The sequence below is a fragment of the Pleurodeles waltl genome, chromosome 4_2, assembly GCF_031143425.1.
Source record: "Pleurodeles waltl isolate 20211129_DDA chromosome 4_2, aPleWal1.hap1.20221129, whole genome shotgun sequence".
NCBI classification, from domain to species: domain Eukaryota; kingdom Metazoa; phylum Chordata; class Amphibia; order Caudata; family Salamandridae; genus Pleurodeles; species Pleurodeles waltl.
This window is the reverse complement of record NC_090443.1, coordinates 83,128,359-83,200,447: the sequence shown is the minus strand read 5'-3', so window position 1 is coordinate 83,200,447 and position 72,089 is coordinate 83,128,359. Positions and strand designations below refer to the sequence as shown.

At 45.2% G+C, this 72,089-nt stretch overlaps 1 long non-coding RNA gene across 1 annotated transcript; it reads left to right on the top strand.

Annotated features, from left to right (window-relative positions):
* The first annotated feature begins 15,115 nt into the window (after window positions 1-15,115).
* On the top strand, window positions 15,116-61,517 carry LOC138292280 (uncharacterized). Its single transcript, XR_011202628.1, has 4 exons — window positions 15,116-15,268; window positions 38,489-38,577; window positions 45,844-45,905; window positions 59,951-61,517. It is a non-coding gene; the product is annotated as an uncharacterized lncRNA (long non-coding RNA).
* The last annotated feature ends 10,572 nt before the right edge of the window (window positions 61,518-72,089 follow it).

The following is a 72,089-nucleotide window of genomic DNA, read 5'->3' as shown; positions in this document are numbered from 1 at the left end:
AAATATCTACACCAGAAAGGCTTGTAATAGCAGCAAAAAAAGAAAAGTGCACCAACATTTGTAAAGAGGAATTATCACAGGGCCAAACTAGTATCTTTTTTGGGTAAAACTGACCTGTTGGGAAGCAGAGGTGACTGCGGATTGAGCCTTGCTGAAATTCAGTTAAAAGGGACAGTTCCCCAACATTCCTCACCAAGGAAAGGCACGGCTCAGGGTCATCACTAACTTTGGTGGCTAAATACTCTCTCGTGGCCAATTTATCCAGTTCCCTTCCTTCCCTTGAGCAGAGGTAGATGTCAAAAATAATTCCTTGATACGCTCACCCTTACCCAACTTAAGAGGGGAGCAACACAAGTCAGGCCTATCGCCTCGGCAGTACTCTTTATGTATCCCAGCCATTGAATCTTATGGCAATTGTCTCACCCAACGCAATCGAGGATCACCTCGCGGTTGTTGGACATTTGATGTTTACTCCATATCGACATCCATGGCAGAAGCAGGATGAGTTTTACATGGCCTTCCACATATGGTAAACTCAGTTCCTTGTGGAGGAAAAAAATGAGAACTACTTGGGCCACGGCCTAGTAGTAGTCTACAAACACGGTTCTGTTCCTGCTGCAGCTTTGAGCAGTTCTGGTAACCCCATCAAGCTGCCCATTAAGTCAGGACTGGTAGACACCTGAATCTATAAACCCCCAACAGGGGCAATTTAGGCTTGCTTCCCACTCTAGCGGCCAACCCAAACAAAACCCTGAATAATTGGTTAAATTGCAAACAGTGGTTTGCCAAACACGTAACCAATAACTCCCTGATTCAAAGGTAACCCCTAAGTAGGGAAACTCACTGACCCACGTGATATATTTCACCTAAATGGAGACTAGCCGGATTTTGCAATTTTCTTCCCTAGAACCATACAATAGATCTTAGCATTGTTTGTTTCTAAATCTAGATTGGGGTCCTTGGAGCTGTGTTTAAAACTGCACTTTATTATAGGGTAATATGTGGCTGCTAAAAAGGGTCCATTTTATTTAGTGTTCATGGACCTCAACAACGCTTTTGATCGTGTCATTTGCTCCAAGCTTTGGAACATTTTCATTAAAATTGGTCTACCTTTACCCTTGATGGATTTCCTTAATACCTTGCACTACTGGGTCAGTGCTTCTGTAAGATATGGAATTAAGGGTGAATATACAGATCCCTTCAGTCTGTCCCGGGGAGTCCGCAGGGCTGTGTCCTGGCCCTTATTTAATATATTTTTTATACTAATGGTTTAAACTCTTTTTTAGTATCAAGGGGGGAGGGCATGCCCAAGGTGAAATTGTCTTTTGTTCCAGGCTTACTTTACACTGATGATGCGGTCCTTCTTTCCCAAACGTCAAATTATCTTAGTGGTCTTATTGATGCTTTTGTTGTTTTTATGGACTTCTTATATTTACTTTTAACTGAGATACAGATTCAAGGCCAGTAAAACATAATTCCTGTTTGTCTTTGGTTTTTCTGATGCAAGTGAGCTGCCCCACTGAGGACACAGTCAAGGAGAGAGCCTAGTTTGTTGAGAACCAGTTAAACTTTTTAGGCTGAAGAAATTTGAAAAGTTTCAATGATCTCATCAGTTCCAAATTCGGAGAATGAAAACTCAGTAGATTCTTGTTGGACATGGTACTTCTTAAGGATTTTTTCTGAAATGTTTTGCTTTTTTTCCTCCCAGTCTTTGCTGACTTCCTGTGTGTGACCTTAGGACTCTGGGCACTTCTCCACTGTAAGGGGCGGTTATGGACATTGTTGAGGTGCTGTATCCAGGAAGACCCTGTAAAAAAGGTACCCTAAATACCCAACGTAGGTACGGCCCTAGCTACAAGGGGGATGTTGCACTGTGTGTGCCACCCCCTAGAAGACCCTGTAAACCATGCCTTGGCCTGATTGGATGGGCCTGCAGGGGTGCTAGTGCACCTGCGCTCAAGGTGGCAGTCTCTCTGCAGGGTCCAACCCTGAGCCATCCTTATGCCTTCCCTGGAGGGCCCCAAAGGCGGGGCATGTGACAGGTGTAGTGCAGGTATATAAAGGTGTGCTCTGCCCTGGTAAGGAAGACCCCTACATGGGTGTCCCCTACCTAGCTGGGGTCGGCCGTGCCCATGTAGATCCTCTAGGTGTGGCCGTGAGCCAGGGGCACTGTCCCCCTCTATGTGCAGAGTGAAAGTGCGCATGCATGTCCTCTACTAAGTGAGAGGTGGCTTAACCAACGTCTGCGGAGCCAGCCATGGCAGGTCCCGGGGTGTGCACTTGCTCCAGAGGGCCATTAGAGGCATTGAGCCTGGCCCAACACGCCAGGGGATGCCCACCCACTTGAAGGTGGTTTCATGTATGTTGCTTTCGGCCTGGCTTGCCAATATGTGCCCCCTTGCATAGGGGTGTCTAAAGATATATTAAGTCTGGCCTAGCTGGCCTCCTTGGGCCCATATGCATGTTGGTGTTCATATACAGGGCAGGCTTTAGGGTGGTGCAAGCGGTGCGGCTACACCGGGTGCTGACCCGGATTGGGGGTGGGGGGTGCTGACCTCAGGGGGTCCCTGTGTTTAGCAATGACTTACGAAATTTGCGATTTAAAAGCACCTGCTGAAAAGTTCCTTGTGCGTCCAGCCTTCAGGAAACAATTAAAATGAAGTAGCCTTATGGTATTTAGTATCACTGGATTCAGAATGACAAACCCCCTCTCATAGTAAAGGTTGTTTTGTTATTAATGCCCTAGAAATGCCACTTCTAGGAAGTGGGTATTTCTAGGTTCTAAAATGCTTTGTATGTCCTGTAAATTTAGCTTCATTCCACTGGTTGCAGGGGAGGAGCATTTTCGTGCATTCCCCAAGAGTCAGCTATAAAACTTGGGCGTCCGACAGACCCCTGCCATTTGGGGCCTGGGATAGATCAATTTGAGGATAGGTTTCTGACACTTGGCCTCTCTGAGCCAGAGTATTCCCCACTAAAGATAAAGATTCACATTCCGTGGCCTTGGGCGGATAGGGAGGAAATTTAGGGGAGACATCTGTATTTCAAAGGAGAACCATATGAACCAGCCTGAACTTTAAAGGCACACTTTAGTATAACCAGGGGTACTACCCATCAGCAAGGGAGAGTTGCATCTACGGGGACACGGGACGGGTACTGCTGGACACCGTGGTGCACATGTAACGAGGGAATCTGTTGTGCACAGGAGAATAACTGCAGTTGGTAACTAATTGGTAACATTGGATTGTCTGGCTGGGCCGAGCACAGGGATGGCTAGCGGGCGGCCTTAATGACCATCCCCCTCTGTGTTGCAGACCTCTGAGTTAACTCCTAATGGGAGGCCAAACGTCTCCTTGCTAATTGTTGCTGGATCAACTGTTGTTCTTCCACCCCCCCTTGCCCCCCCCAAGGTGTTCCCAGGATCCTGCGAAGTGTGAATTTGGCCACGAGCACCCTAGTATCCAGGGAAAGGTTGGTTCATGGTGGGGCGGGATAGCTGAAGCTGGTTGTTGGGTAGAGGGTGGTTTGGGCCCCAGGATGCCTGCAGACACAGTGGCATCCACTAAGCGGGTATTAGGGCACCGCATTAGGGTGCCAAGAGCAAGTGCGCACAAGTGTGTGTGTGCACGAGCTAACTGATACCCGTGGCACTGCACAGCGGTGCAGAGTGGATGAGTAGGAGTGAGTGCGGATGAATGCGAGGGCAGCACTGTGGTGTTGCTGGTCACGTTCTCCTGCCAGAGAATTCCTGAGATTGGCATTGCAGTTTACTAGTGCGGCCAAGGCCTAAGTGCTATGTGGAAGTGTTCCAAACCTTGTATGTACTTATTGCTACTAACGTTGGAACCAGGATGCACCCTGAATTTATGTGTTACATTGAAGTTGGTAAACTTTAGGGTGGGTCTTGTGCTGACAACGTTTGGCAGCGCATGAGGGTGCAGGAAGGGAATGTATAGTTTTCTCGCTTGTGCATACTGTTACACACAGTTGGGCCTAATATTGTGAATTCTATTGCTGAAAGTGATTTATACCCCAATTTACATGATACTCATGCTGTGATGACTGCAATTTTTATATACCTGCACAGTGTGTGAAGTCTCATTTGTACCGCTCAGCGTGGTTGTGGTGGGGAAGTGCTGTGTCATTGCTTTACACATTGTCTCTCTGATAAGCCTGACTACTCTGTGCCAAACTACCCAAGGGGGAGCACAGGTTATACAGCAAGTGTAATCACTAACCTCTGATGGGAGTGGCTGGTTCTGCCTAGCCAGGGCCTTGCCTCAGCCAACCACAACGTGCCACCCCCAACAATTCTTGAGAAGGGTAAAGTTGATCCACCTTCCACCATCCCTTCTCTCAGCTGGCTGACAGGCACAGCCCCTTGGAAGGAACTGTCATAAAAATACATTCGGAAAGGCAAAGAGTGTTTGAGGGAGTCAATCACAATTATGGCAAGTCTTGTGGCTTCCATGTTTCACTATATGTCAAAATATTCAAGGTCAGTAATACTAACGTCCACTTATATTGATTCCAGAAAACGAACCAATCTTAAAAATAAGCATACACATACTCACAATTTGCAGTTACACGTCTGCTTACCTGGCCCGTATGTTTGGAGTTAATAATGTGCAGTCAGTGCAAGTGTAGGCTGATAAATAAAACTTCATAGCTTGGTAGAGTTCTCAAGTTTCACAAAGATCTTTTCAACCAGGGTATTAATCCACTGACATAACACGCAATATTCAGGCATTCTAGACATGTGAAGTCCCAAGAGTTGCTTTTGCCACAGGCGAGTGCGATACTGAGGCTTGTAGAGGGGGGGGGTGAGACAATATGAGTGAAAGGGAAGTCGTCTACCTCCTGGAAAAAAAGTAAAACTGGGTCAAGAACTAACTGTATCTCACCTCAGGTGGTAAGACAACTGCAGCTAGCACTGCTTACATTACTAACAGACTGAGAAACAGTCTGTGTGGAACGACAAAAATACACAACACATGGAAAGGGACACAACGTGCAGTTGCATATTTAGTCCTAAAGGCATTATGTGCATCCTCCAGCATGTAGCCATACTGTAAACATTTCATCGTGAACTCGCAGACATACAGACTTTGAGAGCGTGTGTAGGCCTGCACCCACTGACAGCAGGGAGCGCTACATCTAAGGATTTCCTGTTTGTGACAAAGTTGCCCTTCACTGCTTCCAGGATGGTGACCCAGTGGCCTTCTTGGGAGTCTCCTGTGTGTCATCATTGCTCTCATGAGGACCTTATAAAGCTTCTGGCCAGACTTCAAAGAATTGTTAAGCGTCATTTGGAGGCACCGCCGAGAAGAGTGGAGGCTGTCCTGACTGCACATATTTATCTCACCCCCTGATGCCCCCGGAAACGCCCTGGCAGGGCTTCAGTGTGACCCCTGAAGCCGTTTACCGGTGACAGCTCTACCTACCCATGGAGGACCAGCCTGTGAGTGCTCCCTAGTGACGAGCTTGTGTGCTCTGCACCATCACCGAGGGATGCGCCAGGCTCCTGCTTTGCATATAGAGTGGATTTCCGGTGCTTCCATTTGTCTTGTGCTCCCGGTACAAGCCTTCTTTTATTATTATTATTTTCTTTCTTTCTGAGTTTCTAGCCTGTTGGAGACGAGGGAAGAATTATTTCATCTTGGAGGGGTGGGGGCGAGGCACTACAAATACAGCGCTTTCTGTCAAACATATGTGCGTGGTGACTGAATAAAGAGTCCAGGGTGAGCTCTAAAAACGTGTGCTGTAATGCTGGGTCTAAGGTGTGAAGTGGTTGTCTCCTCCATTGCGTGTGGTACTCTCAGCGGGACTGGCGAGGCCAGCTGTCTGCCCAACAGCACCACACAAGGTGCCCCTCGAAGGCATGGTGCGTGGCCCTACAGGGAAGAGCCTGGGTAGCTGCCTTCCCTCTGGCCTACGTGGCTCTGCTGACGTACTTGCCTCTCTCCATGGGCAATGATGGCCTTCCCCTGGTCAGGACTAGACTGGAGTGGTTGGCCTCTCCACAGGTAGAACGCCGCCACCCAGTGAACAGCTGGGGTAACTGGTGCCTCCCAATGTTCTTCCAGAGGTGGGCAGCGGAGTGGCTGCTTTCACAGAAGCATGCCAGCTGGTGCTGTGTGCGAGAAGTGATGCAGTTGTACACCGCAAGATAGCTGCTCTATGTCCCACTACACGCGGAGCAGCCAGATGCCCTCGGCCACCCAGAGCCTTTGTGTCTTTGGGCCTTTTACTGCTTTATACGTGGTTTGCATTATGCTGTAGGGTGACTCTGAGGAGGTCATTTTAGAGATCTTTTAGAGATCTTTAGCTCACACAGAAGCTTATTAGCTCCATTCAAGGCAGTCAGATAGTGAGGCTGACATCCTCCAATCACCTGCCTATGAAAGGAGGCTGTATGAGCCCTGCAGGGACATGAGGCAGGCGGAAAGTAGAGATCATGGGAGTGGGGCAGGAAGAAGAGAGAAAAGGGAGATAGGTGAAGGAAACGAAGTTGAAGAAAGTAGAAAATGGTAAAAGTAACCAGTAGAGGAAGCAATTAACAACAGAAGGAGGAAGGGGTGGACATCAGCTATTGAGGTCATCTTTAAGGAAGCTGGCAGAAGGCAGACAGCAAGACACAAAGGGAATAGAGGGAGTAACGTCAGAAGGAATGAGGGAATGAAAAGGGAGAAAAAGGATGGAAAGCAATAGAAGAGGGAAGCTGAGAAGCCAGGCAGAGATTGCCTATCGCTGATAGGAAGAGTGGACGCCACATTTGGCACAAGGGCACTGGACTTTAATGTTTCTGAAAATTTCTCTTAAACTGTACATAGCAAGGAACCATAGGGACTTATTTAGAGCTGGGTGGACAGGATACTATGTCACAAATATGGTGGATGTCCCGTACACCGTATTATTAGTACATTGTAGCCTACGGCACTTTCAATATGGCAGATGGGATATCCATTACTTTTGAAAGACTATTGTGTCCGCCAAACACGTGATAAAGCCCTCAGTTCCTTCATCTGTAAAGTCTCCCAAGTTACATTGCTGGTGTCCCAGTGTTCTTGACGTTATCTGTCCCCTATCAAGAGCTATAAGGGGTCCCTCACAGCCATTCTCACCAGCCATATCGATGCCCATGTCGACATCAGGATTCTGAAAGATCAGGGAAGCAGCTGCTCCCTCAAGGGCTGGTGCTCCTGCATGTTTCAATGAATGGCTCACAACTACCTCTGCATGGATGCTAACAACATGACATATGCTCCCCGGCCCTGGAGAGCAAGGGGTGCTTACTTCAGTCTGGACACACACTAAGGGTCCTCCCTGACCCTGGGGATCAAGCAGTGCTCTCCTGAGTCTAGCCCTACGACGTGTGTCTTTCCTGGTCGTGGAGATCACAGGGCGCTGTCTTCAGTTCCTCAGTCTGGCTCTACACCAACAGTGCTCCCTTGCCCTGGAGATCAAGGGACATTGTCTTCAGTCCGGACACACGCGCAGGGTCCTCCCTATCCTTAGAGATCAAGGGGCGTTTTCCTCAGTCTGGACCTGTGCCCTGGGTCCTCTCTGGCTCTGGAGATCATGGGGTGCTTTCCTTAGTCTGGCCCTACGCTGTTTGCCCTTCCTGGCCCTGGAAACCACAGGGCACTGTCACCTTGGGTCCTTCTTCTATACTCACAAGTTCTATCGAAAATCTCAGGGTCACTTCTGACTCAGAATGATCACTTACTGCACAAGTGACTGACATCACCCCGGATGAGTTTTTCCAACTCACTGCCTTAGTGGGTTCCTTTCACAAATGCAGAATAACAACTGACGTGCCCTCGCCCTAGCTGTGCACTTCCTTCAGGTGGCCTTGCAATAAAAATTATGAGAAAACTTCAGACAGTGCAATATTTCACTGCCTAAGGCGAACTACTCGCATCACACCAGCCCTGAACTCTGCTGGCTGTCAATCAAACGGAGGATCAACGCTAAGGCTCTGAGCCTGGTACTAGGCTTTGTACCGGACAGCACAGCAGCGCCTTACAAACTCTCTACTCCTTACTCTACAACACCGCTAGGACAGCCAGCAGACTCCCCCATTAGTGTCTCTCGTGCAACCGTGAACATAGGAACAGTTTAGCACTTCCAAGGCTTCAACCTTTGTAATTCACTTCTAGTGCCTCTTCAATTTGAGACTATCCTCAGAAAATTCCAGAAGCATTATGGAGATCAAGATTTGACTGATTTCACAATATTGGGGAAGGTTACTATGGCCTGTAGCTTAGTGATCCATCATAGGAGGAATTCAGTCTTTTGAGGGTTAAGTTTAAGTTTCATTTGAGATATCCAGGAGCTTAGGAAGGATAGGAATTGGTCTAGAGTGTCAATGTCATCTGTGCCATCAGTCTTGAGGTACATGAAAAGCATCTCCATATTGGCGGAAGTCAGTACCTGCCTTGGAGAACACCTCACCCAATGGCTCAACGTACAAGCTGACCAATAGGGGAGAGGATAAAGATTTGTGGTACTCCAAATGGAACGGCTGGAGGTGTGGATACAGAACCACATGTTTTAATGCCCTCTTCTGTTAGACACTGTTGCCCTGAACTAATCCAGTGCTGTGCTTTCTATGGCTATTCTAATGCACAAAGTGTGTAGGATAATGCTATGAGTGATGGTTTCAAAGCCGCAGATTGATCAAGGGGTAAAAATGCAGTGTTTCCCCTAATCAGAGATTTGTAATGCATGTAGGTTTCTGTGCTATGATCAGGTCTAAACTTTTACAGATGCAATCCCCCCAGAAAGACTTTAAAGCATATGTGTATAGGGAAAAAGAAAAGAAGATATGGCAGTACAATAATTCCTTAGTGCAATTAAGTACTAGCAGGCTCAATATAACAAGAGTTTCCAAAACATCAAGAGTAAGTCCCACTGCAATAATTATTCACTGACAACTAATTGAAGGGTTGCAATAAAAAAATGGAAAACTCAGCTGCAGTAGAGATTAAAGTGGTGTCTAGTAGTTTTGATATTGGTGTTATTGTAGTTGTCGGTGGTGGTGGAATTGGCATTGTTGGTAGTAATGGTTTTCGTGGCGGTGGTGCTGGTGGTGATATTATACTATTAGTGGTGGTATGGTATTGGTGCTATGATAAAAAAAGAACACAGGTGGCCATGGTAGTGTCATGCTTACGTTTGAGTTATGCCAAAAACATTTTTAAAAGCTTGCTGCAGCTGCAGCAAAAATTGCTTCCGCTGTTCACAGTGCATGTTTGAGATTACAAAGTTAATGTGACAAAACATTTGAAGGCTGAGAGTACAATGCAGATTTAAAATAGTCCCTCATTAATTGAAATGCAAGCAGTGTACAGGAGGTGGAAGGATACATCCAAAACTGCTAATAGCAAGACTGTGAGAGAAACGCTCCACCGGACTCATTCAGATGTGATTGACAATGCCTGAAGCCAATGGTTGAAAGAGAATATTCTAGGTGAGCTAACAGTTGAAGGGGTTCTGATGCAGTGTTTCTCAACGTAAACTGTAAGCAATAGGTTTTGAGTCAGACCACCCACCCGTCTCAACTCCTGACTCTGTAATGCAGTATTGGCCGAGAACAGGTTCTTCAACGTGCCCTCTCGAGTACAAAGAGGTCTGCAGTGCAAATACTGGACACTGTTATGATTGATACCGTACCTACAGGAGGGTTAGTAAAAGGCCTAGTTTAGGTTTGGGTATGGATGGCCGAAGGCCTAGTTTTTACTGCCATCGTGTGGCATTACATCAATTGGTGCCAGCTTAGCTGATCCCAGGCAGTTAAGGATTTACCTGCTGGAGAAGCACCAGTACTCTACCCCCATTCTTCTTTCCAGTGGGTGACATACACAGCGAGTGACGGGTAACCTCGTTGTGGAGCAGGTTGCAAGTAGTTGGGGTGCAGCCTTTCCACTGTGGCCTACCTATCCCATCTCCCAAATCCACCGATGCTCTTCCGAGTCTACACCTGTGGGAGAGAGCCATTACCCCTCATGGGGTCCTCCACGTCCCAGTTCAAATAACTGAAGAGGACTGGGACTAGGAGGACTCCCTTGGGGTAATGTTCCGTAATATTCATTGCCCCGAAAAGGGGTCCTCCTCGTCCCAGTACTCTTCAATTGTTAGGACTGGGAAGAGGAGGACCCCTAATCGGGGGTCACGAATATTACCGGTAAGTGACGGAACATGTACACTTGCAGCGCCTGGAAGTGATGCGGCGACCGCTACATCAGTCATGCAGCAGACGCATAGAGCTGTGGTCCCTGCGTAGAGGCAGAGAGCCCATCATGCACTGCCCAGCCTCATCCCTGCACTGTCCGTGAGGTGATCCGTCTTTGAATGGCACTTGATCAATTCCCATGTCAAAACTCTAATTATATCCGCAAAGGGCTCCGGTTCGAGAAACTGTCTGCGGCCAGCTTTGATGATCCAGCGCAGGTCAGGGGGCTGCCAGAGGCCTTCTCGGCTCTGTGTCCCTCGGGTGCACATTTTGAGAAAGATCTCGGCCACATGTGTGGACTTTGCACGGAGTGAACACGTTCCCGGTGCAGACACACTCCTTAACTAAGACAGGTTTACCAACAAACTAACCTTGACCTTCGTAAACTCCAGCAAGCTAGCTCTGCCCTTCTTAACTCCATCTCACTACCTCTGTCCCTTTCTCGGAGCACACGTTAGATAGCTCTGTCCCTTCACTCCTGCTCTGTGCCTTCCCCACTCCTGCACTAGCTCTGTCCTTTCCTCACTCCGGCACTAGCTCTGTCCCTGCTACACTCCTGCTCTGTCCCTTCACTCCTGCTCTGCCCCTTCGTCACTCCTGCTCTGTCCTTTCGTCACTCCTGCACAAGCTCTGCCCCTTCCTCACTCCTGATCTGTCCTTTCCTCACTCCTGCTCTGTCCCTTCCTCACTCCTGCATTAGTTCGGTCCCTTCCTCACTCACTAGCTCTGTCCCTTCCTCACTCCTGCTCTGTCCTTTCCTCACTCCTGCTCTGTCCCTTTCTCACTCCCGCTCTGTCCCTTCCTCAGTCCTTCACTAGCCCTGTCCCTTCCTAACTCCTGCTGTCCCTTCCTCACTCCTGCTCTGCCCCTACCTCACTCCTGCTCTGCCCTTTCCTCAGTCCTGCTCTTTCCCTTTCTCAGTCCTGCTCTGTCCCTTCCTCAGTCCTGCACTAGCTCTGTCCCTTCTACACTCCTGCTCTGTCCCTTCCTCACTCCTGCACTAGCTCTGTTCCTTCCTCACTCCTGCTCTGTCCTTTCCTCACTCCTGCTCTGCCCCTTCCTCACTCCTGCACTAGCTCTGTCCCTTCCTCACTCCTACTCTGTCCCTTTCTCACTCCTGCCCTGTCCCTTCCTCACTCCTGCACTAGCTCTGTCCCTTCCTCACTCCTGCACTAGCTCTGTCCTTTTCTCACTCCTGCTCTGTCCCTTTCTCACTCCTGCTCTGTCCCTTCCTCACTCCTTCACTAGCCCTGTCCCTTCCACACTCTTGCTCTGTCCTTTCCCTTACTCCTGCACGAGCTCTGTCCCTTCCTCACTCCTGCTCTGCCCCTTCCTCACTCCTGCTCTGCCCTTTCCTCAGTCCTGCTCTTTCCCTTTCTCAGTCCTGCTCTGTCCCTTCCTCAGTCCTGCACTAGCCCTGTCCCTTCCTAACTCCTGCTGTCCCTTCCTCACTCCTGCTCTGCCCCTACCTCACTCCTGCTCTGCCCTTTCCTCAGTCCTGCTCTTTCCCTTTCTCAGTCCTGCTCTGTCCCTTCCTCAGTCCTGCACTAGCTCTGTCCCTTCTACACTCCTGCTCTGTCCTTTCCTCAGTCCTGCTCTTTCCCTTTCTCAGTCCTGCTCTGTCCCTTCCTCAGTCCTGCACTAGCTCTGTCCCTTCTACACTCCTGCTCTGTCCCTTCCTCACTCCTGCACTAGCTCTGTTCCTTCCTCACTCCTGCTCTGTCCTTTCCTCACTCCTGCTCTGCCCCTTCCTCACTCCTGCACTAGCTCTGTCCCTTCCTCACTCCTACTCTGTCCCTTTCTCACTCCTGCCCTGTCCCTTCCTCACTCCTGCACTAGCTCTGTCCCTTCCTCACTCCTGCACTAGCTCTGTCCTTTTCTCACTCCTGCTCTGTCCCTTTCTCACTCCTGCTCTGTCCCTTCCTCACTCCTTCACTAGCCCTGTCCCTTCCACACTCTTGCTCTGTCCTTTCCCTTACTCCTGCACGAGCTCTGTCCCTTCCTCACTCCTGCTCTGCCCCTTCCTCACTCCTGCTCTGCCCCTTCCTCACTCCTACACTAGCTCTGTCCCTTCCTCAGTCCTGCTCTGTCCCTTCCTCAGTCCCGCTCTGCCCCTTCCTCACTCCTGCTGTCCCTTCCTCAGTCTTGCTCTGTCCCTTCCTCAGTCCTGCACTATCTCTGTCCCTTCTACACTTCTTCTCTGCCCCTTTCTCACTCCTGCACTGTCCCTTCCTCAGTCCTGCTCTGTCCCTTCCTCACTCCTACACTAGCTCTGTCCCTTCCTCACTCCTCCTCTGTCCATTACTCACTCCTGCTCTGCCCCTTCCTCAGTCCTGCACTTGCTCTGTCCCTTCTACACTCCTGCTCTGTCCCTTCCTCACTCCTGCACTAGCCCTGTCCCTTCCTCACTCACTAGCTGTGTCCCTTCCTCACACCTGCACTAGCTCTGTCCCTTTCTCACTCTTGCTCTGTCCCTTCCTCACTCCTGCTCTGTCCCTTCCTCACTCCTGCACTAGCTCTGTCCCTTCCTCACTCCTGCACTAGCTCTGTCCCTTCTACACTCCTGCTCTGTCCTTTCCTCACTCCTCCACTAGCTCTGCCCCTTCCTCACTTCTGCACTAGCTCTGTCCCTTCCTCACTCCTACTCTGTCCCTTCACTCCTGCTCTGTCCCTTCCTCACTCTTACTCTGTCCCTTCACTCCTGCTCTGCCCCTTCCTCACGCCTGCAGTAGCACTGTCCTTTCCTCACTCCTGCATTAGCTCTGCACCTTCCTCACTTCTACTCTGTCCCTTTCTCACTCCTGCTCTGTCCCTTCCTCACTCCTGCACTAGCTCTGTCCCTTTCTCACTCCTGCTCTGTCCTTCCTCACTCTTGCTCTGACCCTTTCTCAGCCCTACACTACCTCTGTCCCTTCTACTGTCCTGCTCTGTCACTTTCTCACTCACTAGCCCTGTCCCTTCGCTTGAATGACAGTTCCGCCCTTTGTTTCCTTCCGCACACTGGCTCTGGCCCTCCTTTAACGGGTATATATGTGTAGCAGCATGTTACAAACACCTAGGTTTAGGTAAAACAGACTTTACGCCCCCCTCTATAGGATCTGATGCTGCACATCAGTGACACCTGAGGTTACTACAAGAGAATGTAAACTTCACCACGATGGCTGTCTGGAAAGACATGGCGTACAGAAGGAGACACACTCAGCGCCTTTTACCCTCCAAGCACTATATAGTGAGGTGTTACATCACAGGGCTCGCCCTCTCCGTTAGCTGGTTATTTGTGAACGGCGAGAGGTGCAATTCGCTATATGAACCGAGATCTACCCTGCAGCACACATTACAAGATAACTAGCGCCGTGACTCCACGGGAGACATCACCAGTAGCAACTAGAGGCCTACAAGCCGAGCTCCGCCCCGAAGCCATCCGCACAGATTCACGACAGAAAGAGACAGAGGCGAGGGTCGACTTTTTCCAGAACCCAGAGTGTCTTGCAGTGACCCACTTCCTCCCCGAAGGCCCCACCAAAAGGTTTTATTTTTCCACACAGAGGCGTCACTCTTATTAAACAGCTGTCAGAAGAAGCCGCCCTGGCCCACTGCCCATCCCAACCCCTCCCCCTCGTGCCCCCCCGCATCCAAACACCAATCCCCAGGCCCTCGTCCCACCACCTTAAACTGCGGTGATGCGGGTAACGTGAAGACAATTCATTATACATAATGCCTTCTTTTGAGGGAGCGGCAGCTCCCATCTTAGTCTGATCAGCTTCGCGGCGCTGAATGTGGATAGAGCCTTATCAGGGTGTTTTATGTTAGAAGAGGCATCTCGAATTAAGGGAAAACGTGCACTTCGCCATTTCTGAATGAACACCGCGGACACCCACTGCGTCAAACTAGGTGCGGCTTGAGGCGAGATAGTCTGGGCAGCCATGACTGAGGTAGTGTTCCATACATTAATTTACCCATACTGTCTAACGTCCGCCCCATCCACCCACTCACATACTAAAACACCCACCCATCCTTATCTCCGTTTGTCCCCTTACACCGACCCATTCATCACCTATTCACCATCTCACCTACCCATCTCCACCCTCTCACTCATCCGCCCAACACCCACAAATGCGAACCTTGTAGTGCATGCAGCCACTCTTATCAACCCACCAACCCCCAAATCCATTCATCCTTCGCGCCATCCATATATACCCTCCCAGCAACGACCGTCAGAGTGCGAGCATTTCACCCCTTCCAAACGAAGGGGTCCCATCTCCGCCGCCTCAGTTACATTACTAGTAATGTTTACCTTACCCTGTTTTTTGCAATATATATATATTTTTTTAACCGTGATCATTTATGTCATTGGTATATGTGTAACATACCTCAACCAGCAGAAAGGGGCCTATAAGCAGGACTTCTGCGTACGCATCTTATTTTTTTTTATATTTACGGATTTGCCACATAATCCATTTTCTGCTGCATAATCTACAGTTTCTAACAAAAATATCTTATTTCTAGCTCAAATGCATCAAAAGTTACTAAAAACGTGTCGATGAGTATTAACCGCGTAGGTACTAATGAGGCGACATCTTTGCTCCAGACAGTATTAGCATGTGTACAAATTACAAAATAATGAAGTAATACTATCTACAGTGTACCACGATATGCTGCATAATTTGCATTTTCTTGCCTCATATTTGTCAACCTGGCGGCATCACTTGGTGCTCCGTACCACATAATGCCAGTGGCCCTGCCCATAAGGCGCCCCATACTTACATCTGAGATGGGCCTTCTTTACCTTAGGTTGTCCCTGCACTCTTAGATACATACGTCCACCCCTAGCCCGCCTTGCCTCCTTTGGAGGGAGGACCCGGCAGCGCCCTCCTCCTCCTCATTCTCCCATCTCTGCGGCCAGAGACCCGTGGCACCCACAGGAAGAGACGCGAGGGACCGACTCCAAGGAGTACCGCGAACCGAGGCGAAACCATGAACATTCGCCAGAAGCTCTCGGCGCTGGGAAGGCAGATGAGACGACACCCCGGGGTGAGTGCGGCCTCTCACCCAGTGCACGAGCTCCAGACATGGCCTGGGGATTAGCCAGCGCTGTAAGGTAGCTCGGCGGGTTCAATTACCTGCTGATGAGATCTGTCCATGTCACATGAACGGTGGAACACGACTGATATACTGCTCAGCCTTCCACCCCCGCCTGTCTGCTGAAGGAAGCAAACAGTTTGCTGAGCAAAGCAGATCAGTGGGTCTGCGCGCTTGCTGCGTAGGTAAGTTCAACCCATCCAAGCCAGAGGCTTGAGTCCTTCAGAAGCAAACAAACACCGTGCCCAGGAGTTTTAGCGGTCAAATCAGCAACCGGTCGCAGAGCGACATTTCAGAAATGGACTGTCGTGACATTTTAAAATAATAACCACCAGTCATTTGTAGCGGCATTCACCTAAAGCACCTTCTATAGAACCATACATCGCGGCAGCGATCACTGGCGTTGTGCTACCTTCTTCCCAGACCACTTTTCCCCTCTCCCTCATTTTGCTTCAGTTTTTCATATATACAAATTAGTCCGTTTAAAAAAAAACATCCCTTCCGCTCTATGTTACTATACCTTCCTCCGAGGCTTAATCTTGAGAAACGTGCTAGTTTATTCTGATTTTTACTTTATCTGCCATGTTTAAACCACAGGCACCAAGCATTATCTCTTCATTGTACAGTACAATCAGTGCTTTAAATGGGCCAGTACTGAGTACCGGCACTTTTTTATTTTGAGAGGGAGAGTACGTACACTTCTCAAATAAACGTAGTGCTTGTAATTGGAGAGTACCGGCACTTCTCACAAGCAAGCAGATACTCAGACACAGCGTACCTGCACTTCTATTTTTCCATTTCAAGCACTGAACAGTTAATACTGTATGTATCGTATTATACGGTAGTACATTATATCAACACCAAAGTGAGAACATTGTTTTAATTTTGCTCGCTCTACACTTCAGGGACTAGCAGAAACTGATAAAATGGGTCTATAGAGCTTTCCTGCAACATGGGAAGCACTCCAGGGCTCCTCTCCGTACTAACTGGGGGACTGACATGGCAAAACCTCTGCACTGTACCGACTAGGCTAAAATATTGGAATATCCCCACAAAGTATCCTGTGGCTCCCGTTTTAAGTATATTCAGTTTTATATCCTGAACTAAACCTACGTTACACCTGGCCGAATTAACAAAATATACCCGGGAGCCAGCAGCAGCTGCCACAAATGTCAAGGAGGTGGGTAGAAACAATATAAACAAATTAAAAAAAATAACATTTACCTTTCTTGCCTTTCCCACCGACTCCTGCCGCCTCACTCTTCTGCTCCTGGTGCTTGGTGTACCAAAATTTGCTTGGACACTAGCACATGCTCCCAGGAGTCCTGGCGCTGTTTTCATGCTAACCATAGCATGAAAGCAGCGTCAGGATTCAACATAACCCTGAAGTCTGTCTGTGCAATTTCTCCAGCCCGGCTGTTCAACACAGCCGCGCTGGAGAAACCTAAGTGCGCATGCATGTTTGGCTGGCCTGAGAGGTCCGGCCAAATACAGATGCACACTTAGGTGCACTCTTCCCCCCCACCACCTCCGTGACCCAGCCCCACCCGTCTCTGCACTGCTGGCTGAACCAGCAGATGAAAAATAAAAGGCTAGTCAACTATCATTTTATTTTTCTTCTACTGGCTTTTGGCCAGGGGGGCAACGTTCCTCCGCAATTGCGGAGGAGTCGCCCCTGCAGGGAGCTGCAGCTGCATGTTCTCGCTTTATGCAATTAGAAGCTGATTTGCTTTATATGTTTTGGTCTTGCCCCATACTTCTTTCCTGCCGACAGAGTTCTCAAGTTGCCGTTGACCACAGTGAGCCATGTACTAATGAGTTCCCCCGAAGTGGTCCTATTGGGCGTATTCTCCGCCCTAGGTGCGAGAAACCCTCCATCAAATTCCTCTACCTGGCACTTCTTCCAGCAAAACACAATATTACACTGCACTGGAAGAATTCACTTCTTCTGCCTATGGTAAGTTAAACCAAGGTCTCTCTCTCTCTTGGTTTCGATCTGAGAGCACCCTGTTACACAGGAAGGAATGAACTGGTCTGCGAAAATATTTTATTGCACAGGCATGGGATATTTTGGAGGAGGGCTTTAAAGACGGCACCATGGATGCTACTCTCCTCCTGTAAACCACCCCTGACACATACACTCTCGGTTTCTATATACTGGTTGTTTCTGCAACATCTAAGCAACTACACAAGGCAGTTGTCTAGGGGCACCTATTTCTGACGCACTGTCAAGTTGTCCCCACTAGAACACTTTCTTCTAAGCGCCACAGAGTTCACAGCTTTTCTTTCTTACTCTGAGAGTTAAGTCAGCGCCGACTGGGCAAGGGTGTGAGAATGGACAGTTTATCATGGATCAGTTTGTTACACAGAAAAATGTATAAATTGTGTGCTAACTCTTCATAAATAGCCCAGCACTGTTCTGTAATTGTATGGTGGAAGCTATTGCTACGTAGCTAGCTAATATCATGCTTTGTAACTAGGACATGAGTCAAGGGTACACACAGGTACACTGCATATAGCCACTCTTTTCACTGGGTGGATGCCATCTACCCTGCCACGAGGTTGGGCCTCACAAAAATATGCCAAACATGCCCCAGTGTAATACAGACAATGGGACACATTCAGCAGCAGCACCTTGTCTGCTTGAGCAGCAGCATGCACGGGTGAAGGGTCTTATCATATTCCTGCTGGGCCAATAACAAAGTCCAAAGTTAAGGGGCACCAGGCCTCATTTTGTTGGAGTATCCTGGCTGGAAGCTATTGGGTGCTTCACACCTAGATGCAATGGAGGGTAAATAAAGGCACACAGCTTATCACTTCACAGGTACTTAAAAGAAGCATGTCTCGACTTTGTTCAGTCCCTATACAAGAGATATGCATTCACTTTAAGAATGTCAGATGTGTTGGTCTGTCACACTATTTACACAAATATCAATTTAAATACCACTATATTTTATTTCTTTTACAACGCTATAGTGCTACTTATCTCACTGCAGGGTGTCAGAACGCTTTACATCACACATACACATTATAAATTGATAATAAATCGTGTGTAAATCAATATACAGGATGTGTTACATAAGAAAGTGAGGGTTACAAGGTGTAGGAACCCCATGTCCTTCATAGCTCACTGAGCTACATTAGAAAGATTACTGCAAGTAAGAAAAGGATTTTTGTGTTGAAAGCAGTAATCCCCTTATCCATTTACATATAATAAAAATCTGTCATCTGCATGTAACATAATGTGCTTTGAAGGAGACATATTTACTGCCATGTTTTTCCTTGTTGCCAATTTCTTTGTAGCTGGGTTTTAAAAAATAAATGTATAAATTGAAGCCCACATTTGTCACTGGAGTTGCATCACTTTTTGGCACAACCCTGACACAAAATCTAATTTGTTAAATATTGTAATATGCTCAGATGTGCTCATGATGGACCTGCTAAACATATGTGTGAGGTCTTAAAATCTGATGTCACTTCTTGTGATGTTCCTTCTTGTGAGGTCACACGGCGTGATGTCCTTTATGGTGAAGTCATGCGCCGTGATGTCACTGGCATACTGCCTAACTTGGTTAGTCCCCCCACTTATTTTTTTGGGGGGACTTGGGCCCTGGTATACAACAATAAAATCTTTAAAAAATACAATGCATTGACATTTATTTGAAGTGAACACAACCTGAAAAAGGGGGTGCATAATGAAGGTAAGGTAATGCAGGATATCATATGGTGATATCACTGCTTTTTTAGACTTTACATATCAATACTAGAGGGGGGCGAGCCACTGAAAGCTTTAGTCAGGCTTGAGCTGAAGACTGGCTACTGGCTCAAGCACAGCTCAAGGATCTGTTAGATCCTCGAACACACAATGAGCCAAGCTTACATGTGGCTTCTGCATGCCTCCCTCTGCCTACCCAGGACGTGGTGTGAGGGCCAGGGCTGCTGACTTTGCATCTGGGGAATCAGGTTTGAGTCTCAGCATCAGCTCAACATCCTGTGGCTCTGGGAAAACCATATAATCTTCCCATTCCAATAAACCATAGATGTGGCCTTATGTAATGTAAGTGGTACTCATGTAAAGTGCTCCAATACCTTTGGGTCGAGTTCATGCTATATAAAAACTGCAGAAAAATGCATAAAGTAGTCAGACCAAAGCCTTAACATAAGGAAAGACAAATACATATCCATTTCCTGGCTGATTTCTACAAAGTTAAAATAGAAACCTGGATAAATTGTATTATCTTAGGCAAATACTTCACGAAAACTCTTTTTCTTCATTAATGCATATGAAATCATTTTGAAACATATGAGTTCTGAATAACAGCTGTACAAAAATAGACTATAATGTGACCTATTAATGTCAATGTGACTCATGTTAAAAAAATACACTTCTTTTGACTTGTGCAGTGACTTTATCATATGTTACTTGATGTTTGTTATATGATTCACACAGCAAACATATCAGGGTTCGGCTCATGCATGGGCTGTAAGATCCGAGCCAGACCCTCGGCTCTCCTCTGGCTCAGCTCTCCTTGTTAATTTGTTGGCTCGCCAAACTCCAAGTTTTCAATGCAGTGGTCGAAGTGCATTACAAAAAGTATAGACACTGCAATGGGACTGAGTCAGTGAGCGCGGAGGCAGAATCAAAGGCATGGCTAAACAGAACCAAATATTCTGTAACTATTTTGTTGATCTTTCACCATCAAGTAAGTACATATAACATTATGCACACCTTAACTTCAAAAAATGAAGGTTAAAGTAATCAGTGGGAAATGCACTATTTTGTGTTATGAAACCTCGATTGGTTAATATGATCACTACAGATGTCTGTGTGTGCAAACAAGAGACTCATAGAATTGAATCTAGTTGTGTGCAACAGGGAAGTGTGACGTGTACTTTTAGTGCTAGAAGGTCCCGAAAGCAATGTTAATGCTTAAGTCATCATTGTAAACGTGTGTTACACACAATACAATCTAGGCTGCCACAAAATTTGCATATCCATTTAGGTTGAAGATAAAACGTGCTTCTAAAGTGTAGATTTCAGTAATATACACGTTATACCTTGTTCAAACATTTTTTTATAATTGTCCATTAAAAGCACACACTCCACAGCTCAGCTTGGAACAACCTTACAATACGGTGAAAAAGAAAATCTCTTACTCTTCAGGAAGCTTCAAGTATCTCCATCAATTAACTACTACACCCCTTACATTGACAGAATAACCAACTGCACACATTTGCATTTAGTTCGGGAAGCAGACACTCTGGCAAGAAGGCCAGTATCTTGTTTATTTGTCTGCCCCTCCCTCGGAACACAGCACAGGAGACTCCCTCCCTTTCACTTCAGCTGGGTAATCTCAATAATGTATCTTTTGACATTTAGCTGATAGACTGAATTACAGACAAACGCCATCCATTACGACATCTGTCATGGACAACGGACATTAGGTCTAAAATATGGTCAGTTTGTGGAAATTACGGACGGGTGGTCACCCTACCACTCATCATATTCTGCGGAGGACATCATGTGGCGTTACAACACTAACTTTTCTCCTTTATGGGCTTTTATTTGGGTTTTTTGCTATTTTCCTACTTTTCTCTACTCAAACCTACGGTTCATAGTTGCATGTCCCTTTCGTTTTGTTTTTCCTGATTCACACATGTAACTATTTTTATGTCTGGATTGACAGCACAGATGTTGCTACACAGAATGTGATTAACAGAAAAAAAGCTTTCAGAAGTACTACTGAGAGAGTGGCTTTGGCTCTGACCACATGTTGTTTTCTTTGAGTACAGGATGTGATTTGGCCGAAGCTGCATGTTTCCACTAAAAAGAGTGCTTGTATTGAACTTTCTGCCTTTTGGAAGATCATGATCAGTACAGCAGGACAGTGTTGGTTATGGCAGCAAATCAATGACCAAGCTATAGACTTGATCTGATCTGAAAAGTTATGATATGGGCAGTAGGACTGATGTTTTTATTGTGAAAGCATATGTTACATTTAGTAGACATTTAAGGCTGTAGTTATTTCTATGTTTTGAAGCATGCTTAGGGGTACTTTGTTTTATGGAATCTCACAGATCACCATAGCAGGCAAGGGTTTGCTGTTGGTTACTCCTTTAGGGACAACCATGGACATTGAAGGTTTGCACAATGATAATCCTGGTTAGGCCCTCTTAAGAGAGCCTTGCGGAAATGTACATGTTCAATACAGTTGGTCTGAGCTGGTTACAATCACAAGCCAAAGATAAAGGCAAAGACTTATTGTGAAAATAAGATAATATTGCAAGGCAACCACCACTTGCTCTGCCTAATTTTATTTGATACTGCAAGAATATTCCCAGAAGGTTTAGGCAGCAGCACGTTTTCCACCTTCTATATTTATTCATTTAATTTGTGTTGCAAATATTGTTGAGGTTTGTGTGTGTGTGTTCTGTCATTGTGAAAGCGGGTGAATGTAAGAAGGAGTCAATGGGTGGATGAATGGAAACACAAATGCAAGGATGAGAGACTAAGTGCATGTATGACGACATGAGAGGCACTTTCATTTATAAGTCAGACCTACTGGCTTTGCCAATGCGTGTTCGTATTTTTATTGTTACCAGAAGGTATGTACTAAAAAACAGAAGTGCTTATCTTTACAGCCTCTTTGTGGACACTTTGGCTCCTTTATGATGCCTGCTTCATTTTACTCTTGAATACGGCTAGGAGGAGATCTACTAACTTGTGGACGGAACGCCTAGATGTGGGGGCCACCTCTAAGCGCTAGAGATATATTAATGATCCAAGAGTAGAGTAGGCAAGGAAGGTAATGGTAGTGCAAGCTTTCCTCACACAAAGAATATGCACAGCAGAGAATGTACAGGCGCAAGCTTCGCTCTAATGTACACAACGGGTAGCTGTAGAGCAAGCTTTACACACACAGAACAGGCTCGGCAAAGTCTGCACCAATGCAAGCATTCCTCACACACTGAACAGGAAAAGCACAGCTTAAGTTTAAGATTTTTTTCAATATACAGCAGGAGGCTGCAGTGGCACTGGAAGATGCACTGCCCACGGACTTTACACATAACAGGAAGAGCACATTGGATAGCAATGCATGTTTCACCAATGGACGCAACTGACATTTCAGGGCCAATAGGAGCGTAAGCCCCTTCAAAGCAATCAATCTCTCTCTCTCTCTCTCTCTCTCTCTAGCTCTCTCTGGAAGAACACAGACAGCAAGCAATGCATGCTTCCTTCAGACACAGAAACGGTACAGCATCCGCAGCAGCAGTGCAAGCTTCGATCACATAGGATACAGAATGGACTGCCAAAGTGTAAGCTTCCCTCACATAGAAACAACAGGCATGGCACAGGCAGCAGCAGTGCAAGATTCATTCACAAACAGAACAGGTGCAGCAGAGGCAACAACAGTGCACACTTCCTCCAAAGTAGATGGGCATCTGCAGTGCCTGCTCCTAGAAAGGGGGAAGCAGAGACAACAGCTGTGCATGCTTCACTCTTTGACACAGACAACCGGTGCAGCACGTGTAAACACACCACAAGCTTTTCCCCTTCATAAACACGTTGCAGGCCAAGTAAGAGAAGGATGTGTTTCACTCGCACAAAGAATTGGTGCAGTAAAGACTTGAGCAGTGCAAGCTTCTCTGACACAGACAACAAGAACAGCACAAGCAGAAAGAGCGCAGACTTCATTCACACATAAAACAGAAGGAGCATGTCGGTCAACAGTGCATGTTTGACTAGCAAACAAAACTGATACTGCAGGGACAGCAGCAGTGCACAGTTCCACGCAATACGACACACACACTTAGATGCACTTGGAGCAGGGCATCAGCTGCAGTAGAGGCACAGACTTCCCTCACATGTGGACCAGGGCACCCCCTTCCCATGTCAGCGACTCTCTGGCTGGGAGATTGTGGGGGGGGTCATGGGGAAGTGGATGTTCCTAGAAGTTCTGGAACCTTCATCCGCAACACCGCAGGGTGAATGTTGTGCGAGTGGCGCTGCGGGTATGACATCTTTGCTGCTCTCCCCATCGCAATAGTCAGGCTATTTAGCCCGCTTACAGCTTTGCGGCCTCCTTTTTGAGTCTTCGTGGTGGGGGAGCGCAGATGAGCAGAAGAGCACCCACCCACCCATTCCCCCTCTTTTATTTCTTAATATGGGCACTCAGGCATTACCCTGGCAGGCGCAGAAGTGAACCCAAGGATTACCCTCTATCAGCATGGGAGGAGTCCTACAGTCAGCCCCAAGGGCAGCATTGAGGGGGGAAGGACAGCAATCTAAATCCAAAGGAGCAATGTTCACAACGGCTTGGGGGACAAAGGGCGCCCAGATAGACAGTGAGGGCATGGGGCTCCAGCCTCTGGTCTCAGTTGTGGACCCCTGTGGGAAACCTAGTGTTGGAGGGGCAGTCCCTAGGGATGCAGACAAAGTTACTGAGAGGTAGAATCACCCTCCAAGGAATGCAGTTGGGAGACAGCTGTGTGGTTCTCCAGGGATGGATGAAGTTTGGCCTGTACCTTAGTGTTGGAAGCCTGCATAAGAGCGGGATTGTTAACAATGTGGGCACTGTTCAATATAAATCCAATGGGAAGCTACAACTGGAAGTGTAAAAACTTGTAATTATGATGTGAATTTTTTCAAACAGTCTATTACCTGACTTAAGATGTTTTGAATTACGGATTTGATGGGGTTATGTAAGAAATGTAATGTTTAAGCGGATATTTGTAAGAAACAAGGCCCTCCTCCCAAACACTGATCGTTGCCTGTCATTGACTGGCAGGTTTATGGAGGGGGTGTCGTCCCCACTGGGGGACTCCAGGTCCAAGTCACTTCTTTCACACACACACACACACACAACAGGTAGAGCACATGCAGAAGTAATGCTACTCTGCTACAGTAGACTCACACACATACCCCACCATTGACCAAAGTGAATTGTATATTTATTACTTGAATGCCACATGTGCTTTGATACTGTTATACACAGGACCTAAGTAAATATGTCTGCATTTTCACTGTTATAATATACTCGTTCAAACGGACTGCAACACACAGCAGGGCTGGTCCTTCTAGGAGTTTTGCTTATCGGAGTTTGTTGGTGATTGCCAACAGAATTGGGTACAAGCAGCAGCCCTGCAAGTGCAACTCAAAAATAGCACATGTGCAGCACTGCAAACACCCATGAAAGCTTCACTCTCATACACAGAAGAGGTGCAGCATGGGCAACAGCACTGCAAGCCTCACTTTCAGCAGGTGCAACACAGACCGCAGCAGTAATCCGCTCGCCTCACCCACAGAGAGCTCATGCAGCATGAGAAATAGCAGTGTAAAGGCCTCACACATAGAAAAGGATCAGCAGCAGTGTATTGTTCCGTCACACACAGAAGAGGTACTATGTGGGCAGTGCTTGACTCCACCCCGAGCCTCCCCCTCCCCCCACAAATACAACTGCACTTTTAGTTTTTCGATTCCCTATCTTGAAAGTACCTAAAAACAATACTGGAACCGGTCCTCATAGAGATAGTATTTGTCTGGTTCTCTCTGGGTTTACCAACTGGTCAAGGTTCAGTTTGGTCCTCACAGTGTGGGCTGTACATGCCCACACACACAACAGATGCAGTGCGAGCAGCAAGAGTGGGTGGAAGTTGACCTTACAAACAGAAGTACATACACACACACACACCTACACACGTACGGCAAAGCCAGTTCCATCATAAACCCACAGAATGGATGCAGGATATGGAGGATAGCAGTGTAAGATTCCCTAAAATACACAACAGGTACAGCAGCACAGATTGTCTCACACATACCGAGAATGCATGAAGTATGTGCAGTGGCAATGCAAGGTTCCCTAACAAACACACACATAATGCATAAAGTATGGGCAACAGCAGAGCAAGCTTCCCTCTTACACAAAAGGTTTAGCAAAGCAGATCCTCTCATCCACACAAATCAGAGGCAGCATGGGCAGTAGCAGTGCAAGCTTCCCTCACGCAGACAACTTGCACAGCAGTGCAGGATCCCTCACTCACAGAATACATGAATAAGCAGTATAAGTTTCCTTCACACACACAACAGGTACAGCAACTCAGGTATCCTAGTGGACACAAAGAATGGGTGTAGTACGAGCTACAGCAGTACGAGCTCTCTTTGCACACACACACACACACACAACCACAAGAGGTACAGCAGTGAGGAGTCCTTTTCAGAGAAGATCAAATATGGTCAACAGTAGTGCAAGCTTCCCTCACATACACAACAGGTAAAGCAACTAATGTCCCCTTAGTGGACCCAAAGAATGCATGCAGTACGGGCAGCAGCAATGCAAGCTTCACACACACATGTAGGTTCTGTCACAGACACACAGACTGGATAGAACATGGGCAGTAGCAGTGTAAGCTTCTCTCTCACACACATGCACACACACACACAACAAGTAGTGCGGTGTGTGGGCCTCAGAGACACAGACTGGATTTAGTATGGGCAGCGCAAGCTTCATACACATGTGTAGGTTCCGTCACAGATACACATACGGATTGGACATGGGCAGTAGCAGTGTAAGCTTCTCTCTCACACACGCACACACAACATGTAGTGCGGTGCGTGTGCCTCAGAGACACAGATTGGATTTGGTATGGGCAGCAGCAGCGCAAGCTTCCTCGGGACCCACTGACTTCGATATATTTGTCTCACATCAAGCCCTTTTCATGACAGATCAGTGAGTCCAAAGCTTACTCTGTGATTGTTCCCACACAATTAGGCCGCTTATCCCTTTGAAGGCTTGAAATGCATTTTTAATATCCAGTCAGGTGCCCCGACTGCCTCCCATTTCCCTTCAAGCTGGAGATGTGAATTACAGCGCGGAGGTGACGATGTGCGCTTCATCTACCTGAACATTTTTCTCCCGATGACTTTGGTTGCCTCCGAGGTTGCTTCATGTAAATAACTCAGACAATTTGATTTCGGAGCTACCCCTGCCATTTAAAATTCACGCCGCTCCGTCGCTCGCGCAGCCTGTCCCCGCACCCACAAGAACCGACTCACCGTGTTAAACCTGCCCCCGCCACCCCGAAACAGGGACGGGGGGCGAGGAACAAACAGAATGCAAATTGGGATTTTAGAAAAATCATTTCCGGTGCTATGAAAAATTCATTATAATAAGGGTGCAGAGACGCGTATACATGGGAACCTCAATGCATAAAATATGGCTGAGCCCAGGTATTAAAAAATGAAACGTTAACCCTGTGTAGCCCGGAAAGGATTGCGAGGCGCACTCATTGAGCCTCCGGAGGCCGCCCTGCTCTGCTTGCAAATCGTGATTTGGCTTTCGGTCCTGGTAGCAAAAACTAAGAAACTATTTCTGTGTTTACCTATAACATAATGGCCATATTGGGCTTGTGTAGCACAATTTACAAAATGATTGGCCTTTCATAGCTCCGATGCTTACCCAGCAGGTCAAAACTCAAGAGGAGGACCTCAACCCGCTCAGCTCTGGAACTGTCATCTAGTTCTCTCAGACCGCCATGAACAGGTATTAGGTTTACTCCATCCGCACTGTGTTCATTTGGTGTACCGCGGGCATTGGACCCCGTGACTAGCATGTCATCAAGAGAGCCCAGCAGCAGGCACATCAACCTTCTGAGCTGCCTTATCAAGTCCACTGGAAATTACCTTGCGTGATGGTAATGGCGTCAGGGAACGAGGCTCTCGGGCAACCTCATTTGCATTGAGAGATGGTCCTTTTAATTAGACTACTCAAAGCGTTAGAACAGGGGCATTACTGACTTCAAATCCGCCCCAGATGAGCAATGTCCAAAAGAACCTTACAAAGGGACATTCTCTTAGAGGCCAAACATTGCAGGTTCATCAAGGCAAAGAGGGGACGATCTCGTTGCCCAAGGTCACAAGCTGAGAATGCTACTTCAGTTTCAATGATGAGTGTACTGCTCCTTGCATCACACAGAGAGCATCTAAGATTCCCGTGACTCAGTACAACAGGGGTCTTCAAACTGGGGGGCGGGACCCCCTAGGGGGGCTTCAAGTGATCCCGGGGGGAGGGGAAGGGGGGCAAAAGAAGGATTACACAAATAACTGTGTTTTGTTAGAAGTAGAAACATGTTATTGCATTTTTTAAAAGGTAACAGTACTTAACTGCAATGTTTAAATATGTCCATACATATTTAAATATTGACATCTTTATAAAATATTTGTGAGAAATTATGATGGGGGGCCCAATGATTTTTATTTATCTACTGGAGGGGCGCACCATTAAAAAGATTGGAGACCACTGCAGTACAAGCACAATGGTTCAACTCTAAGGGACACAGGTCAATGGTTATCTAGCTCCATTTACATAAGTATTTACAGTCACCCTAGACCTAAAGATCCTCCGTCTTTAGGCCTGGTTTGAATGCGCAGCCGTCTGCAAGATCTATTGCTTACAATATACACAGAGGGGGCTTTGGGTGCGCCCCTTCAGTTATCGGCTTATTTGGATCAGCCTCTGTCACACAGTGGCTTGAGACATTGTCAATTACATCTTAGATCAGCCCAGTACATTAATTCCCTCCCAGTATTTAACGATTGGTTGTATAGGTGTATCCTATCATATCCTTTGTAGGGTTGCATTGCAGTGCAAGAGGGCCCACTTTCCGTTTAAAAAAGTACACTCAAGTAACGTATTTTTGGTCACATTCAATTTGTATCTTTTAAATGCATTTTATATAAGCCAAAAAACTTCTGTTTTTACTGCAGCACGTATTTATTATGTTTTTATCATTACTCAAGTGTGAACGTGACACTAACAGGGCATCCTAAATGTATTTTTACCACAACAACAATGCCATTAATACCACAAACACAGCACACCATCAACACCAGACTATGCCATCAGCAATGTATCCACCTATAAATACACCTATTACTAGTACCGCTACCACCAAATATGTCACCAGCACCAATATTAGTAACAGCAGCAGCTCCAGCCATAACAACATTGATCCCACCACCAACAATATCCACATCACCAATAATTACCACTAACAATAGGACCACCAACACCATTATGACCATAAGTAATACTACTATCATTAATACCACGCATTACTACAGCACTAGCAATATCACCAGTTCCCCCAGCAAAATACCAATGCCACCATGATTCCCCTCAAAACTACACTAGTACCACCACCAGCACGACTACCATCCCACCTTCATTAGCAAGCACTGGCAAAACTAATATTTCCAGTATTAATGTGCTATCACATTGAAATATCATTTCTGCATCCCTGTGGTTACATTGTCGAAATAAACCCAGACCTACTGCCTTTGCAATGCTTGTTTCATTTTCTCTTTGACAAATCATGGACTTTCTGGCATTCAAAATGGCGATCCTTCGAGGCATGCTTTGTAAAATAAAGCAGGCACAGTTTTCCCTAAATGCTCCCAGAACTGTTAATTGACGAACCACCACCTTGCAAGGATTGATCCTGATAGACATCAACAAAAGATCCAGTGTACTCATGCCTGTTGTCCCACAGTTTGCTTAGCATTAAGGATGCAGGCTTTCAAAATGGTTGCTGGGGAACCAGAGACTTGATTGAAGATGTTAGGTGAATTCCAGGGAAAATTGATTAGGAAGCCATGGGGACAAAAATGATCCCCACTCTGGAAGACTGCAGATCTGTACAAATGTATGTACAGTGATACTGGGATTTTGGAGCATCTGAGGTTGTCTGTGAGGGGATTGTAACCAAATTCAGTTGTTTAGACTTGAGGTGAAATCTAGTGTGATAACACAAAGGGGTCCATTCCAGGTTGTGGGGGAGGCCAGGTGTGGTAATTCCACGTGGAGCTGTAGTTCTGAGCCGTGGTATTACCACACTGTTACAAGTCTGTAGCAGAGAAATATGGAATAACCAAATAATTAGGTGGTTCTGCTTTGATTCAGCTACACCTTACCTTCATTTCAGGCCGTTTACCCTACATACATTTTACCTGCTGAAATGTGCGCCTGAAAAAACAATTAATTTATGTTTCCACAGTTTTCGAGATGAGGGGTGCAGTCACCAAACTGCTCAGCAATCCTTTAAATACTGAAAGGTTGCTATCCTGTGCAAGAGTCGGAAAAAAAACATTAAAGAGAGAGAGCACTTTATTGTAACTGCAGCTCACAGGAAAGGAATGGGTTCACTGGGGACACTGTTTGCATGGCTGCACAAGATGGTGGATCTCCCAGTAGAGTCATTTTGTTCATGGCCTATGAATGTATCAACCACACGCCTTTCCTCCTTATTAAGCCTCCCATTCGCAAGAGTCACCTGGTGAGTGGGGAGCCTAGAGGGGGCGAGGCTCTCCATTCCTTTCACTGACTAATGGATGTTCCCTTGCTGTGTGTCGCCTATCAACACTTACACACTGGCTGCACCACTATGAGCCAAATTCACATCAGAGGGTGTGAGAAACTGCAAAGTCAGAGAACTCGCAAATGAAGGATTTTTTTTTAATTTCTTAAAAATCTCAAACCTCGTGAAATTTAAAAATAAAAAAGGGGAAAGGGAAGCTCATTGTCACAGCAAGAATCTATTCCTGCTGTGTCAAGGGTCCGTGCAGACAAAAAGGCAGCGCTATGGTATCCGTTCCAAACTTAAAGCACATTTCCTCTATCTGATCCCATCAGCATCCCACAGCAAGGCAAAGTTCTGCTGCAGCGTCCCCACCAGCACCCACATCCCCACAGCCAAATCCCATCCCACCCCATCACCCAGGCAAAGTCATGCTGCCCTGTCCTGGTCCCTACTGCACACTGGCGCCATGGATGGCGTTGCAGCCATTCCTGGCCTCATAAGTCCCATGCATCAGCCACACTTTTACTCCACATGGGAAAAACTTGTGAAGTTATGAAACTGCGTGATTCAGCAAAGCTAAACATTTCCTAACTTCACCTACCCCTAAAATACAATTTGTGCTTGACCAGTTTTGATTGCACGGGCCTGTGGCTACCTGCACCTAAAGCTCAAAGTGACTAGATGGACGAAGGCCTAGCAAGAATATTTTCTATTTATTTATTTTAATAAAGCCGAGAGCGGATTTCCCCATTGCTATCATTTTGTTTGGTCCATGGTTCTTATGTGAGCCTTCGCATCTGGTTCAATATTGACCACCTCAAGCCAGATGCTTACACAGTGCTTGGACTTTGAAGAGACCAAAAGAGGGTTGCCAGAGACAGGTTATTGTCACATCTGGATTCCTGTGGGACTTTGCTACTGCGAGGTGGTTGAAAGGGTAAAGCAGGGGCGCTGGACTAAGACAGGAGTAGGCCTGTGGCCACCTAGAAGACCTGCACAAGCCCCAGCTTACTGCCATAACTGAATGAGGCATAGCTTACTGGATGGCACCACCCACAAGCAACAAGGTCCTCGTGGTCCAAGGGTCCTCGATAAAGAGCAAGGACAAAGATGAAACATGATATGGGTCATAGAGGCCCAGGGATGGCCTGATGCTTCATCGCTGATGAGCCTGCACTGTCCCCCAACCAGTACTGTTAGAATGCTCGTTCAACAAAAAGGGCCTGGACAGTTTCTGCTCTCACACCACAAGCATGGGGCTCAGTTCCATATTATGTTATGCAGATTTGAGGAGCCCACTATCACCCGGAAGGGTATCCTGAGGCGGGATTGTCCGTAGTCACTCACCCTAATTCCTGGTCCTGATTGTACCAACTTCCCAGGTGATACAGCCGCAGAGTCATCACGGTATGAAAGTGTGGCTGGGTCCAAACTCTGCAGGCCAGCTCCCACTTTGCGACTAGCAGCTCCAACCAAGTACCTCAGATGCACCCTCCGCCTGATACTCTTGACCATGGTAGGCCTTTTTGATACATAGTCCTTTATAGTTTGGTACTCCCAGGGGAAGGGGGCTCTTCCATTGGTACCTCCTTGGGGACACTATAATGTGAGGGATCCAATACTACATATTGGAAGCGCGCGTTCCCCCAAGTGGCATGTTCGCACTGAATAACAAATGTTTATAGTTAGCCAACTCAATGGTATTTATTTTTTAACCACAGGAGGATGAAAGACTGAATGGACTGGCCAGGATTCGAACCCGTGAGCGTGTAGTGAAACACAGGTTCCTACCGTGGATGCATCAGTTCACTTAGACACCAGACCGTTTTAAAAATAAAGAGACCAGGACACACACTACAGGGAGTGCAGAATTATTAGGCAAGTTGTATTTTTGAGGATTAATTTTATTATTGAACAACAACCATGTTCTCAATGAACCCAAAAAACTCATTAATATCAAAGCTGAATATTTTTGGAAGTAGTTTTTAGTTTGTTTTTAGTTTTAGCTATGTTAGGGGGATATCTGTGTGTGCAGGTGACTATTACTGTGCATAATTATTAGGCAACTTAACCAAAAACAAATATATACCCATTTCAATTATTTATTATTACCAGTGAAACCAATATAACATCTCAACATTCACAAATATACATTTCTGACATTCAGAAACAAAACAAAAACAAATCAGTGACCAATATAGCCACCTTTCTTTGCAAGGACACTCAAAAGCCTGCCATCCATGGATTCTGTCAGTGTTTTGATCTGTTCACCATCAACATTGCGTGCAGCAGCAACCACAGCCTCCCAGACACTGTTCAGAGAGGTGTACTGTTTTCCCTCCTTGTAAATCTCACATTTGATGATGGACCACAGGTTCTCAATGGGGTTCCGATCAGGTGAACAAGGAGGCCATGTCATTAGATTTCCTTCTTTTATACCCTTTCTTGCCAGCCACGCTGTGGAGTACTTGGACGCGTGTGATGGAGCATTGTCCTGCATGAAAATCATGTTTTTCTTGAAGGATGCAGACTTCTTCCTGTACCACTGCTTGAAGAAGGTGTCTTCCAGGAACTGGCAGTAGGACTGGGAGTTGAGCTTGACTCCATCCTCAACCCGAAAAGGCCCCACAAGCTCATCTTTGATGATACCAGCCCAAACCAGTACTCCACCTCCACCTTGCTGGCGTCTGAGTCGGACTGGAGCTCTCTGCCCTTTACCAATCCAGCCACGGGCCCATCCATCTGGCCCATCAAGACTCACTCTCATTTCATCAGTCCATAAAACGTTAGAAAAATCAGTCTTGAGATATTTCTTGGCCCAGTCTTGACGTTTCAGCTTGTGTGTCTTGTTCAGTGGTGGTCGTCTTTCAGCCTTTCTTACCTTGGCCATGTCTCTGAGTATTGCACACCTTGTGCTTTTGTGCACTCCAGTGATGTTGCAGCTCTGAAATATGGCCAAACAGGTGGCAAGTGGCATCGTGGCAGCTGCACGCTTGACTTTTCTCAGTTCATGGGCAGTTATTTTGCGCCTTGGTTTTTCCACACGCTTCTTGCGACCCTGTTGACTATTTTGAATGAAACGCTTGATTGTTCGATGATCACGCTTCAGAAGCTTTGCAATTTTAAGAGTGCTGCATCCCTCTGCAAGATATCTCACTATTTTTGACTTTTCTGAGCCTGTCAAGTCCTTCTTTTGACCCATTTTGCCAAAGGAAAGGAAGTTGCCTAATAATTATGCACACCTGATATAGGGTGTTGATGTCATTAGACCACACCCCTTCTCATTACAGAGATGCACATCACCTAATATGCTTTATTGGTAGTAGGCTTTCGAGCCTATACAGCTTGGAGTAAGACAACATGCATAAAGAGGATGATGTGGTCAAAATACTCATTTGCCTAATAATTCTGCACTCCCTGTATGCATTGGGTGCACTGTCTCACTTACCTTAGGGAGCACACCTAACTGGGTTCCTGTTGCAGACTGGGGCAGTGGACTGAAGTACAGTGAAAAGTGCACTGTCCTCAGCCAGTTGCGAGCTCTGACGGTGTGTGCATGTGGTGAGCAGTGCCATCAGTGAAAACATTCAGGGCTCGGTCTTTCACAGGAGGTGTGGTGGCCTGTGTTGAAGATGATGAAGGCATTCCACCTCAGGTTGGTGCTACTTCACCCAACTGCAGTGAGGTACTTTGGGCGCCATCTTACTCCTGTGTCCGCCTCCCCAGGGGTACTATCTGGAGGGATGGCTGACTTTGTACCGCCTCCATGTGCATCTCTTGACGGCTTCTTCACTCCCATATCTCTAAAAGATTCCCGGGCAAAGGCAAAGTGTTTCCTCATTTGAAAGGGTCGCGACCTCGTGGAACGGGGCAACGCCCCATTTTGATTGTGCAGGTGCAACGCTACTCTGCAGCTATCTCTATCAAAGAAACGGTGGCATATGAATCTGGGACTCCTTCTATAATAGCAAAGTTCCTTTGGAGGTGCAATGCCCGTTGTACCACCAGGGCACTTTCTGTATATGGCCCCAGGCAGGTCCTTCATTGGTCTCAACTTAACCCTGTAGTGAAGTGGTTTTAAGAGTGGACCAAATATTAAACATTTGCCAATGTTCAGCAGATTTGTACACATTTGTCAATGTTCCCAATATATGTACTTTCTTTTATTGGGTGTCGACCCTTTATTTTCGGTCTCCTGGCCTATGAGACCGCTGTGGTACCGAAGACCCCCGCTCCTCCTCAGCTTCCTCCCTCCCCTCCGTTCTTCCGTGCCCCATAAGATCATCATGCCGAGGATGTAAGAGGTCGTGCGCAGCCGGTGATTGGCTCATTACGCCTAGGCGCGCGCCGAAGGCTGGGGGCAGAGTTATTTAGACGAGGGCAGCCTTCTGTGTACAGGCGCCGATTGGGGGCGACCTCAGTGGCGCCAGGGGACTTCTAAGGAAGAACGTGGTTCACGTGCGCCTTGCATGATGGGGCTGGAATCCAAGCCAGCAGGGTGGAAAATGAGGGGACAGGAGCAACTAAAAGGGGAAACAGGCAGGATAATGACTCTCTGTGTGGGGAGAGAGCAGTGAGGCAGGAAAAGCGGACAGGAAAAGAGAAGATACATTCAGGAAGGTTTTTTGGACTGAAGGGAAGTTGAGAAAATGAAAGAGGGAAAGAAGGGAAAATAAAGGAAGGGGTACGCACGAAGGAAGGGATATTATACAAAAATAACGATATAGACACAGAGGGAAAGGTGTGAAATGAATGGGAATAGAGAGAAGAGATTAAAGAAATTGAAGAGGGGAGGGAAAGAATGGAAGTGGTATGGCAAGAAGGGTGCTAGGAATGGAATAAAAAGACAAAGAAACAATAAAAAAAAGAAATGAAGGTGAGGTGCAAATTAGGGAAAGAGCATACAAATAAAAGGGGAGGTAGGGAGAGAGAGATTCATGAAAAGAAGGAAGGCACATGGAGAAGGAAGGAAAATGGACAGAAGGAGAAAAGTTATAAGGAAGACAAGATGGAAGAAAACAGAATTTGGGGTCGAAAGATAGATTGGAAAGAGGAAGGACAAAGAAGGAAGAAACATGGGTAAAAAGGCGAGAAGTGAACTAGAAGGAATTTAGGAAGAGGAAGACAGATGTAGAAAAGGGGAAATGAAAAGCAAAGAAAAGTGGGGGAATATAAGAAAGCATAGTACAGGGAAATGGGAGGAATGATGTTGGGAAAGAAAGGCAACATTCAACTCAACTAAACGAAAAAAGTAAATACAACTGGAAAATATGAGGGAATAAGAGAGAACCAAATGAAATAAAAGAACGTTTGTGAAGATAGTTGACACGAAGAAAGCAGAAGCAATGACAAAAAAGAATAACGGAAAAGGGGAAAATATATCTACAACCAAAAGTAATTTGCATCTGCAAAGCCAACAGGTCTCAACTTGTTGACCTACTGGCTTTGTTAAAGTATTTTGCCATTGCTGAGTAGCAATCAACAAAAAAATTGCTTATTTCTATTGCTGTATGGCAAAATAGCAAGCTGAGGAAGGAATGTTTGAATTAACCCCAGCCACTGACCATTGCTTGGGGGTCATATTGCAGGCCATCGTTTTTCACAATCTGTGCCACTCTAGACAGAGACCCACCTTATGCAAATCAATCTTAGTCCAGCACCAAATTAGAAACTCAAGCCCAATCTGCCAGGTCCCCTCCAGATTTGAACATAATCAACCGCACACTGGTTTCAACCTATTTAGGTCTTGCCAGTGAGGTGTAGCTTGAGTCTTGTGGCACAAGGAACGTGGGACACATGTTGGTGCATAGCTGTCAAACCAAGGGCATCTATTGCAAAAACAACAAGGTTATTGAAGGAGTGCCCTCAGCCACTCAAAATCCCTCAGGCCACATTCAAGATCTTCTTTTCTTTCATTGTGGCGCCCTAAATGCAATGGGTATGCTCAGACATAGGTCCATGCCCACTGTGACACTGAAACCAAAGCTGCGCCGGACTGAAGAAGCCCAATGCACAGAAACCAGTCTTGAGTTGATTGTGTTCTGTTTCAGAGAGGACCCGGTCTGGGAGTTTGAGGTGGATGGTTCCTTTAGGAGCAAGACCAAGACTGACTTGCATAAAACTGGGTATAATCTGAGGGGGTACGGTGGTAAAAAAAACGATGAATTGGGATGCGCCACTGGACCTCGAGTAATTACCAGTGGCTGAGATTAAGCTTAGCATTACATTAAACACTTTTATTTATGCTTTTTTTGTATTTTTTGCTGCACAGTATCTGCAAAAGAAGAAAGGGGTCGATGATTTAAATGCACACTGAGGCGGGCGTGTCCTTTTAGACGCTTGAGCATGTGTGAAGACAAACGCATACACATATGTTACCATTCTTGTGCGCAAATATGGAATGGTGCGGTTGTCATTTTAATCATTCTTTTATTTATTGTTCCAAGATGGTGGATGCCATTTGGAGTGATAAAAAAAAAAGTTACGGACGAGGATGCACTTTTTTTAGGTTAAGTGTGCAAGTGCTCTGACGTGTTGCAATCCATCTGTGGGCTTTAACCACGCCCACCGCATACCAATCGCAATCACTCGTTCCTGGGCTTGCCTTTCAAAAACCCTTTATCATCATTGGTTAATGCTTTACGTTTGTCCTTCCTTGGGGCGGTTTGGTTACCATATTGGCCATCGACCCTGTTACATGAATGATTGCATGACTGCCGATACGTTTGACTGCGATCAAACTTCTTTGCTCATAGTGGCCGTGGCGCTGTGAATCCACTCACTTTTGTCAACTGTTTTACTTTTCATTTTCAAGTTATGTGTCAAGAAAAGTAGAGTTAGGAATTTACAATGCTAATAGCTCTAACTCGAGCAAACGCAAGACCCATTGCATTGCAAATGCTTGTTTTAAAGAAGCAGTCTACCACCAAATGGCAGCTGACAGGCCCCCAAAAAAATATTAACACAAAAATTCAGTCAGCACAGGAGCTGGTAAAAATTAACTAAAATAAATTGCGATGGTGGGAGAACATCGGAGGGGTAGGTGGTGGAGCAACAGAGAAGAGGGTGAGGGAGCTGTCAATGAGGGAGCAAATGGGAGCAAAATAAAGGCCAGCAGCAAGGAATTTGAGAAGAGGACTCAATATGACAGAAAAAAAAAAAAATCTGGGTCGGCGAAAGAATGGATGATCTTTGGGTGTTGGGTGTTTGGGTGTGGGGAGTAATAGTGCAACTTGAAGCAAAAAAGACAAGGGGCTGGGAGTGGGTATTTGAGGGAGAAGGAGAGCAGCCCAGGATGGGGAGACTATGGAAACACATGCATTCTTACAGAGTGCTTAAATAAAAAGAAAGAAGTAGTACCCTGAATGTGAGCAGTAAAAGGATACAGCCATAACATTTTAAATATTGTGAAGAAGCTTTGCTCCAAGAAAAGGGAAAATAACAGGAATAGGAAGAAAATACATTCAATAAGAAGCAAGCAAATAAGAGTAACAAGAAAGCCAACCAGTGGTGCACAATAGTCTGGCTCTAAGCACATTGTAAGTTTTTGTTACGTTACACAAGAGATCTTTCGACAACAGACAGGTAAAAGCTATCTGTAGGTGGGTCCTAAAAATGGAAAACTTGAGAAGGCAAACAAAAAGTAAGAAAGAGGAAAAGCAAATAAAGGCAATAAAAATAAGAATGGGGACAAGAAAGAAAGTGAACAATTAAAAGATAAATTTGAAAAATCAAGAAAGACACAAAACTAACAATAAAAGAATGAAAATAAAGAAAATATGAGGAGGCAAATCAATAAAAAAAACAAAAAAAGCACAAATTAAACAGAAATGTTAGGAAGCAGGGGAACCCAACATGAAAAAAAATATAATAGCACAATAGAAAAAAGAATGGCAATGAGAAAGAAAGGAAAATAGGAGAGGAAAAGCAAGAAAGGAAAAATAAAAAAAACAAGCATTTGCAATGCAATAGGTCTCACATATTTAGATTAAGCTAATTGTAATCTTTTGATGATAGCACACACGAGGAAAAACAAAAGAAAACATGCATGGGAACAGAGAAAAGACGACCTGGCAAATAAAAAAAAAACGTAAAAAGATTTAAACTTTGCAATTTTGTTTGTCCTGCTGGACACATTTTTGCCAGTCACAGGCCTTCTGTTTGCGCGGTGCTAGATGTTAAAAAGAACAAATAGTACTTCGATAACATCAGGAGCAGCGGATGGGCACTAACTAAGTTGAATCAATTAGTGCTTGATCCCTGCTCCACACAGAGAAACGGAAATGATGCCAGGCACGAGACTGTAAAGAAGAGTGCCATGCAAACCACCAAATGGTGAGCGACAGGTGGGCTCCAAGCCCTTTACTGAACACAGCAGTCTCTCACAACTGAGAGGCATGCGCTAGCACATGCACTCCCAGGCTCGACCCTAAACAAGTGACACCATGGGAAACTATGAGGGAGCGAGAAACAACCAAATAAGAAAGGAAAAATTGAAAGAACGAAAGCAAAAGAAAAATACGAGGGAACAGCAAAAACAAAATAAAAATAAAGGTAAATATGTAGTGCGAAGAGAACCTGTTATTTATTCTCAGAACAGAAGAGAGCACACTTCTCATTCTGTATATCTTTTGAATTGAGAAGGCAGTGTTCTTCCAAGTCTCCCCATTACCCTCACATCACTCAGCCTGACAGGTACACTGTGCCAGCCTCCTCCATGGCTTTACTATTTTTCTTTCTCCTCTAAATCACCTGAACTTGTCATCCGGCCTGTCCCATCCCATAAATATTCATCTCTTTTTACCTTTGTTCCCCTAGTTGGTTCCACTGATCGGATTCACCGGGCTCGGCATTGGCAATGCAGCCATATACCTGATGCGCCTCACCCTCTTCAACCCTGACATCAGGTAAGGGACAGCAAGCGACCCAAGTCCCTTTCAAGGTCGGTATGCAAACTAAGCCTCTCCCGGAGGCGAGCAGCCAAATTAAGTCAATTTCAGGAGGCCAGTCACTTGAGAGACCAGTTGCCATAATCATACGCTTCCAAAGTTCTACAAGCGAATTAAATTGTTTCCAAGGGGCAGCAGGCATACCCGTTCATGTCCAGAGGCCAGCAGGCAAATCAAATAATATGTATAGGCCGGTAGTCATACAGAAGCAACCGCTAGAGGGAAGTAGGCAAAATAAGTCACTTTCAGAGTCTAACAAGCATATTAAGGTACAGCCACAGACCATTAGACAAATTAAGTTACTTCCAGAGCCAGCAGGAAAATTCAATAATTCCCAAGTGTCAGCTACCAAACTGCATAACTTCCAGAAGTTAGTGGATTACTGAAGTGAGGTCCAAAAGCATAGCTTACTTTGAAGCACAATGTGTGTATAAGAAAGCCTATTTTTAACGCACACAGCTTAAATCACTTTCAGGCACATGCAAGGACAATGTGCGACTTCTACAGGGCTGACTCAATCATGGTGGTCAAACTACAGATCAGGAGGCAGCAGAAATCAGAACGACCTCCAGGGATCTAGTAAAGTAATAAACCTTGGCTGGTGATTTATAGTGCACAGAATCTTGCAAGTGATTTAAGTCTTTTCTAAACACCTTGTCCAACCATTAAGCAGTAGCTACCAATTAGGAGGCAGGTACGTACATGAAATAACTTAAGGTACATCCAGAAACTAGTCTGCTCACCCAGCAATGGCTACCAATACAAACACCAGATGAGAGACAACTGATTAAGAAGCTACTTCAGGAGTCAGTGACCTCTGACACGTGACTGTAGCCATTTCCGGAGAAATGACATCTCCCTACAACACAGCTTGCATTTCAGGAGGCAAAGAGACCTGCAGCAATTACATAGGACCTCTTCCTGAAACATGACATAATCATAAAGGAATAAGAGAGCAGCTTTTGGAAACAATAGGTTTTGTTCACCCATCTAGGCCTATCCATGTATCCATGTAGCATGTCTGACCCACCACACCGAACCGGAACCACCTCCATAGGCCTAGCCTAAATAAACAATGTTGTCAGTCAAGCTGCAGGAATCAGCAAAAACCAACTCCTGTCATCCCTTCAGTCGTTGTCTAGATGTGTAGCTGGCCAACAAATTAAGAAGCAAGGGACAATGCCCTCTTTAATATGTCTATGTTGTACTATCAAACACTCTTTTCTCATCCATCAAAACTCAATAATTCACTCAACTGACTGTGTTTCCACCCACATTGCAACTTTGCTGTTAACTACTTTTAACATGTAACTTCCTGCAAGTAAATAAATAAGTACTTCCAGAGCCTCACCCAGACAAAGTGTGAGTTTCTGCGGCTTTATAAAAATCTGCACCTGGAAGTGGGCCTAAAAGTCTGCTGCACTTGACCCAATATGTATAACGTCCTACAGCCTTTCCTTCCACACTCCTTGTACCCCAGCAAGATTGTCACAAAATTCACTTTACTTTTCTTTCTCTGACTGGAAAGTGAGAGGAGGTTGTAAACACCAATCTCCATGTCAAAAAACACAGAAGTAGCACTTTGTCAGAAGATGACGTGACCTCTGGTTTTGAAGCACAGCAAATGTGACAAGATAAATCCTGAATTTAAAAGCATCTTTATTTTTTGCTTGGACTTTTACAGCCCATCAGAATTTGGCTTTCACAGTTTGAGAAACACTGGGCTAGAGTATATTTAAGAGTATTTTAATAACATTATGGCTATACTGACATTAGCAGTGCAATTTGTGAACTGGAATTGTGCTTGTCTTACTTTTTTTATGGATGTGTGTTTTGCATTAGTATGTCCCTCCCAACCCCCTTCTCGTCTTACATTTCTGTTAACGCCACCAATTTGTGAGTAAATCATTGCCCATTTTCCTATCATTGTGCCTGGGCTATTAAAAATTATGACAGAACATATACTTACATGTGCAGAGATCTCTGATCCTGGGGTGGAGATCCCTGCACAGAAAAGAAATTGCGGAGGAGGTGGAGTGTTCCACCCTTACATTTTTAAAATTAATTTTGGAGTAAGTAAAATGTACTACTATAGTTTACTACTTTACATACTGTAGAATAAAGTTTGTGAATCAGACCCTCAGTCTGACATTGGACCCACATAGATTTCAGAAACCTTCAAGTCAGCAAAACTATTTGCCTTTGAGGGCTTGGCTTGGGCATCACACAAAATGGCTGCCTGATACCGGGGGCTCCTCACCTCACCAGGACCACTGATGGACGTCCTGTAGTTTTTTGGGCTGCATGATGGAGGGTAACTCATCACTTCTTTCCTCGGATTTTCTCACATCAAACGAGCAGATGGCACCACTCCTTAACTTGCGGCCGCCATTTTGTGAAATAACACGCAATGTGAGAGAAATGCAAGCAGCTGTGGAAGTCTGCTTCCCAAGAAATATTGCTGGGCTGCCCTTTCTTTATGCATTGGTGATATACCTGCTTTATTAAACGTCTCATCTCATCTCTATTGCCTTTTGCAAGTAAGGCTTGTTGGAAGAATTATTTATGTGGAAACAACGTTTTGTGTACTGTCTCCTACAATACTTGTTATCTCAGAACTGGCTACTTCAGTTGTTTGGCTACATTTTGTTTAATTTTAGCCTCTTTCCTCATAAGCAAAAGACTAGCAAGTAGGCAGGGCCGTTTGATATGTTGTGCCAGCCTTTTGATTTAATTATTTACATGATGATTTAAGATGCAGAAGTATCACTGACAATCTTTTATTTGCTTCATTTATTAATGGAATACTTTTCTGATTAACCAAAACTATTCACCTGGTGCTGACGATTGGGGCCAAGTGCAATGATTCTCTCAGGAGATGGCAGAATCAAGACATGGTGTGAGTACAAATACACCAGTTTAATTTGTGAATTGCACAAAAGCGAATGTAAATTAAACACATTTATTAAAATTAAGTAAGTGTCTGTGTTCGCTCCTGTAAGATAAACCTGCAATGAGTCAACAGGTGAGAAGTCCTCTAGTTTTTTCCTAGATAATGTCCCAAAAATCGGCTACTTCAATGTATCAATGATTATTGTCAAATGAGCAAACTCTCCGCAGTGTAAGAAATAAAGACTTTGTCTACAGCAAAGGTACATTGTAGTGCTGTGTTAGGCTCGGATTAGCAAGAGCTGCTTGCAGATATTTTCTTGAAGATGATAGTTCTTCCATTCCTGGAGTACGCCTGCTTGCAGTGAAATGCTTGATGGGTCTCTGTGTTGCACCTCAACACATACTGTACAGAATAACCATCTTAATGCTGCCGTTGCTGCAAACTACTACCAAGAACCAAAGGAAAGCATGCAGTATCTCCGCACCAGGCTACAGTGAGGCCATTTCTCCGACAGCCTAACAAAACTTGAGCCCCCCCTTGCAAAATACATGGAGGGGGGTCCCCCACTCTCCGGACCCAATCAGGAGCTCTTAGGCCAGGAACCTGCTGCTGTGCAGAGAGGGTCACCCCACTGCCGCACTGAGGGGGCTATTTTTACCCCACTGCATTTCTCTTGGGCCCTTGGAAGTATCTCTTGTGACCGCTGTTGGTTACCATTGGTGTCCAGTGCCTCAGCTACTACTGCACTCCAACTGAATAACAAGTGTGCTCCTTTGCACACTGGATTTTCAAGAGGTATAATGTCCAGAGGTCCAGGCTTGCTCTGGCCTTAGTGGAGGAGTTGAAGCTCAGTTGCATGTATATGCTCTTGGTCGGGGTTGAAGCGCAGATACTTGTAGATGCTCTTGGCTGGTTGTGGCCAGTGAGGATGCATGACCCTTGCTGCTCCTAAGGGGTTATGCCCTGGTGAATTCTTCTGTGGAGGCTTCAGTCAGCCATTGTCCTCAGGGACATTAACTGCTCCTATCTTCACTATATACCAGCTACACTAGTACAGCATCCAAGAGGTGTTACCGGAAACACTTGCTTCCCATAACGCTCTACCGTACCTCTCCCCATTCTACAATGATGTCAACATTACTCACAAATGCTGCAATATGGAGTCCACCAGATACCGGCCACAATGGCAACTCCTCTTGAGATAGGAGCAACCTCATCTTCTCCTGCAGTTGTTACAATGTTGTGTCTTCTGTAGCTCTTCTGATGACGCCTCCTGGAGCGCCTGCAACTCTATTTTCTGGCTCACACAGTGCTTAATCTGAGCCGGTGTTTGCCTGTGTGTAACACAGACATATAATTCTCAACGCTGGCACATTTGACTGTACACCACATGGTGGTACTGTTTGTTTGTTTTCAATGTGAGCATGTCAACAGTTCAATATTTGAGTATATATTAACATTTGATAATACCAGCCATCCAAGCAATATTATAGATCTGGGGGCCTGGAATAGACCGAAATGTGTCACCTGTAGGAGTATGATGATTAGTAGCTGTGTTGGTACTGGCATTTGCAGCAGTGTCAGGAGCAATGGATAGTGTAAGCTGCAGTTGCCTTCTGAGAAATGCCCTGGCACCCTTATTTTGTAACAACTAAAGCACTAGGTTCACCTGCTGTTGACTCCACTTGTAGTTCCTGTTACGTCAACTCATTTGGTACCTGCAGCGACATTGACTTCCCTGGCAGTTGCAGTGACACAGACTCCTCTTACAGCAACTGTGACATCAACTCTTCTTGGAGATGCTGCAATTTGACATTTCTTGCCGCTGTGATGTTATCAACTACTCCACCTTGAGGCTGATGTCGTTTTACTCCTTTGCCATTATTACTAGCAACCAGGGAATAGACCAGTTTGCAGCTGCAGCAGCACTGATTACTCTCGTAGCTGATGCAACGTCAACTCTTCTTCTTGCTGCTGCAACACTGGTGTGTTTTGCGTCTGTTGCATCATTCACATCGCTTGCAGCTGCAGCAGTGTTGCCTGCTCTTCCGGCTGTTGCAGGAGCTAGTGTTCTAGTCATTGAAACATTCACTCATGTAATCACTGTGGAGTTACCTGACCAGGAACATGGAGAGATCCCATCCTACATCAGTAGGTATTGGTGTCACAAATACCGGACACTACCGTGGTGGTAGACTTTGTTTCATCCATCCTGGGAAAATCAGGAAAAAGGATTAGGAAGCCCCTGCAAACTGAAGCACTTTAAACTGGATGTGAGGAGTTCAAGTATATCAGAAAATGGAGCCCAAGAACACCGAATGAAACAGCATCAGATTTGAAAAGGACCGGCAGTCCACAATGCCAGGAAAGTATATTGAGATCAGGCCGTGAGAGCTAAGACTGGGGCCAAAAAGGTAGACTTCATGTCAGGGGTCAAGCTGAAGACCCTGGAAAAAAATTAAAGATGCTGAGAGTTAAGATTTGGAAGGTGACGCTGGGAGTTCAGTATCATTTTTGCATTCAGGATCCTCCACAAATGCATGCCCGATGAAGTGACGTATTAAAAGAGTTGAAGTGGGGTACCCGAAGGCAAGGAGATGCATACCAGAAAACAGGAAGCAGTGCAACGGAAGAGAGAAAGCGTATACAAAAAGATGAGAAGTGGCATACCATAAGATGGGAAGTTGTGTACTGGAAGACGGGACATCACAAACAGTCACAAGCAGTAGGATCGAAAATGGTAACCAGAATAGAAGAATAGGACTACAGAATGATGTGAAGCACTTAATGGAAGATGAGATGTTAATAGTTAAGAACTGAAGAGGTGAAAACACCCGACGCTAAAAAACGATGTGTGAAATCCTTTTTTGACAAAGCACGACAGAGAAGAAAATGCCTGAAATCTGATAGCTGAACAATAGGGAGGCAAACCCTTGAATCTCAATAACAACAATGCTAGAAGACAGAAACTTGAGCAGAAAGAAAATTACTGAAGACCCAAACCAGACTTCATGCAGGCCCAAACTTTAACATACTTTTCTCAATAGAGGAGCAAAGTATCAAACCCACGAGCCCAGAAAAGCATGTCCCCAATTCAAAAAAACGGATTTCTTCATGTCAAAAACTGGATTACAGGTCAAACCCTTGTTGTTAGAATCAAGAGGTGGTAACAGACGCTTAAACCAATGTTTAATTTGCCCACAAAAAAAAGAAATGAGTGCAGAGGCCCAAAGTTTCGTTAGGAACCGGCTGCCATATGTAGGTAGGTGTAGTTTAATCCCAAGGCTGACTTTTCATAGAATCCACTTCTAGCCTCCCCGAACCCTCCTCCCCCCACACACACACTTTCTGTCTATTTATCTCACTCTTGCAGGCTCTTTAACATCCCTAGTTTGTTTGTCAACGTTTTCCAATCCTCAACTTCATGTCTCTTTCTTACTTTTCTGTCCTTCACTCGCTTGCTCCAGGTCAAAGTCTGATGCTGAAAAGTAAGTCCCGGTGCCCGATAGCTGCAGCCACTTTGCCAAATTAAAACAGCCTAAAGCCAAAAACCTCATTGGATAGAAAATGCAGAAACCTAAAAGAGACCACCACTTTCATAGATAATGAGTAGCAGAACGTGCACGCCCTTGTGCAGGCCAAAAGACTTCCGCCACCTGAGGGTCTTGGAAAGTACTAGAAGTACCCCCAAAAAATATGAGCCGACTGCTTCGTTTATTCGAATAGTCTACTGAACAAAAATAGACGCCAACTCTATGCAACGCAATTGAAGGAGTTAGTTGTTCAATAAAACATTTTTCCAACTCTCGCTGAAAAAAACACATTTTAAGGCAAACACACGCTTTCATGCCCACCGCTGCTCCCACTCTTCTGACACTCATTCCGAACTTCACGAGCAGGGAAGGGAATGATAGCATAGGGACGAGATGCTTGCAACCGCGGATTGAAAATGGCCACGGCTGTCAGCACCCTCTTGAAAGAGAATATTCAAGGGCCCTCTCCACAATGATTAACACCCTTCAAACCCACTCACGGAATATTGTCATATAGTGCCCATCCATTTCCGCCCGCCTGTCACCCCATCTCGGTTAGCCCCAGACTTCTAGGAAATAAGGGGGACGCCTGCGTGAACGGGTTACCATGGATACCGTGCTTTGATTATGTTTCCCAACGAGAGAGATCCTTTTCTCGAGTGGTGCATCAACTGAGTCAGAAAACAGAAGGAAGTAATGTCGAGAGGCTTATCCCGGGCTGACGCGCGCAGGCATGTAATACAGTAGGCATCTCCTGCCAAGTATCCGATTCCAATTGTATTTTTTTCTCCCCCACAGCTGGATAAAGAAGGATAATCAAGAGCCCTGGAACAATCTTGGACCGAACCCGTAGGCCAACGGTAAGACACGAAGGCTAAGTTGGTGGGCAGGGTGGTTGGAAGAGTAATCACTGGTTGTAGTTGTTGCAGCAGTAATCATGTCCCCACTTGGCTATTTCATTAGTGACATAGTTCATAAAATAAATTATCATCCCCATAGTTTCACCCCATCAGTTATTCTCAGGTTAGTCTCCCAGCAACCATTACCCAATCAGGAGGGGCTAGTAAAGCAGGTCCGGTCAGTGTGCCGGTGCTTATTTGACTGGTGAGTGAGTATTTTACATAGTACTAACGAGGCACCTTACAGCCGCTTCAGGGTGCTTTGAGGGACAGAACACAAAGATGGAAAAGCAGGATCCAGACTGCCAGTGAGGAACAGGGGCGTAGTTTAGTGATTTATGGGGTGAGGAAGAGGGGAGGGTGTGGATCTCAATTTTCCAGTACTTTAAATGGGCAGGTACTGTCCGGTTCTTGGTACGCGCTCTTCTTTAATTTGAACGGGGACTATCTGCACTCCTCAGCGCTGCTTCTATCATTTAATGGGCGAGTACCAGCACTTCCTAGTAGAAAAAGAGATACTCTAATTAGTGAGTACCTATACATCTGTATTTCCATTTAGCACACTGCAAATATCCCAGCTAAAAAAGCAATGGCTGCAGGGTGAATGGGTGAGATTACCAACGCTCGATATAAGCTATTCCCATGGGGAGCAGAGGCAGTACTGATTTGCTTTAGGTAGGCCGCTGGGGCTGATTTAGAGTTTGGTGCACAGGTACTCTGTTGCATTGATGACCGAGCACCCTTTCTGCCGAATTCAAGTTTCAGCCACCCAATTTTGAGTAAGACAGATATCAATTATTTACGACGACAGAGTAAAATTTACTGCATTGGTGTACAACTTTCACCAACAGCCAGACTGAGTAGACACCATCAGTGGTAAGCTATCTGACCATCTGCCGTATTTAAAGTGGCCAGTCGGATGTTTTTTTGTCCTTTTCTGACATCACCATAGGGTATATCCTCTGGAAAAGTTGGATGTCAAACATGTTTGGCAGAACTGCCTGCCATACTTGTCCTACATTGACAGGAACCACCATGACTGCGGTTCCTGCCAGTGTACTCCATAAATTTGACAGTCAGAGTAAAGGCAGGATGGCAGACAAAATCCTCCACCACCCAGACTTCCTTTACTCAGTCTGGCAAACCCTGAATCATGTCCTCTGTGAGTGGCACAAGAGGTGAAAAATTATGGTTTGGAATGCTAGTCCGAAAGATTGCCTGTCGTTAGATTATTTATAAGCATTCGCACCATCACTTTGTGGGTGTTTGATTGCCAGTAGTATGACTGGAAGTCTGAGACTGACTGGCACGGCTCCTCCATAATGGCGGAGGAGCATCGCCCCACCTGGTCAGCCAAGCAGTGACAAATAAAATGATAACAAAATAATTTTATTATCATTTTTTATTTCTCACTGTCTGACAGCACGTGTAGGGCGGGTGGGACTGGGCTATAAGGAAGAGTGGTGGACACTGTAAAGTGCGCATGTTGGTTTGGCCAGCCGTCTTAGGCCGACCAAACCAACATGCACACTTACATTTCGCCAATCCGGCTGTGTTACACAGCCAGTTGGAGGAATGGCACAGGCTCCCTGTGCCTGAGAGAGCATCAAACCAACCCATTCAGGCCAATCCCGGTGATTCTCTCATGCTAGCATGAGAGCAGTGTCTGGATTGGGAGCCTGTGCCCCAGTGACTGCCGGGGGGATGAGGAGCGACAGAGGCGGCCAGGAGCGGCAAACAGGTAAGTTTAAAAAAAAATATATATATTATTTGTAACCCCCCAGCCCTGAAAGTAACGCCCCACCAACCTTGATTGGCAGCAGCCACCACTGGAAAATGATACAGTTTTCCAAGCCTCCTACTGCCAATCTTTGTCAATTCTAAAAAGTAGTACATTTGCATCCTTCCAAAGAGTACTTCTGTGAGTGAAAATGTGCTACTTTTTGGTAAACCAGTCAATATTAAAATATTTAAGATGATGATCCAAAATAAAACTAAACAAGTTAAAACCTTAAAAAAATTAGTATGACGAGAAAAAACAACACAGACATAGAAGAACCGACTCAGGGCCCTCAGACCTAACTACAAAACCAAAAATGCATTTATTGTAGTGGTGTTATATCCAGCCCCCACCCACTAAACCTATCCCCTGGAGAGAAATGTGTGTTAAAGGGCATACAATGGGAAAAAAGTCTGGAGGTGTACATTTTGGGTTATAAAAGAATGACCCAGTCACTAAATGCGGAAGCTAGACAGGACAAAAGACTATTGTGCTGTACTGTAATTGCATTTATATAGTGCTTACTACCCCTGACGAGGCATTGGTGCACTTGTGCCTCGGGTAGAGTGCAAAACTGGGGGGAGAGGTGTTTTTTGTTTAGGAATCTCAGGGCTGAAGCCTCTCGTGGGAAACTGAGAAGCAAGAGAAACCATGTGTAGCTCAAGAAATCACTCAAAACCTCCACTGTCTCTAATGCCCTGGTACTACTCTTCCTGTGAGTAGAGAACTGACCAGCAGCAACACATGCTTTGTTCGGAGGGGCACTATATAAATTGTCTCACTCCTTATCTCAGTCATTATTATTGCACCGTGAGTCATTCCCCTGTCTGTTACTGTGCCAGTAGTTATGCCCAACTTAGCCAGTTATGGTGAAACTAATTATGTCCATCAGATCGCTAGTGTGTCAGTGACCACTTTCCTTAGAAAGTTGCTTTGCCAATAATCATGCTACCCAAGAGGCAAAGATTATGTGAGCAGTAATGATCCATCAATTTTGTACCAGTACATGTGTCAAAGAGAAAGGAACTACACCCAAAAACAGTGATTGTGTCAGTATTAATTCTCTGCTCTGATGCTAATCATGCCCCATTGAGCTGGTAAGCAAGCCACATTGCAGTGGTAATCATGGTACATTGCGCTGATTATCATGCCCCCATGGTACTGGCAATCTTGCCCCATGTTAGTCTTACCCCATGGTGCCAATAACCACCACCATCAGCTATGGAACATGCAATTATGCCACATTATTTACTGTACAAATAATTATGTGTACAATAGAATATTGCACCATTAGTTATCACATTTTAGTTCAAACACAATGACCAGTCCATCTTTGATATTAGTTAATCTTTTCCAAAATAAGAATAGGGCATTTCCTGTGCAGGAAATAAAAGGATCCAGTCGCTGTTATTGAGCTGGATCATGGATGTGCGCTGGACCCCATAAGATATACTGGATTTGTCCTGGTGTAATTTGCTGACACTAGGGCACATTCAGCAGCACTGGCACATTGTTTGCTTTCTACCTGCAGGCAGTGAGGGGGCCTTCTTGTTTTCACTTCCTGCTGGGCATAAAACAAAGGCATGGCTTAAAGAGCCATCAGCTCTTTTTATGTTGGAGTACTGTGAGAAATGGGGTCTTTGGTAGGCAGTCAGGTACCCCCTGTCCAAGCAAGGACCCTCACTCTAGTCAGGGTAAGTCACACACAATCCAAATTATCCTGTGCCCACCCTCTGGTAGCTTGGCACTGAGCAGTCAGGCTTAACTTAGAAGGCAATGTATATAGTATTTGTGCAATAAATCATAGAATAACACAATATAGCACCACAAAAATACACCACACAGTGTTTAGAAAAATTGATAACATTTATCTGGGTATTTGCAGGTCAAAACGATAAAAGATGCAATAAGAAATTGTAGAGATATCACTGAAAAGTGATGTAAAGTGTCTTAAGTCTTTAAAAATCAAACAAATCTCTTTTTTAAGCATAAACTACCTGGTTTGGAGTGGAAAATCTCCGCAAAGGGCCGCAGAGGAGGAGATGCGTGGAAAAATTGTGTGTGCGTCGATTTCGCCCCTTCACACACGGACTTGCGTCGTTATTTTTCACGCGGGGAAGGCGTGCGTCGTTTTTGGGGAAAAATGGTGTGTGTGTCGGTTTCGCCCCTTCACACACGGACTTGCGTCGTTATTTTTCACGCGGGGAAGACGTGCGTCGTTTTCCGGCACGCGGGCAGGTCTCCTCTGTGGTTCGCGGGATTCCCAGATGTCCTGGGATCTGTGCGTGGAATCCTAGGCTTGTTACCGGCTGCACGTCGTTCCGGTGGGCTGTGCGTGGAATTTTCTCCCTCACGGCAGGCGTTGCGTCGATTTCCTCACTGGAAGTCGGGCGGCGTTGTCCAGGCGGGCCGTGCGACGGAGTTCTGGTCGCACCGCAGGCGTCGCGTCAATCTTTTCCTTCCGGGGTCAAGCGGCGTCTTTCCGGATCGGTGTGCAGTGAATTTTTCACAGCGGAGCAAGCTGTGCGTTTAATTTTTCGGCGCACAAGGATTCCAGTTGAAAAAGAGAAGTCTTTTTGGTCCTGAGACTTCAGGGAACAGGAGGCAAGCTCTATCCAAGCCCTTGGAGAGCACTTCTGCAGCAAGGCAAGAGTTCAGCAAAGGCAGCAGGCCTACAGCAAGGCAGCAGTCCTTTGTAGAAAGCAGTCAGGTGAGTCCTTTGAGCAGCCAGGCAGTTCTTCTTGGCAGGATGCAGGTTCTGGTTCAGGTTTCTTCTCCAGCAAGTGTCTGAGGTGGTAGTGCAGAGGCCCTGTTTTATACTAAAATGTGCCTTTGAAGTGGGGGAGACTTCAAAGAGGGGCCTAGAAGTGCACCAGGTCCCCTTTCAGTTCAATCCTGTCTGCCAGGGTCGCAGTAGGGGCTGTGGCAGTACTTTGTGTGAGGGCAGGCCCTCCACCCTCCCAGCCCAGGAAGACCCATTAAAAATGAAGATGTATGCAAGTGAGGCTGAGTACCCTGTGTTTGGGGTGTGTCTGAGTGAATGCACAAGGAGCTGTCAACTAAACCTAGCCAGACGTGGATTGTAAGGCACAGAAAGATTTGAGTGCAGAGAAATGCTCACTTTCTAAAAGTGGCATTTCCAAAATAGTAATATTAAATCCAACTTCACCAGTCAGCAGGATTTTGTATTGCTATTCTGGCCATACTAAATATGACCTTCCTACTCCTTTCAGATCAGCAGCTACCACTTCAACAATGTATGAGGGCAGCCCCAATGTTAGCCTATGAAGGGAGCAGGCCTCACAGTAGTGTAAAAACGAATTTAGGAGTTTTACACTACCAGGACATGTAAACTACACAGGTACATGTCCTGCCTTTTACCCACACAGCACCCTGCTCTAGGGGTTACCTAGGGCACACATTAGGGGTGACTTATGTGTAGAAAAAGGGGAGTTTTAGGCTTGGCAAGTACTTTTAAATGCCAAGTCGAAGTGGCAGTGAGACTGCACACACAGGCCTTGCAATGGCAGGCCTGAGACAAGGTTAAGGGGCTACTTAAGTGGGTGGCACAACCAGTGCTGCAGGCCCACTAGTAGCATTTAATCTACAGGCCCTAGGCACATATAGTGCACCCTACTAGGGGCTTACAAGTAAATCAAATAGCCAATCATGGATAAACCAATCAACAGTACAATTTACACAGAGAGCATATGCACTTTAGCACTGGTTAGCAGTGGTAAAGTGCCCAGAGTTCAAAAGCCAACAACAACAGGTCAGAAAAAATAGGAGGAAGGAGGCAAAAGGTTTGGGGATGACCCTGTAAAAAGGCCAGGTCCAACAAGTAACATTGTGGCTTGGAGCTATCTGGAGCCTAACATCTAAATGCCAATGTAACAGAGGGAAACAAAGGCACACAGCTTGTTATCACTTCAAAAGTACTTAACAGAAACTACAATTTGGAGCCAGTTTTATTATTTTGTGCAGTCCCTGTGTGTAAAATATATGCATGCACTGTAAGAATGTCAGATATGTGTGTCTGTATGAGTAGTTACTAGAATGGGTGAAGCACTGAAAACTCGACCCATCTTCGAGCCAGATGCCTAGTTCTGGCTCAGCTCAAGATCCTCTTGGCACCTCAAACCCAAAATGAAGTGAGCTTTTGCTGGAGGTGATGTGGCCTAGTGGCTAAAGCTGCCTACTATGCAGCTTTGGGAACAAGGTTCAAATCCCAGCCTCACTTCAGCATTTTGCGAGTCCTGGCAAATCTCCCTGTGCTGAAAATATGAAATTGTAACATAATCTGTGTCTGTTATGAAGCACTGTTGTATCCTTAGGCAAGGTTTGTGCTATGTTAAACTGCAAAAAAATAAAATGTGGATTCTGTCTGTCACCCATGTTCTAATCTCATCCTCCAAGAATTAAAATCAAATCATTAAGCTTTGAGGTCAATATTAGTTACTCATCTAGCAGCTCAATTGAACTGTGTGAAATTGGAAATTCTGGGTTCAATACTGGTTTTCCTGCTTGTCCAAATTGTGTGATTGCTGGAAATGGCCATTCTCCAGGGTTATCCCCAAACTATTTGCCTTTCTCTTCCTATTTTCTGAACCTCTTTTTGTTGGCGTAAAGACTCTGGGCACTTTACCACTTCTAATCAGTGCTAAAGTGCATGTGTTCTGTCGCCTAAAACTTGGTATGACTGGCTTACACCTGTTCGGCTCATTTCATTTACCTGTAAGACCTAATTAATTTACCTGTAAGACACTTGTAAAGTGGCATAACATATACCTAGGGCCTGTAAATGAAATGCTACTAGTGGTCCTGCAGCACCGATTGTGAGGTAGCCGTTCAAACAGGTCTCAGGCCTGCCACTGCAAGGCCTATGTGCGCAGTTTGCTACCACACTAACTTGGCAAGTCATACTACTTGCCAAGGCCTAAACTTCCTTTTTTTACTACACCTAAGTCACCCCTAAGGTAGGCCGTAGATAGACCTATGGGCAGGATGCTGTGTATGTAAAAGGTAGGTATTTATGTATTCCATGTCCTAGTAGCGACAAACAGCCTTTTCAGTTCCTCACTACTGTGCGTGCTGCTCCTCTCATAGGATTGCATTGGAAATGCCCTCACCTCAGCATAGTAGCATCTTCTGATCTTTGAGGAGTAGTGTGGGCATGGAATGGTAATGAGAAAACCTGCTTTTTGGATAGGTAGATTTTTTAATACCTTTGTCACAATTCCACCTTTAGAAAGTGGACATTTCTCTGTGCTTATAACTCTAGTACTTTGCAGCCTGACTCTAATCCACGTCTGGGTCAGTGACAGATCCACTTGGTGCATATTTTCCAGACAGCCATCAAACATGAGGAGTGGGTGTGACAGAAGAGGCATCTGCATACTGAGAGTCTTCCTGGGCTGGGGAGAGGGAGGGTCATTCACACCTTACATGTGAATAGGTTGTGTCCTGCCCTCACACAATGGAATGACTAACCCATACTGATGTCTGGAGACAGGGTTGGGTAGAAAGGGTGTTGTGCTTCACCTGAAAGGACTTTTTTCAAGTTACTCCCTGAACAAAGGCATTTTTGAGTATAAGTAGAAGGGCTCTTAGCCCCTGATTTGGAGATCACTTTTGGAATTGGGACTGAACTGCCAGAGGGACTGCTCGACTGCACAAAGGACTCATCTGGTCTGATCTTCTGTTGTTGCCATGCTGCCTGGGGTCTTCTGGGTGGCACAAAGGACTCATCTGGATTGCTGTTCTACATGTTGCTCTGCTACCAGCTGCTCCCTGACTCTGCAGGTCCCCAGACCCTGTGGGGCTGCCAGGAGGAACCGCCATTATGGCCCTGATGTGCTGGCCTGCCTGATTTGCATCCAACTTTAAGTGTTTTCCAGGGGCACCCTGGCTACCACAGCTCTCTCAGATCTCCTGTGTTAGAAGGAATGATGTAGGGATCGTAGGCTGATCAGTATAACTCCCACCCTCAATGCTTCAGGAGTGTCCCACCCTTCATTCTGCTAGAGTCATTTCTCCTTCCCCAGCGCACAGTGATATTTCAACTTTCACAAGTCATCTCTTAGACAGAGCATGGTGAGCGCTGTACTTTGGTCCTCTACATGAGCTCTTTTCTCAGCTACTCCCAGGACACCAGGGTCAGAGTGTACAGAGACTTCATGGGTGCCGATAAGAGAATCCAGCACCGCACTCTGTCAACATTAAGGAGCGCTGCTGAGCCAAAGAAAAACCCTGTGGCAGGATATGTTGCCCGGCAACCCAGGGTGTTTCAGGAACATGAGACTCGTCAACCCAGCCCTATTCCTGGACCTGCACCATGTGACCCCACATCAGGAACCTCGGTTTAAAAGAACCACCGACACTCTTGCCACTGCCTTCATTTCTTCAGGGAGCAGGAGATCCCGCAAGGTCTCCCTGTTGAAACCTGCCCAGGTGACACATAGGGGTTTCCCCACGCTCCAAAGAACTACCCTGGTTGAACTGCCGTACCACTGGACCATAGGCAGTGCCCCCCCTGTTTTATTTTTTAAGAGCTGCATGTGAAGGAGACTCCGATCGGTGTGTGCCTTCACCCCATCTCCTTACCTATACAGGGGCGTGGTGGACGTGGCTACTAAGAGCCCTATAGGAGGCTTCACACGCCATGTGAGCATTTGGAGACCTTGCCTCCAGCGTGATGTGAGCAGTACCGTGGAACAGCTATTCGGAGCGCTTTTGAACCTGAGCCTCTGTTTTACTATCACTGAATGAGCTCCTGGCGGTGTAGACACTACAAAGGGCATTATTTCAAAAGCCCGATCAGGATACCATAGTTGAAACACTGCTCCTGGAATTATCGTATTGCTACCACTAGAAGTGCAGTTACTCCTGCACCCTTTGATATTTATCATGATGTAGGTGTTGCCCTGAACCAATCACCTCTCTGGCCCTGTAGATATAATACAGGCCATTGGTTGTGAGGATATTAACTTATACCCAAGTGCCACTAATGTATTGCCGTATTCACACTTGTGATGGTTCATGGGGCTCACTGACTCTAAAGGGGTTTGTGGGGACACTATGGCCTTTTATGTGGTTATGGTATTTCATGTCCTGATTTTATAGTCTGCTCAATAAAAGGTTTGTGATGACCTGTGCAATGTAGAATGGCTTTTCTCATTTGCACTATGATGATGTGACGCTTGCCTGGTTGGCAAAGTAATGTTTGGTCTACAGTGTAAGTGCAATACAGTTTATATTTATATAACCCAGTGTCAAGTCTCTTTTGTGGTGTATTCTATTGTGTCACTGGTATGAGTGTGTTGCGCAAACACTTTACTCATGACTTCTGGGGATAAGCCTTACTGCTCTGTGCCAAGCTACCGTGGGTGAGCACAGGTTACCTTTGGCATGTAACTTCCTTGACAAGAGTAGTGTTTTCTGCCTGGCTGAGGTGTGTGCATACCCTAGCCAACCAGAAACCCCAGTTCTAACAGTGATCCTAGCTTTAGTTCATTTTTACATATGAGAGCACCTTCTAATACATGCGTTCAGGATGCACGCTGTAAAAAAAACAAAAAAGAACTGTCCTACGTTTGATTTCATAGCCTATGATGCTCCATCTATAATAGGAATCTAGACTATGTATAAGGTGCACATGACAACTGACTTGCCTCTTATTCCATTATATTTGATAATATATTTGTTGCATAATTTACATACCAAATATTTTCATGGCTTGACTTGTGCACAGGCTCTTACAGCCACAGATGAACCTGGGTTCAGCTCTGGATCAGCTCTCCTTCGTAATTTGCTGGCTTGCTCACCTCTAGAAGTTACAAATAACAATTTAAATAACACTATTTTTTTATTTCATTATTTTATAAAGCTACTTACCTCAATGTAGGGGGTTAGAGCTATTTACATCAGACACACATTATACATTGACAATAAATCATACAAGTGTAAAAATCAGCGTACAGGATGTGTCACATAAGATAATGAGGGTCATAAGGTTTAGGAATCACATACTGTCCTTACTGGTAGGCATTATATGGTAAGACTGCACAGCCTGTAGAAAAACAAAGTCAGGATTTAAACAATGCAGTGATTGTGGTGTATGTACTAATACAGCTTTATTATCACCCAAAGAAACCCTCTTTAGCAGCCTTATCATAACGACAAACTGAAAAAACCCCAATAAGATTATAAACCTATGCCTTGCAGTTTCAGACAGCTCCTTGATGTCTGTTGCTAGCGTACTGTGCTATATTAGAAGGATTGCAATGTATGAGCTTCAAGAAACAAAAGGATCTCAATGCAAAAGCAGTAACCCACTAACCTATCTACGAAAAATAAAAGTCTGATCTGCATGTTACACCTTGTTCTTTGCAGGAGAGTCATTAACCTTCTATGCTACTTAATGAGTGAAAACTGTGAGTCGACAAGACACAGATCGCTCCAGGAAGTTAATTTACCACCATAGTTATCTTATCGTTATTATTAATATTCCCTGAGAGTTTCTCTGCAGCAGGTGGCTAACCCCATAAAATGTTTTAAAATTCTGCCTTTGTGGCCAATTAAGCCAGAACAGATTTACTGCCACCTTTGTACTTGTTGCCAATTTCTTTGTTGCATAGTTTTAAATATTAAATGTATAAGTTGACTGCTAGATTCTGATTTTTATGACTCCCCCTATTGTGATTCCACCACCTTTCCTCTGCCACACCTTGCCCTCTAATTTATGGGTACGCAGAATATTTTTTTCCAATTGCAACACTGCGTTCACAAAACAATACTGCCTGTATCCATCAGTTTAACTTGAAAAACTGGCAGCTTTGCAATACTTTTCAAACTTCTAGAGCGCTTTTACAAGTAGAAGAGAAAAGTACACCGACACTACTGAAATACTGCACGTAGAGCTTTACAAACGCCCCAAAATAAAAGAATATTTTTAAACCCTGATTGGTAAATCGATCCTTGATCAGAAACACCCTGAATGGCGGCGCGCACAGGTAGCTCAGTTATAAAACTGCCTGGGGGTCCGGTTCACTCAACTGCGCTCTTTTGTAGTGAAGCGTTACCTGGTACAGCAAGTCAATGACCTCGTGACCCCCAGACAGTGCACGTGCCCTCCTCTGCCCTGTTATCGAGCAAAGGGACATTCTAAATCAATACCGCTAAATCGTCAAGCCAATGATGGAACACTTCCCGCCCGGTTGATTCCCAGGGGACCAAGGGACGCAACTAATTCATTGTATTTGCTTTAAAGAGCAGATTGAACTAACCGAAAAATCAAGGGACCGATAGTAAGGTGAATGGTATCTCAATGGCCTGTCTGAGGAAAGTATGCCCTTTAATCAAGAAAGTCACGTGCGAGCCTCAACAGGGATCTACACAGTTCTCCTCACAAAAAAACACTCCAGTAAGTACCTGAAACCAATGTCCATTTTGTGTGCTAGCAAAATCTTCTAGCCTGGCCACACCAAATACAAGTGGGAATAAACTCAGCCCTTGAAAGGATGCGTCGCTGTTGGCCCAGTGTATGGGTATCTAAAGTAGGTACACAAGGAGAGCTATTCATGCCAATCTTACGGGATGTCTCCATGGGATTTATGTACAAATGATTTAATTTGTAGTCGTCTAGCCAGCCTTAATCCTGAAAACTTGTATAAATCCAAAACTTGTTGGTCAACTTTGGACACTTTTGGAGCAGTTCATGAGCAACCTTCGTTCAAGAGAGGTGTGAGCAAGACCATAGTAAACGTTTGGTAAATCCCAACTCCTCATGGGCCACAAGGGGACTACCTTGGGCTACACTTTTCCAAGCACAGAGCTAGCCATACACAAAACACTGTAGCCTCAATGAGCTGGTGTTTCCTCAGAGCTGAACACAAATCTACCCAAACCTTAACTTGGGACCCAACACTTCAAGCAACTCCTTGTCAGTAAGTAACCTCTGACCTTGCACAACCATATGAAGGGAGCACACTCCCTGTTTACTTAAGTCATGTTCAACCTCGGTAGCCCTCCTTATCCTCAAAAGGCAATGTGCCCTTTTAAGTGAAAATGAGGCCTGGCATGTGTCTTTCACTGTTCCTCCAGCGGGTTATGCCCTGCTAGAGAGGAAGCAATAGAAACTAGACAGTGCTGTCAGAGAATCCCTTATCTGCAGGTGGTGGTAAGGTAGAGTCCCGTCCTTGTACCCTAAATCAATACACACACACACACACAAGGATTGGTAGTTTACAAATATAAGGTTATTCATTATGTAGCGTGAGCCTATATAACAAATGGATCATACTCATCATGATTAATATAAACAACTCAGCAGATAATATGCAAATTACGGCAAAGGTTAAAAAAGCCCCACTTATCGTTCATTACAAATCCTCAGCGTGTTAGTCTGTTTCCAAGTCATACATCTATAATCTTTTCAACCATCCAACAAAAGTGCCTGTGATCCTTCTCAATGCTTTTACTCTGCCAAGCCATATAAGGTTTCCATGCATACCCACGCCGGCATTGGTTCAGGAGTCGGAATGTAGGTCTTCAGAATCTCATCTCAGCAAACGGTCCATGCGCTTTACCCCGCCCATATACTGATACCTTTATTACTCATGGCATCTAATGAAGTAATCGAGGGCGGGTTACTCCTCCTGCTTTTCTACAAAGTATGCAATGTCCCTTTGCAAAGCGTACGGAAGCTACTGAAGCTAGCGCTACTTTTCCTTCTTCCTCACAAGATGGACCTCTGCAACACCTGCACCAGAGAAGGGGGCAGTTTCCCCTCTCTGCCTTGTTAGTGTGAACCGGGTGAAAAATATCATAATTTGCTAAACTGAAAACATGGGGATGGCGCACGCATTTTCTAAGTCATCATTCAAACTGTCAGTCTGTCGTCCTAGGCCTTACACTTCTACAAGCAGCCCCTAACATCATGTTTAGATGCAATCAGGCCTATCTCTCAAGTAACAAGGATTAGTATCATATGAAAGCATTACCACAGATACCAGTAGTCCTGCCTCACTTTCCGTATCTCCTGGTCGCCATCTTCAATCATGTTCCCCTGGATGGCAGTATATGAATATCCTTCCCTGCCCGCCAGCCATACCTCTCCGCTCCTTTCATACCCTTCGACTCAGCTGTATCACTCCCGCCGCTCTACTGCACTCCACTGATTCATGGCGGGGTTTGAGTATGTAGGCTGACATGTACATACAAGTGACACAATGTATACTCCAATAAGCAGGTCTCTCTTCTGGACCTGAACACAAATATAACCTGATCACAACAACCATACACCCCAACTCAGGTGCTCATTCGACCTGAATATACTGTAGATTCTAAAACGTGGGTATTTCTTTTGACCAATAACATATATCTATGCGCCCGAACACACCACAGACCTGAACATGCAGATGTTCATCCTACCTGAACACAATCAGGTAAACCCTTTGACCTAAACTAAGTTTGTCTGGAGTTTTCGTGTGGGTCGCTCGCATTGCCACTGTGCTCCATATTAATAGGACACCATGGCCCATATTTATACTCTTTTAGCGCCGCATGTGCATCATTTTGTTGACGTAAAAGCGGTGCAAATGTACAAAATATAGTTGTATTTTGCAAGTTTGTGCTGCTTTTGCATCACAAAAGGACACAAATGCGGCGCTAAAAAAGTATAAATATGGGTCCATATTTCCAATCTTGAGGTTTCAGTTACAAATCATTGGCACCAGGTGCTCCGGTCCAATTTGGTTGCACAGAAGCAAAGAAAGGCCACTATTAATTAGGTTCTCAAATGCCCTGCCGTGGCTCTAAGCATGGTGTTCTGAAGACATGAAACAAGGTGGCATGTGCCTCTGCCCCTCCACGTCCATCCATGTCTGCTCAGATGTTATCTCCCGGCCCCTATGACTTTGTCTCCGATCCTAGGTCTCTGGTTCTCCCTACGAGTTTATTCCTCCCCATGTATCAGTGTTCAAGTACTGCATGACGTCAGTGTATCCTTGTGCCTGCTTCTCACTTCTCCCACACCTACCTGTGTGCCAGTGTCTCCTCCAAGGGTCCCTGCCAGATCGTATCCCCATATAGCCGTGACCCAGGGCAACCACCGTGTCTCACACCAAAGTCAGGGGTACTTAAAGGCAGGTCGCACTTGAAGGGTTGGAGGGCAGGGTTCATCATAGCCCTAACTAACTATTTGCTTTTCTGAATTATTCTGTTTCAGCTCCCAGCTTGACCATGTTGGCACAAAGAAGACTCAAGAACCACTGAAGCATATTGTAATTTTCCATTTAAATCAAAAACAGGAGACCAGATTCTTGCAACCCAGAAAGGACTGACTCCCCAGGACCCAGATGCCAATGCTAGCAACCTTACTATGGTTGAGATGAAAATAAAACACAGCAGTGTTTCAAAGGAAATACGTAGTTGCACTTTTGGAAACAACTGAGAAATTTCGATCGATTGGGTACATTTTTCGGAACTCACAAACCCTTGGGCTTCTCTTCTGGTGCAGCTAGTGGCCCAGGCAGGAAACGAGTCCATTGAGGATGATAACGTGTTATGCCGCCCGTCTGTTTATCGCAAACAGCTATTTTTTCTTTATTCCAAGTGGTTGTCCCCATATTGGCAGCCACAGATTTGGAGGTGCAAGAATATGTGTCTGTGAAATAATCATGAAAAACATTTTTCCACTTATTATACGTATTTGTACTCGCAAACAAAAACAGAATCTTTGCGCAAAAAACATAAGCTGTGTAAACAACATTATGCCTGTCTCAATAAGAAATATGAAAACAATATGGGGCCACTTTATCCATGTAGAAACTACGCCAAATGTAACTAGTAAGCCAACTAAAACAATCTTTATCAAAATTAAAAGAACTGCATATCATACTGCAAATAATTCATCTCCATGTTTGACTTGATAGCCAGATAGGAACCACAAGAAAGAGTCACTGACAATCCTAATGCCCGCTATCTAAAGCACTGGCCATAAAGTAATGTTCATGATATCTATCTATCTATCTATCTATCTATCTATCTATCTATCTATCTATCTATCTATCTATCTATCTATCTATCTATCTATCTATCTATCTATCTATCTATCTATCTATCTACCTATCGATCTATCTATCTATACAATTCACATTACTGCTGATCCTGGGATACTTTCAATGAAGGCCTAATCTGATCCAATAAATTGAACAGCTTTATTTGAAATCTAACACACTTGCTTCCGACTGCTTGTAATGTCACCTCTAAAAAAACACTAATGCGGAGCAGCAACACTATTATATTTTTATAGGAATAACAGTTGTTGAGTTCCCTAATTCCTTGTGGTTAACTCAGAGGGCTACTGGAAGCGCCTCCAAGTTCGTAAATCCTACAGTTGTACTTTGGTGAAGGGATAAGCCATTTGACAGTGGTGTCGAAATCCAGTAACATCTTCATTAATTCAGCATGTTCGATTAGCCATACTAAAACATTGATGCACATAGAGTGTCTGACATTAAACAGAGTAAGGAATTAGCAGATAAGATTTTAAGATCATAAGACCACTTCATGATCCTCCTTACTGCGAGTGGACCAGGCCACAAAATCACTAGACTAACTATAGAAACAATAATTTCACATACTCAATATATAATCGATTGGTGAACCATCCGCAAGTCTTGATTGTTTGGAACATTTGTCGTTTAGATTCAACATGACCACTTGCTATCAATTTTTATCAATTGTAATTTTCTGCATTTAAGTTTGTCACATAATAAATATACTTATTAGCATCTTCTTGTTCTGTGAGTCTGAACCCTTCTTTGCTGTTGCATTGTTTGCATTTTGGATTCTGATCACTGTCTGTGGCTGCTGTGCACCATGGCTTAAAAACAGTAATTAAAAAAGGACAATGATTCATCCAGTGCTAATGGATAAAAAAAAAGAAACACATTAGTCCTGGTTGTGCCATAGTGCTTTTTAAAATTAGTGTTAGCCACACTGCAGAGCATCAATGCTGTGGCTATAAAACATTGCCAAAGCCAATAGCTCTCACAGACAAGACCTGTCAGCTTTGACAATGCTTGATATGATTATTTCCAAAGACTTATTAGTTTTGTAAGCAATAATACTTATTTCACCTAAACATTGCCAAAGCCAATAGCTCTCACGGACGAGAACTATCAGCTTTGCCAATGCTTGAGATGATTATTTCCAGGGACGTGTTAGTTTTGTAAGCAAAACTTACTCCACATAAACCCTATTATATATTATTAACAGTATGTAGTAGATACACAAATGTGCCAAGAGTAAAATTCTCTCCATTACGTGTTTCTTAATTTTGATTTTTGCTTTGTTTAGAAATAAAAGTTCACGTGTCAGAAAGAAACATGGCAACCAGTGTTAGCCATTTTAAACAAAGGCCAAAATTAGCTATGGTCAGGGCCACTGGAATTATGCAATTATGCAGCTGCTGCATTTTTCACATAATTATCGATTTGCCACGTAATACATCAGCTTCTGCATAATCTTCAGATTAAAAAAAAAAAACAATTTTGTTTCTTGCTCAAGCGTTAGAAAAGTTACTTAAAATGTAACGACTTGTGTTGCTGCGCAGTGGAAGACACTTTCAAAGATTGACTGGTTGCTTTTCTGTTGCTTATTGCTATAGTTGGGTGTTGAACCAGTACTAATGAGGTGCAACCAATGCCAGTGTTAACAGTGTGGAAATGACGAAATAATGAAGTAATACTATCAGTAATATGTTGCATTATGCCTCATAATTTGTCTGAACACTGATGCATAATTTGGCTCTCCTCTCTCGCATGATTCCTATGATCAGACTCACAGTTTATAGCATTTGCGAGTTTACATGTTAATGTTGAGTCAATGTGAAAATATCTAATATGGAAAAAACTCTTTCAAATGCAATGTGTGCAAAATGTATTTGTGTAACCCTCACCTGAAGTACATGATCTCGTAGATCCTCTCACAACCTCCCACACAATGCACACTGCTCTGCTGTTTCACAGTTAGGCTTGTGCTATATAAAGAATACATTCACACTGCCATTGTTGAGTATGAGGAGTGGCCGTCACTCACTAAAGACAAAACCTGAATGCCTTATGATTCCCCTACCCTCCCTCAACAATGGTCATAAAGGGCACATTACTCCCCACCTGTCTGTATTGGGGGTTTATGCTATGCAGTCTTTGCATGTCCAAAAGTTACAAACAACGGTATTCAACTAGAGCTTCAGAGGTAAATCTGTGCAGCGAGACACACTCTCATTACAGAGTCCTTTTGGGTATGGGTCAGTTGCTTTGCTCGGTAAAGAGTTAGTAATATGGAACCTGTGAGAAAGTAAGCAGTAGTTTATCAACTTAGGCTCTAGTATGGTAATACACTTGGTGTGAAAAAATAGGTAACATTCAATAACGTCAATTTCAAATCAGTGCCTTACTGTGTAAAAGGAAAGAATATTTATTAGTAAGTAAATAGATGGTACATAAAGCTGCAGCCAAATAACAATATACCAACCATCAAGAAAGATCTTAGGTGCTTCTCCGGGTGGCCAACAGGCTGGTCATTTGATTTAAGAAGGAGGCAGAGTCCAGTTACTGGAGTCTCGGGACCAGTTATAATACCAACCCGCCCATTTGGCTTTATCAGGGCAGAGTTGGGATTAATTTCCCAATATGTCCCAAAGGGATGCCCACAAGTTTCAGGTGCCTTTGATTTAACTATTCCCACACCAGGTAAAGATTTTCCAGCCGTGGGACACATATGGGGACAGCAGGCATCCATAGCAGTCCAGGGTGACTACCTGTAGCCACTTGCTACTGGTCAGACGTGAGTTAAGTGTGACATCAGCTTAAATCTGTGATAACTACAGAACCATGGCAGCTAGTATGTTGGTTGAAACAGTTGAGGACTCATCATGATCTTTATATAGGCGGTGTGAAGACCAATAGAAGTCTGGTCCCTTTTTAATGAAAAAAAAATAAGAATGGGCAACCTAAGGGGAAGGGTGGGGTACTATGCAGGCTCGCCCTTCTTGATTCCTGAGGAAATGGAGCAACTCCTGGACCAGGATGTCCTTCTTGCTTCTTCGGCACATTTAGGCTGCCCTACCTCAGGCTCCTGGTAGTCTCTGGCTGCTGAGATGACCCCCACACAGGTACCTCAAGTCAACTGGGTCACAGGCCTTCCTGGGACCAAAGACACTCCTCTTGGAAGGCCCGCTCCTCTTACAGGCAGGGAGGCCGTCCTGCTTTCCTCAAGCCAAGCACCACAGTGCATCTTCATGCTTTTCCAGACATAGAGTCTTGAGGGGGAAAGATATCCGTGCAGAGATTCCACTTCTAGTCCTGCTTTGGTGTACAGGCCTCCTCTATGCCCTGATGATACTAATGAATCAAGCACTGAACGAGGTGACCAGTGTGTCTAACCCCTCTGGAGCAAGGCACCTGCCAAAGCCGACCCAGAGAGCTTGCAACTTTCATAAGCTATGGGGTTCCTCCAATGCAGCAGCATTCTTCATTACTGGCCAATTTTTGAGGACTTAGTACAGTACATCGGGGATATGGCCCATTTCAAAAGGTAAAGGGCTGCTTAACATAGTAATGACACAGTAGAGACATTTGTCCTTCTAATGCCTCCCACCACACTTTCCAGGCACATTTGGGACCCATTATGTAATTGCCAATTGAAGAGAGGGGAAGAAAACCCAAGAGAGCTAAATTGGTGTGGCACCTACAATGGTTTGTGCACTCCTATGACCATTCCATGGAACCTTCCACGTTTGTAAAAATGGGATATCTGACTGTACGATTTATGCCCCCTGGAATGTTAGACACTATGCTATAGTGGATATACATACTTTTACATTTTCCAACATCTGTCCAATCAGCTATACCACCCTCTTTGTACAGAAAAACCTGCAAAGTTGAATAATGAAAAAATAAATGGGGTCTTCTTGCCTAGGGTTAACACAGAGAGCACACCAGTTTGGGCCGGCTCTTGTTTGATATTCAACCACATCTGAGTGGAGTTTTGATGTCAGGGGAGGATAGACATATTACAGTAAAAAAGAAAGGATGAGTTTTTCCCAGACAGGGAAGCCCATTAAAAGACACAGGAAATGGGCTGGAAACTCACCAACTACTATGGTTTCATGGACGGGGAGATGGAGTGTATACATAAAGTCTGGGCTGCCTGAGATGCACAAAGGATACTACTATCTTGTGCAGCAAACACACACATGGGGGTTCAATGGAACCCGTAATTAACAAGAGGGAGTAGGATTTGTTTTTTAGATGAGTGCACTCCCTTCCCACCTAATAGATCCACATCATCATGGAGGGGGACCTCCCTTCAGCCTTTTTCCTTTGTCTCACTGCCTACCCAATGGGGTTCCTACTGGTTTTTAAAAGGGCTCTCACCCACTAGGGTTACCGGTGGCATCTGAATTTAAAATAACCATACATCTTTAAAGTTTATTGTGGAGGCCAGTTGTCAAGGTTAAACAAGCATTTGCAATGAAATGGGTCTCGTGTTTGCTCGGGTTAGAGCTGTTAATGTTGTAAATTCCTAACTGGACTTTTCTTGCCACTTAAATTGAAAATTAAAAGTAAAACAGTTGACATAAGCGAGCCAACTCAAAGCACCATGGCCACCATGAGCATGAGCACGCAGGAGAGACACAAAAGGAAAAAGAAGGAGAGACACAAAATCTGTGATAACTACAGAACCATGGCAGCTAGTATGTTGGTTGAAACAGTTGAGGACTCATCATGATCTTTATATAGGCGGTGTGAAGACCAATAGAAGTCTGGTCCCTTTTTAATGAAAAAAAAATAAGAATGGGCAACCTAAGGGGAAGGGTGGGGTACTATGCAGGCTCGCCCTTCTTGATTCCTGAGGAAATGGAGCAACTCCTGGACCAGGATGTCCTTCTTGCTTCTTCGGCGCATTTAGGCTGCCCTACCTCAGGCTCCTGGTAGTCTCTGGCTGCTGAGATGACCCCCACACAGGTACCTCAAGTCAACTGGGTCACAGGCCTTCCTGGGACCAAAGACACTCCTCTTGGAAGGCCCGCTCCTCTTACAGGCAGGGAGGCCGTCCTGCTTTCCTCAAGCCAAGCACCACAGTGCATCTTCATGCTTTTCCAGACATAGAGTCTTGAGGGGGAAAGATATCCGTGCAGAGATTCCACTTCTAGTCCTGCTTTGGTGTACAGGCCTCCTCTATGCCCTGATGATACTAATGAATCAAGCACTGAACGAGGTGACCAGTGTGTCTAACCCCTCTGGAGCAAGGCACCTGCCAAAGCCGACCCAGAGAGCTTGCAACTTTCATAAGCTATGGGGTTCCTCCAATGCAGCAGCATTCTTCATTACTGGCCAATTTTTGAGGACTTAGTACAGTACATCGGGGATATGGCCCATTTCAAAAGGTAAAGGGCTGCTTAACATAGTAATGACACAGTAGAGACATTTGTCCTTCTAATGCCTCCCACCACACTTTCCAGGCACATTTGGGACCCATTATGTAATTGCCAATTGAAGAGAGGGCAGCAAACACACACATGGGGGTTCAATGGAACCCGTAATTAACAAGAGGGAGTAGGATTTGTTTTTTAGATGAGTGCACTCCCTTCCCACCTAATAGATCCACATCATCATGGAGGGGGACCTCCCTTCAGCCTTTTTCCTTTGTCTCACTGCCTACCCAATGGGGTTCCTACTGGTTTTTAAAAGGGCTCTCACCCACTAGGGTTACCGGTGGCATCTGAATTTAAAATAACCATACATCTTTAAAGTTTATTGTGGAGGCCAGTTGTCAAGGTTAAACAAGCATTTGCAATGAAATGGGTCTCGTGTTTGCTCGGGTTAGAGCTGTTAATGTTGTAAATTCCTAACTGGACTTTTCTTGCCACTTAAATTGAAAATTAAAAGTAAAACAGTTGACATAAGCGAGCCAACTCAAAGCACCATGGCCACCATGAGCATGAGCACGCAGGAGAGACACAAAAGGAAAAAGAAGGAGAGACACAAAAGGAAAAAGAAGTTCGCTTCCACTCAAACGTATTGGCAAACGTGCAATTATCTATGTAACAGGGTCGATGTCCAAGGTGGTAACAAAACCGTCTCAAGGAGGGACAAACGTAAAGCATTTACCAAAGATGATAAAGGATTTTTTAAAGGCAAACCCATGAACGAGTGATATTGATGGGCAGGCGGTGGGTGGTGGGCGTGGTTAAAAGTCCAAGATAGATTACAACAGGCTATAGCGCTTGCGCACTTGACCTAAAAATAGGACGTCCACCTCCTCTTTGATCCATGCCATGAGTCATTTAGAGAGCAGTCCATTACAGGCTCCTTCCACCAACATCTTCCTGCATACATTGCTGGGGCAGGAGGCCTGCACTGCTACTTCTGCTTCTGCCTGTGCAGTATACACTGAAGTGCATGCTTTACATTTAAGCCCTCATTCCACGATTCTGGGTAATTCCAATCTTATTAAACAAGTGTTCATAGCCGAATAGGGTGCACAGACTGTGCGGTAAACCCGCACTGCCGAGTTGCTTTCCCCAGCCTCATTTTGGCAGAAAAGACATGCTGAAATGTACGTTGAGAAAAGTAACTGGAATAATAAAAAAAATACAAAACCAAATTCAGTGCAGTTAATCCTCATTTCTCAGGGGAAGACTTCCAGTGGTGGAGTACTGCACACTGGTAACACGAATCAGGCTCGATAGTACAACATCTTAACGTTCTGAAAACTCCGAATGATGTTAGGGGGAAGGCACCTTTAAATATCAAACCTTAAATTCCCTTAGTATTCAACCATAGCTGTAGAACCTTTTAGCCGGAGTCGAAAATAATTTTTCATGGGTGGGTTGATCATAAAAAATTGTGAGGCCCCCTGAACTAGAGTAATAGAGGGTGTCACTGCAAGAAAGACAAATATAGGGTTTCATCCTAGAACCAACATTCCAAACTGCAGGGCCTCCATGGACATAGGACTCTCCTCTCGGCCTAACGGAGTACATGCACAATTTGACATCCTAGGAAGATTTACTCTGCGTTGGTGACACCTCTGCTGTAGGGTGGAGAACAAAATGCTGTGATTTAACTACCCCCACTCTGGTGCTGTCAGCACTGCCACCAACCATTGGTGGCCATCCTCAACCCAGTACTTACACTCTGGGATGTTGCAAGGAACAGCGCTTTTGGGTCTCCTCACCTAGACGTGGAAGAACCTTACAACTGGAACCTTGGTTGTGGTCTCAAAAGGTAAAGGCAAAAAGGGGTAGGATGATCCAGCTGCAAGAGAAGCACAGATGTTCATCCCCAAAAGGCTTTAATAGTACCTAAGGTCAAAAGATTACGAAATATGGGAACATCAGACCCAAAAAAAGAGATTTAGTAGTCTCTTGCAAATTCAACTAAGCAGAGAAAATATGCTATTTTTATGCAATCTTACAAGATTTGCAGAGAGAAAAAGTAGTACACGGAGCATTTCTGATGTATGGTTCTTGAAATTTCTGATAAAGTTTTCACCTATTCTGCCTGAAAAATGTTTATTAGGGAACTAATAAATAATCCAAACAATTTCTTTTTATTTTAGATTAATTGTATTATATTTTATTAAATTAATTTAATTACATTTTCATAAGACAATACAGCCTTGAAAAATTGTCTGGCATAGTGGGATTAGATGATTGAGTCAGGGTGTACACATCAGTGATAATTGTATAGGCATGATCAGTAGAAAATAAGAATACAGTATACAATGTGGGAAACCCCAATTAATATGTCTAGTATCTAAAATGAAAAAAGGAAAATATAATTCTGAAGACAGAGAAGAGGAGGAGAGAAAGATGAGATCAGGGATGAGATGTCGGTGAAGGGGACAAAAAGGGAATGGAGTGGAAAGGATAAAGGGGAGAGATGTTGGTGTAAGAAAGGGGGAAGGGGGAAAAGTGGAAGGAAGTGAGGAGTAGGGGGATGGGATGAAGAGTGGGTATTGGGGGATGGTGGGTAGGTGTAAAATATGTTGTTGAAGAGGTTGTGTAGGGAAGGATAGCTGTTAGGAAATATATAATGTTGAGCAAATTCTGAAGGGGGAATATCTTTATGGTGGCATGAGATCAGAAGCGTATGAATCCAATCTTACTCAGATTTGTTTATTTTTTTTCTCTGAGGATAGTTTCATAAAGGTGTTTAAGTAATTGTCTGCTCCTCTAGTAAATTGGGTCCATCTCCACCAAGTGTGGATGGACAACTTAGATAAGCCCTTCCATTCCGATAGAATGGTTTTGAGACCAATTGATAAAGTATATCTAGGAGGCTGGTTCCTCTTTGTTTAGAGTTTGTGTGACTTCGGGGGGAGGGGCGGAAGAGCCTCGAGCAATAGAAGCAAGGTTAGGGGACCATTTAGTATGCAAAACCTGTGGGATCGTTTCGCTAACCTCAGACAAGAACGTGTTACAGATTATACAGTAGAGAAACATGTGTTGCAGATCCCCTGATTCTTTCCTACAGCTCCAGCAATGATTTGTGCCTTTGAGTCCAAGTTTGAAGAGTGTAGAGGGGGTCAAGTGAGACATGTAAGCAATCCAGAGTCTACATTGTGCCAGAGAGGGAACGATGTTGGTTGTGAAATTAGACCATATGGAAGACCAGTTAGGGCCAACTTGCAGAGTCACATGAAAACTCCGCAAGATCCTGTGGAGTTCCCCGAATGGGTGAAATAAGGCACATTGCTTGCACTGACTTTTAACACTGGGACCTCATTCCTCACTGCAAAATAAATGCGAACTGCACCACGAGGTGCGCCGGAGGGCGTTGCTTCTCAAGTTGATTTTGCTGCCAGTCAAGTACATTTTCTACACGAGAAACTGCACCCCCCCATGAATGGTCAAGACCCGCTGCGTTGGAAAAATCTCACCAGGTGCCCTCCTAGTGACCAAAAATCGTGCTAGGGGATGCCAAATCTCATTAGCGCTTACCAACTTACCATTGGTGAGCCGCATATGAGAAAAAACTCCACCACGTGTTAGTTGGCAGAATTTGGCCAGAACTTTGTGTTACAAGCATAATGCAGAGTGGCCAAAATTCCACCAACTCCACCGTTGGGGCCAAATTTATTGCCCAGCCCTAGAAATATGTATTGTCTAAAATAGATTCCCATTTCTCTTGAATTGGTCTCGTCAAGGAAGATGATTTGGGTCATAAAATGGAATGAAGTTTGGATTCTATGTGCCCACCTATGGCCACTTTTACCAGAAGAGCTGGGAGGTCTTGTGGTTTTGGTGGGTAATGTTTAGCGAGAAGGGATTTAATTTTCAGGAAATTGTAAAAGTCTGGCGGTCTTAAGACCACCAAACTCGTGGTGGCGGTTGGACCGTCGTGGTCGTGACAATCCGACCGCCACATTCCGACCGTGGCGGAGCCGCCACAGTCAGACCGCCGACACCACCAGGTTGCCGCCAGTAGACAGCCTGGCGGTCTCAGTGGTTGTAATCTGCCAGGGGATTACGACTCCCTAATCCAGCCAGCCATTTCATGGTGGTTGGATGGCCATGGAAAGGCTGATGGAACGATGGTGTTGGTGGAAAGCACTGCCGTTGCTGCTGCACCCATCGCACCGTCACATTGCCACTGCTCGATTAAGAGCCGGTGTCAATGTTAAGGTCCTGTTTCCTTCTGGGCGGAAACGCTTTTTCCACCTGCCGGTCCAGCGGGAAACTTGTAATAGGGCCGGTGGTGTTCTGACCGCACTGGCGGTCAGATAATGGTACGAGTTTGGCCGGCAGCCTATGCCACCCGCCAAATTCGTACTGAGGGCCTATGTCTTATAGATTTAATTTGATTTAATATGGTCGAAGAGTAGAGGGTTTGAGGAAGTACCTAGGTCTGAGATGTAGAGGATACCTTTCTCTCCCCACTTTTCAAAGTACATATTTTTCTCAACCTCTTTAGGGCTATTATTATGCCATAGTGAGGCTAAAATGGAATATTTCATTTTATTCACTAGTTTATTGTCAATTTTCTGAAGGGTCTGGGAGGTGCCAGAAAGGATGACAGAGGAGTGATCTGCCACTATCTCTTTGGTTGTGATTATGGACATAAGGGAAAGTGGCAGGGAAGATTTTGCCTCTGTTGTGAGCCAGGTTGGTGAGAGATTATAAAGCAGGTTAAACCAGAAAATTCCATCTCGCAAGACACACCCTTTGATACCTTCGATAGTCCCGGAGTTTTGGGCATCCTAGGTTTTTGGGTAGTCTTAGTTTTTTAAGAGCAATTCTTGGCTTTTTAGAATGCCAGAGAAATTTGTTAAGGAGGAGGTCGACTTTTGTGAAAAATCTATTTATAAGGAGGAAGGTGACATACTTGAAATGTATGGCTGGAGTGCTCATCATCTTGATGGCTTTGATTCAACCATATCATGTGATGAATCTGTTCGTCCATTTTTCTAGGAGGTGCTTCATCTTAGATAAAGTTACACGCTAGAAACTTCGGCAAGGGACTACATATCCTAGATTGCTTTGAGCCCCCAGGAGGCGGCCATTTTCACCAGCACCTGCATCCACTTGATCAGACCAACAAGTACTATAAAGCACATGGGGGCACTTCACGGCGTGGGACGCGCTAGAAACTTTGGCAAGGGACTACATATCCCATACTGCTTTCAGGCCCCAGGAGGTGGCCATTTTCACCAGCACCTGCATCCACTTGATCAGACCAACGAGCGCTATAAGGTGGGTGGGGGCACTTTGTGGTGCGGGCCGCGCCCAGGCAAAGCCCAGGCCAGGGCAGGCCCATACACACCCGTCGAAGCCCGGAGGAGGCTGGGCTGGGCCACCCCCCTAACATTTATCTCCAAGTAGGCCTGGTTGACTCTCAATTTTATTATTGTATCCTCCTGCGGGTTGTATTATTGAACTAACTCTCAACAGAACACGTATCCACCAATTACGTTTCTTTGATGGGTAAAAGGAAAGCAACAGAGGGTGGGCAGGGGCGGTGTTAAAAACTAAGCAGAAAAGACATAAGCATGCAGCTAATAACTGTGTTATGGACAGAATTGACAACCTTCTTGGTGAATGTGAAGGAATTTTAATCTCTTCCCCGGATAATGGCCCCAACGAAACTGGGGGTGAGTGCTCCCCAGTCAGGAGGGGGCGGGTCACAAGAAAATTGCTGACATATTAGTAAAATGCGACCAACAGATCACAGCCTGTCATCACCCACCCTCCCTAGATCTTAGTGACTATATTCAGTGTACCAACCGCTTTAGCCCTTTAATAAATATCTCAGACCCACATGACGACCCCGACCCATGCATCAGGGTGG